The 64520-nt window shown below is 37.7% G+C and overlaps 2 protein-coding genes across 3 annotated transcripts; one reads left to right on the top strand and one right to left on the bottom strand.

Moving 5' to 3' along the window:
- Positions 1-5783: 5783 nt before the first annotated feature.
- Positions 5784-33241, top strand: MTIF2 (Translation initiation factor IF-2, mitochondrial). Its single transcript, XM_051208832.1, has 13 exons — positions 5784-5917; positions 10646-10950; positions 10986-11127; positions 11163-11271; positions 13833-14215; positions 17119-17168; positions 22774-22988; positions 23699-23912; positions 24810-24977; positions 27024-27237; positions 28989-29153; positions 30735-30881; positions 32758-33241. Exons 2-13 carry the CDS (start codon positions 10855-10857, stop codon positions 33156-33158), a joined length of 2304 nt encoding a protein of 767 aa, XP_051074235.1. The 5' UTR covers positions 5784-5917; positions 10646-10854; the 3' UTR covers positions 33159-33241.
- A 2087-nt stretch (positions 33242-35328) lies between these two features.
- BCS1L_1 (mitochondrial chaperone) lies at positions 35329-55935 on the bottom strand (the record flags this gene model as incomplete). Of its 2 annotated transcripts, XM_051208831.1 has the most annotated exons (8): positions 35329-35797; positions 37575-38030; positions 38074-38247; positions 39428-39532; positions 40532-40649; positions 42398-45486; positions 47041-48928; positions 48965-55935. In XM_051208831.1, the coding sequence occupies 5 exons, from the start codon at positions 42950-42952 to the stop codon at positions 37918-37920; spliced, it is 1065 nt and encodes a 354-aa protein (XP_051074234.1). In that variant the 3' UTR covers positions 35329-35797; positions 37575-37917. The 2 variants fall into 2 exon arrangements, with proteins under 2 accessions (XP_051074234.1, XP_012800631.2); XM_012945177.3 differs by lacking the exons at positions 47041-48928; positions 48965-55935 and having other exon boundaries at positions 37922-38030; positions 42398-42952.
- Positions 55936-64520: the final 8585 nt, after the last annotated feature.

Genomic DNA, 64520 nt, shown 5'->3' with positions numbered 1-64520 from the left:
TACATGAATTACAGATTAAGGACACAGTATTGGATTCCTAACCTTATTAAGGAAATGATAGAGGATGATCAGAATAAGGCAGAAGCTATGGCAAACTGTTTCGAAGCAGTTTTCACTCAGGAGTCTCTCCAAGATGAAGAACTAGACCCCAATACAAAATCAACAAACCGTTTGCCTACCGTGAACTTTAATCGAGACGATATACTTAAATCCTACGGTACTTTAGACACGGAAAATTTAATAGAACCGGACTGAAGATGCCACAGGTCTTTGTAGATTGACAGCGCTTTAACCATTAACACCTTCTAACGAGAAGCGTACCTTACAGCTGACATCAAAAGACAGAAGCGAGGACGTTCGAAGATACAGTTGATAGGCTATCAATATATCGAGGATCAACTGATCTGATCTGGTTAGTGATTGCAATGGATGTTGAGCACAGCGTTCCCACTCGTGATCTGATGCGGATACATGACCGAACGCTTTCAGCTAGATAAGTCCATTAAAATTAATGTGGGCAGCATCCAATATTGAAGATTTACTGAGCTATTTATTTTGGGGATTTATTTACCGCTACACCCCAAAATCCTGAGACAGATTGCACAATATATTGCAGCCCCACTAACTTTGATACTCAATATGTCACTTGACCAAGGAATGTTAACTAGGGACTGGAGGGATGCTTTCGTTCCTCCCATACATAAAACATGACCAAGACAACTTACATTGACTTCAGACCTGTCAGCCTCACCAGTGTCGTAGTTAAGGTACTGGAAAGAATAGTCAAAAACTTCATAATCACATTCTTGCAAGCCATTAATTTGTTAGACAACGAACAACATGATTTCAGAAGAGCTTTATCTTGAACAACAAGACTCCGCATAGCAAGGAAGCAATGTAAAAAGGCTCTAGACAATGGAAAATCAATGAATGTTGTCTACATAGACTTCTGTACAGCTACAATTAGGTACCAAGAAACAGATCACTTTTGAGGCTGAAAAATCTAGGCATTGCTGGATGTCCCTCTTAATGGCTAAACGATTTCCTGTTAGGTCGTATAGAGAAAGTAAGAATAAATTCCAAGTCATACACCTGGAGACCAGTACTTAGTGGAGTAGCCCAAGTTCCTGTCATAGGTCCTTTAATTTTCATACTGTACGCAAATGATCTTCCAAGTATAGATGAACCCCCAATACTAAAATACGCTAGTGATGTAAAAATCTGGAGAGAAATAACAGAAGACGCAGATGCGTGTTCACTTCAGGCAGACTTAAATATTTTGATTAACTGGTCTAAAAAGTGGCTGATGCATATTAACGCAGCAAACTGTCCATATGGTCTTTGAGGAAAGAAAGTTAGATGGTTACATCATTGAAGAAGTTCCCGTACTCGTGATCCTGACTCACAAGGATCTTGAGGTGAAAGTGAGTTATGATATTAGAACAACGACACATTGCGGGGAGGTTTCAGCCAGCGGTTTATAACCCAATGGTATTTAAGACGAACATCCCCCAAGTTAGATACAACTATGTTCACTACAACACATGCAGTCTTAGTAAGAACTAAACTTGTGAACTGCGTTCAGACTTCAAGGTCCTGTTCAGCAGGTAACTCAGGTGTTCAGATTTGTGTAGTAAGGACAGAAGGCCTACGGCCTATGTTATTCCTTTTCTAGTATGCTTCTGTGAGTGTCCATTCTTCTCTTGAAAGAGTCAATTGAAGGTGCGGACACCACTGCTTTAGGCAGCAGGTCCCAAGTATTGATGATGCGGTGTGAAAACCTGTATGCCACGGGTATTTTGTTCGTTCTTGGCTTTCCTATTCGCCTGCTATGTCCCCTAAGGTGTCCCGATCTAGTGGAAAGAAAGAGAGAGGATAAGTTAGGTCCGAAATCATTTTTCAGTATTCTCTACATCAAAATTAGATATCCCCTTAGTCTGCGATAGGACAGAGTAAAGAGGTCCAGTTTTTCAAGCCGCTCTTTGTATGATAAACCCCGGAGTTCCGGAATTGCACGGGTAGCTGCCCTCTGTACTTTTTCTAGTATGTCCGATTCACCTTTTAAACAGGGGCTTGCAGCCTGAGCGCAGTTCTCTAGCTTAGTTCTCACTAAGGATGTGTATACTGTGGTGAACATGGTAGTATCTAACTTAGTGAATGTACGTTTTAAAGCTCAGAGGGTTCGAAAACCCTTGGCAGCGACCTCCCGGCAATGGACCGTCGTCTTAAGATCATTACTCACTGTCACCCCTGGATCTTTATGAGACCGGACTACGAGTAATGACACATCCCCTTTGTTGTACTTATTCACCTTTGAATCCCCCAAGTGCATGTAGACACACTTTGCCGCGTTGATAGGCATCAGCCACTCTTTAGACCGGTTTATCATATTGTTTAAGTCTGTCTGAAAAGTAAATGCGTCTTTGTCTCCAGTTATCACTCGCCAGATTCTTACATCGTCAGCGTATGATAACATTGGAGACTGTACTATAATTGGAAAATCATTAACATACATTATAAAAAGTAAAGGACCTAGGACGGAACCTTGGGGTACTCCACTAAGTACTGGTCTCCAGATGGAGCACTTGGAATTTATTCTTACGTTTTGTCTACGACCTACTAGGAAATCTTCAATCCATTTTAAAAGAGGTCCGGAAATACCAAGGTTTTCCAACTTCAATAGCAGTCTATTAGTTGGCACCTTGTCAAAAGCTTTACTGAAATCTATGTAGACAACATCCACTGAGTTTCCGTTGTCTGGCGCATTAATCCAGAACTCCCTTCCTATAAGGAGGTTCGTTGTACAGGATAGACCCTTTCTAAAACCATGCTATGCCATGTTCAGCAAGTTATTGGTTTCCATAGATGCCGTCATGGTCCGTTTGATTATTCTTTCTAGTATTTTAATTACCACACTGGTGAGGCTTACGGGTCTGTAATTCGACGGAACTTGTCGTGGACCTGTTTTATATATGGGAGTGACGATTGCGTTCTTCCAGTCCATAGGTATCACACCTTGGTCAAGTGACATATTGAATAACACAGTCAGTGGGGCTGCGATATATTGGGCAATATGTCCCAAGATTTTGGGGTGGAGTTCATCTGGTCCTGTTGACTTCTCCATGTTGAAGGTACTCACAGCCTTAAGCACATCGTCTTGATCGAAGTCCACGGTGGGAGGGTTGTTTGTTGACTCTTTATTTTGGTCTGATTCTTTCTCTAGAGGAGGTTCCTGAGTGAAAACCGTCCCAAAATATTCAGCCATAGCCTCTGCTTTTTCTTGATCTTCTTCTATCGTTTTAGACTCTAATCCTTGTTTGATGAGGCTGGAAATCCAATGATGCATCCTTGTTCCGTAGTTTATTTACGAGAATATTCTCTTGGGCTGCTTGAGTGCAGATTGTGCCAGCTGCATTTCATATTTCCTTTGAGCTTCCCGAATTTTTGTTATACACGTGTTTCTTACCGACCCGTAGTGTTCCATCGTACCTTCCGTGCCAAGGCGGATGACAACATTCCAACATTTCCTCTTTTGTTTTAATATGGGTCGAATATCCCGGCCAATCCAGGGAAGGCCATGCTTCATCTTTGGGACTGTCCAAAGTATGTATGGTTGAGTTACCCTATTGTATAGCTGCTGGAATTGAGTCCATGCGTCTTGTACGGATGCTCCTGAGTCGGTCTCCCAGTTTTCAGCCGATGTCGCGGTGTTGATTGCGTCCTTATTTGCTTTCCATAGATTAGGACGGGCCGGCGCAACTGTTTGACAGGCAATTTCAGCCATGAATTTGAATAAGATGACTGCATGGTCACTTCTCCCAAGTGGTGGGAGAAAAGCCATTTGACCAACCTCATCACCGTGTGTGAAAACTAAATCCAAAAGAGAGGAAGAGTTTCTTAAGTCGTATCTTGTGGGATCTCTAATGTGTTGGAATAAAGCTGATGCAATCGAGGTTTCTAACAGTTTGCAGTCGAACGACGATACGGATGACCCTACTTCTAAGTTAACCCAGTTTATATGTGGTGCATTAAAGTCGCCTACTACAAGAATTTTACCGTTGTTACACCAGCACTTAAGTTTAGTTAGGAGAAAATCATCTGCTACACATTCTGGACTGCGATATACTACAACTAATTCAATATCTTGCCATCGGCATTTCAACTTACATCTCACCAGTTCACATGTCCCTGAAACATGTGCTACTGTCTCAGCTAATCTTATGGTTGGGGTACTTTTCGTGTACAGAATAACCCCGCCTCCCCTACGGTTTAATCTATCAGCCCTACTGGTTATGAAACCAGTCAACTGGATTTCATTATCTAATACTTCTGACGTTAACCAATTTTCCGAGACAGCAATAACATCCGGTTTTTCTTTATCCACCACTGACTTGAGCTCCACCACTTTATTTAGTAGGCTGCGAGCATTTGTGTAGCATACCTTTAAGTCTGTGGAGAGCCTTCCCTTGCCACTCAGAGTGGCTTGGGGATCGTTTTGCTCCGAACTTTTACAACTTGAAAACCCTTAAGAACAAGGTTCCTTTCCCCGTTTTGGCGACGTTCATTTATTTCCGCTTCTGCAGCTCCTCTCTTAATACGATCTGCCAGGCTGAGATCCTCACGGACATATATCCCGGATCCTATCAGTTTACGTGAATTACTTAGAACCAGGTTCCTTTCTTCCACCGTGTTGAATGTAACCTTCAAGAGGCGGCTTTTCGGAGGACTTTCGGAATACACATTTTTCCCTACTCTATAAAGCTTACAAATACTGACTCCTGAAACTGTATCTGTGAGTAGTTTACTTAATGATGTCTTAATATGATTGAGATCGTGTTCAAATCTCGTCTTTGGTTCTTTATCTGAAGATTCTCTTATCTTATGAAAAATGACTGATCTCTCAGAGAGATCTGTCTTGTCACGCAGTGAGGATTTTTCTTCTGATAACATCCCCTCCAATGCCTTGCTGACGTGCTGCGTTTTGCCCACAGTCTTTTTCTTCACATTTCTTTTTCTCCTTACTGAAGTCCATTTGTCACCACTCAGGACACCCACACCTGGACTACGTAGCATGGTGACAGTTTTTTCCGGATCTTCTATTTCGACTAGAGGTGTATGACTCCCGATGTCAATATCAAGCGGCACTTCATTCCTCGTTAATGTCAACGGAGATTTCACGTTCCCGTCAACCACAGTCAGGTGTTTAACGGGTCCGTTAGCAGCAATTACTACACTGACTCATGCTTCACCGTCAGTTCTCTTGTTATCATTGCTTCCGCCATCGTTTTTCTTGCAGGCCAAAGCCAATAGGCCCATAGCCTCCTGAATTAGTGCCTTTTTATCCGTACAGCACAACATACAAAGCCAATGCGAGTTAGGCTTCGAGCATCTTTTGTAAGCCGTCGAACATAGGCGTGCACACATTTTGAGGTACCACCTTTTACAATCGTCACATTGCCTTCCCTCCTCCACGAGGAACAAACAATTTGGTTGCCCACATTTGTGAGTCTTACCAACCATTGTAATTCGATTTAAAAGGTTTAAAAACACAAAATGATCACAATGTGAACACAAGTGTTAGTCAGGAGTAAAAAAAGTACTCAGGAAAAAAATTGGCTAAAAATTTCAGACTTTAACCAAAGTACTTTAAGTTAAAGTAGACCAAGAATGCTTTCTGGTGCAATAACTACCTAAAGCAAGTATAATCACAAGTACAAAAATCACTGCACCTTTTGAAACGAGCGCGTCACTCGAAAAAGTACAGAAAGCAGCTACCGATGCAATTCTAGAACTCTGAGGTCTACTTCAGAAATGAATTGCATAGGCAGTAGGTGTTCTGTTCTTACTACACATATCTTGATCATTGGTTATTGGGACAACTTTAAGTGCACTTTTTGAAATGGAGCAATACATCAAGGTTATCTTATTCTCATGTTTTTTGTCTATATAAATAAATAAATAAATAAGAGGTGACCGAAGTAATGAACCTTCAATCCAACTGTCGGTAGCATTTCTGCCAGTACTCTCTGAGGTCATGTTATCCTTGATGTACGACAGCTTATGCAACTGCCTGCTATCTTAAAACTTATTTTCACCTCGAAAATAGTTTCAGGTGGACCTCCACCTGCATCACCAATCTGCTAACGGTGGCAAGTAGATTATTTGGTTCTGCCTAGTAAAGACAATGAAGGAATGCAGACTTATGATCACCTTAAGGGGCAATGTGAGAACGTGTATAGTGTGTTTCTGTCCGCCTAGGTGCTAAATACTGCCTCAAGACTGGTGTGCTTCAAGGCCTGAACTAAGGGTGGGGAATGGACTAGTTAAGCGCGTCAGTTACCTCACTTAGCTTGGGAGTCTTATCATCCCTGGTGAGTTGGCGTCTTACAAGGTTTCATCACGTGTTCAAGTAGCCTGGTTGGCGTTTGCGAGAGGACACCATTTTTGGCGTAGGTGCGTTTACTGGACAACAATTCGCTCCGTTATTTATGGAAATGGAACAAGAACTCCAAAAATCAAGGATATTAGAAGGTCACTGGTGTTTGATAGTAGGTATCATTGAGGCATTTCTAGTGTACTCTGGGACCATTGGGTTCTCAATCTTCACATTATATGCACAGTACTACGTGAGTATGAGAAACTAGTTGATGAGGTGATAAATCTTTGTTGACAGAATATTGGGACATTTATTACGTCTGCTCATCCACCAACCACCTCAATACTCAATGAGACCCGATATAGATGTATTGGGATAAATCCAGATGCGACCAAACTAAATCATCGCACCAATCCATGAAAAAATTGACTTTTGGACTGAGCTTTGTAGGTAGACACAGGTGCAAACTACCTGGTTGGGGTCTGTATGATTATCATTAACATTTGTTAGAGAATTTGAATGACATGACTCAAAATCTTTGGCAATGGTGCAGCTGTACTCACTCTTTCTCTTCACTTAGATCCAAATTTCTAAATTCCCCACAAAATTCTATTATTTCACTAATGTATGTTTACTTGTTGAATTGTATCTTGGCTGTTTAATCTATTCTACTACCACTAATCCTGTTACTCCCCCTACTGAACTAGAATTTGCCCTAATAATTTCATCTTGTTATGCTAATAGGGTACGGCAACTTGAAGTGATGTGTATATGTGTCAGGTTCTGAGTTGTGTTTGAATAGACTGAGTAAAATGTATCTTCGTTCTTGATCGCTAGATAAATGTTGATTCGATATATCTCGGTTTCTTGAAAGCCTTTACTACAATCAATCGTATATGTATCACCAGTAAGCTTAAGCTGATAGGCATCAAGTCACAATCAACGGACTATTTTGAGCCATATCCAAATAATCAACTGTTCAGATTCAGGGTAAACTTCTCAGGCTACGGAATGTTCTAGTAAAGTCCCTTCATGGTTCGGCATTAGGACTACTTTTCTTAATCCATATAGATAGCCTTCCCCTCTAAGTATCGTTTGAGTTATGGCTTCTTGCTGATGATGTTAAACTTTAGAGGGGAGTTTGCATCCAGGATAATAATCTGAAGCTTCTGGATCAGCGTTGCTTCTTTTCCAACGAATGTAAGGAAATGAGCCACAATATTAACATCCTCAACAGCTTCCTTGTTCATAGCCCAGAGTTTGAACCTCTTCATGTAATACCCAATAATCTTACTCTGGATGTATTTAGAGCAAACCGTGCACCGACAAACATGAAGCACGTTTCTGGCCAGATGATAAAACTTTACGTAAATTCATTAGTTTTATTCGACCCTATTTAGAGTACGAAAATATGATGTTTTCTCCTGCACTTTAAAATATGAAGAAAACTCTGGAACATATCTTAAGTAAATGCACGACTTTAGTTCGGGGACTTCATTTCAAACCTTATGAAGAACGTTTTAAATTATTGGATTGTTATCCATTAACTTTTACAGGACCCGGGCAACATTTTAATGGTCTGTAGTATCCTAAGCATCCCTGGGTACCCTCTAAAATACTTAAGCTCAGTTCCAACACAAACGTTAGGGTCGATGACCAAAAATTAAAGGGATAACAAAGCAAACTGGACTGTAGGGGCAGTTACTCTGGCTGAATTGGTTCTATAAACGTCCCTGGAGTCCTTCTAGCAGAACTTTAATCTACCCTTAAAGTATTAAGACAGTATTTCTCTCTTTGTTAAATAAACCTAGGTCCGTACCTAGAAGTACCGGGGTTCCACTGCCGCTAGATACAAAGCCAGCTAAGCAAAAGTTTCTATTCCATCATCATCATTCACACCATATTATTGAAACGCTAGTTACTGTATACTTAGCCTTCTAATCCTGTAGTTACTTCTGGACACCCATATAATTATTGAATTATGACCTTTTTTTAGGATTTCCCTTTGTGATAAGTGGAATATTCACCAATCTCGTCAATTTGGACAATAAATTATGAAAACAGGATCATTTACATTTCGATTGACATCGAAAAGTAGTTTTTTTCTAATCACAACAACAGAACACAAAACGTCCAACGTGTTTAGGACTAGTTATCCAAATACTGGATATTTTGTGTTTACTAATTAGATGGACTGTTAGGATAAAGTAAACATGTGAGTGTCGCTATCTTTAAAATAAATAAGGCATGCTAAAAACCCTCGGTAGCGATTAAAGAACTGACAGCCTACTTTAAATGTTACAACAATGAATCATGATTTGTTTCGTTTTACTGCGTCTTTCGATCCTTGCTTTCAGTATGAAGTATTGTGATCTGATTGAACGATCTACTTGAGTTATGGTATAAACTCTATTTATTACGTGATTTCATGATTTCCTGGAAAGCTATACGTAGTTGTTATTTACCAAAATATGTAATTTTTATCAGTCGTTTTTAATTACGTTAACTCTTTTCACGCATGCAGCATACATCCTAGACAAGATAAAAAAATAATTCAACTAGCAAATTTTGTTATTTCAAAGCAATATCCCGACTTTCACCAGGAATCAGCTCAATTACACTTTTCTTCTGATTCACGATTAAACTTCTGTATAATGGGTACTTCAAATCCAGCATAATTTCGTGCAATAGAGATATTTGTCGCACACCGACTGTCTAACGAAGTAACTTAAAATTCTGTATTGTGGGATTTCCAACGTTTCATGTCCTCAAAATAATTAAGTATTATGTGGACAAATGTTGGATTATAGGGGTTTTTGGGTATCCTGCCACAAACAGCAAAGTCAACATACATCATGTCGCCTTGTATAGATAATAACATATCATCAAGGCTCTAGTTTCCATTTCTCATAAGTTAGAATTTTACCCCTTTCTCTACCAAGGTTTGACATATTCCAACAGTTCCACCTGACAGTGTATCCTCAAAATGGTATTGAGTTGTTTCCAAGCACGTGAAATTGATCAGTCTACCCTACTAGGGAGACTTATCAGTAGATTTAGTGGTGAGCAGATAATTACCAGCTTTTCGATTTTCATGGTGTGACCACTTTTACAGCTAAATATTCGCTATTTTTCATCACATGATTGTAGCACTATCCTTGCCATTTACTAGCCTTGCTCAATGTGCAGTGCCTTTTTACACAGACAGTCCAAAGCTCTGTGTTTTGAAGGTTTATAACCCTTTACATTAAGTCCTCGAAATAACCTTTGGTATTCTTATCGTTTAGCTTTATCGCACGCACCAGTTTTTTAAAGATAACATACGTCGAACGCTGGAGACTTCTATTTTAGGTTTGTAGTAGCTGTATTTAATGAAACGAAACTATTCTGTTTCTAAGTCTCGTGATAAGCTAGTGCGCACCTCGTTTTTTTCAAAAAGATTATGGTCATGCTTGTATATTCACGATAAAATATTTTCCGTCATCTTTCTACCAGAACAAATGACAGTGCATCGTTTGGAGTAGCAGCTGACATCTAACACACTCTTTCATTTTTACTGCTTATTAAAAAACCAAGTGGTTCTAGATTGATTTCTTAGAGATTCGAAGCAACGAAATATTTATCGAGTATTTCTAAAATGTATCGATCCTTTTCGTCCTAAAAATAAAAAACTTAATAACAAACTTTGTTTTTGTATTTTATTATGTTGGAGAAAACAAGTGATATTCCGAATACATAATACCCTGGCTCGTTACTGTGCTTTCCCAGGAATGCTGCAGTACATTTGATCCGTAGTTTTACTTTTATCAAAGTAATATTACTTTCCCTACGGTTTTTCCGTGGTTTTCTCCTGGTTATTTGGTCTCAATGCAACTCAACAATCTCCACAACCCTATACTCATAATCATCATGTGCTCACTAGTGACTAGCTTCGAGAGGTAATTCCTGGAGCTCTAGTGAGAAGTCGTGACTAGTGGAGTTCAGCAGTGTCAGGTGTGAGACAGTTGCCCACCGAAGATAATGGAAGTGGGTCGTAAAGCATCGTGGGTTTCTTTAAGTTTAAACACGGTACGGCCATCCAGTGCTTCTAGAATTTCAACGGTGGTCTAACACCAATTGGTTCATGATTTCAGTGCAACTCAACAATATCCACAACCGTATACTCATAATTAATTTATTATGATCACACGGTTTTATGTCGAATAATATTTCTAAGTTTCGAGAAATTATTTGTGGGAGTGTAGTTTTTCGTTCCTCATTCCTTTTTAGATACTATAATCAAGAGAAAAAATCTCAGCGAACTAATACAAAAACGTCAACTTTGTATGTTTCTACATGGGTTTTATTATTTGCCGCCCTGTTTTTAAAGGTACATGAAATATTTGGGAAACAAAGTACTTGTTCATCATCGATACAGTCAAAAAAGGCCACGGAATTACAAACCATACTTCGCGTAAAACCTTCCAAAAAGACTGCAAATGATTTTCAAGTTGTGGAAAGTTCGCTGGTCAGTGTGCTACTCACCATCATTTTACAAAGTATGCTACAGTTCAAAATCTCATTCTCCTGCATTCGTAAGTAAAATTAAACTACTAATATTCGTTTTAAGACATCCAAGAAGAGCAAACTTGAGGTATGGGAGGGGATAACTATCAAAGAATTGTCGTCAGCTGCTAAAATATCTCCTCACATAATTCTTAGAACCTTAAACTCAGCCCTTGTTACAAAACACAAAGCAAACACCAATTCAAGTATGATTGCTTTTGCACAGTTAGTTAAACTTTAGAGTTGGAAGATAAAGCGATAATCGAAACTCTGGTGAAATTAATGGGATTCACACCAGCGTTCAGACACCAGATTATTCACGAAACAATTGACTGTGATGCTTATCCAAGGTAATTTAATCTCCACAATTGTAAAATAAATTTTAATGAGGATAAGTTAAATAAAACACTACATTTCCTGGGCCACTAAAAGAGGTCAGAAATTTCGAAAGTGCTTTTCCTATTATGTTTCAACTTCTACACAGTAGAGTGCATTTAATTGTTGACGTTTTTAATTAATGTAGAACGTAGCGTATCTGAAGCTGCTGTGTAATTTTGTTTATATCCAAGTCCACTGACACAGTAGTATTGTATATACCGAGATTAAATTCTACTTTCAAGTATAGATTTGGCGACTGGTTCCACTTTCGTTTCAATCCTCGGGAGAATAAAAGAATCCACTCATCTATCAGGTACTTGTTATGAGGCACACTTTAAATTCGAGAGATATATTAGTGCTACCCGGTTTGTCAACCCGAAGTAAGTGGAGCACGGTTCAAATTTGAGGCATAGTACTTGAAAGCTAAGACAAATTAACTAGGAAGTTAATACTTTCATACCCTATAACCATTGGTTATTGCAGATAAACATTTTAGACAAAGTTGTTAAAAAAATTGTCTTTTGCAATGAAACGTGCGAGCAGTCTCGAATCCTTATTGGTCCTGCTTTCCGCCTAGCCCAGCGAGTTAAGTCCAGAAAACCGATCTGAGCCTCTGCAATATGAATCATTTATTTCAGGCTTGCTGGGTTTATATACAAATCAAACAGACCACATCGTATCATAAAATAGGAAACAACATTTGTACAAAACTTTCAATGCAGGTAAACTACACTTGGTGTTTTCCACACGTTCAATGATCACTCTGAGGTCGAAAGATAAATTGCCTACACTAGCCACCTGTTTCTGTATCCATCAATTCAACTGCTCCTGTGGAGCAAGTTATATCGGCAGACGTTCTAGGAATTTGTATATTCGGGCTCATGAGCACCTCCTAATGTGGTTAAGCAAATGTGTAGTTAAAACGGTTAACAGCTTCATTTCAGCCCATTTAATTCAGACGCAACACACAACCAACATGGAGCAATCTTTCGCAATAATATATCGTGTTGACAGCAGTCTACCTAATTCTGTCAGACTGAGAATCCTGTAGATGGCTGAAGCAATTGCTATTTGGATCAAAAAGTCAGAGCTTTGTATCCAGAAGAAATCTGTTCAGCCGCTTATTTTACCCTGGCCAGCTTCGGGCCCAACTAGTTAATAATCAATTTCATAATGTGGTGATGTAATTTGATTAATCTTCATTTTTATGTCCTAAGCTTATCTTATTCACACATCTTACTGTGGTGCGTGATACTTATATTGACATAAGTAGTAGTGGAAAACAAACAAATGTCAGACATAAAGAAGGCGCAACAACAGAGGAGACCGTGGAAACCTTTTGCAGTGGCGGACATAGTGCAGTGTAGAGAACGGAAAAGTAACGTAGCAGGGGGATCAATGTCGGGAAAGCTGATCCCAAAATGGGAAGGACCGTACGTCCTCACGGAAAGACGTGGCTCGGTCTACGAGATCCGGAGAGAAGACAAGCAGAAGCGCGTAAATGCCAGTCAACTACAGAGATGGTTTCAAGACCATTATGAGTGTGAGTCACAAACAGCACCGAAGAAGACATCTGTACGGCGATCAGAAAGACTACGAAGACACCTTATTAAAGTTGTGGACGAGTGTGGTGTGTCTACTTATATTGACCTAAGTAGTATATAACGCGAGTCAGAAATGTAATTTCTAGCAGCAGAAGATCGGAAAGATCAAGAAAGGAAGAACGGGAATAGAAAGCAACTAGTCTGGAAATGCAAGAACAGTGAAGTCTGAGACAATTATTGAACATTTTGCAAATTAAGTATTATAGTATGGTTTTTCTATTTTGCTAAGTAACTCTGTAATGTGCGAAATATAATTCGGTTGTCGCCACTTGTGTTTTCCTTCACTACGATACTATTGTCATTATTATTATTACTATTATTATAATTACACTTGCTAATCTTTTTGAGAAATTTATTCAGCATCCAACCCTATCTGCTATATCTGACCTGAATAATATTACGTAATTTCTGATATGTAATTACATTATCCTCTCTCTCACCCCTATGTTGACCATATTTATACTGATCATGTATCTCACAATTTCATTTCACGTAGAAACTAATTCAAGTTAACACTTCATATTAGTCATCCCAAAACTAACGATTTTATTTTATTTTATATCACAAACAGTCTTTAATTCATATGTTACAATTTTATATGATGTACTCTGCCTTAAATCTGGCCAATTTTATGGATTATTAATTTGGATTTATAATTATAGAACCTGATGGGAAATTATTGAAAAGAATATTCTTTGTTCATATAATTATGTTTTAACTGAATTGCAATCAAAAAATGTTATTCTGGTTACCTGACATATTTAGGTATTAGTTCGAAGTTAATGTTAATTAACAGTTTTGTTTCAGGTTAAACCAATTATATTAATAATTTTCACTTTTACATGAGGAAAATCGACCTATATTATGTCTTATTTATTTGAGTTCAGTTATCATTTTCTATCTCAACCTTGTTTCCCTCATTTTTTTAGACCACCTTGTCCTCCGGAGAAATGTGAACCACGCCCCCCCATTGTCGCTGTCCTGGGTCATGTGGATCACGGAAAAACAACTTTGTTAGATGCTTTACGCTCTAGTAGAGTTGTTGACGAAGAAGTTGGAGGTATAACTCAACATCTTGGCGCATTTACAGTATCTTTGTCATCTGTTGAACGCAATGCTGGATTTACAGATCCCAATCCCGTGTCATTTTCCAGAAGCATCACTTTTCTAGATACACCAGGCCATGCAGCATTTTCTGGCATTCGCTTTCGAAGTGCAAAAGCAACTGATATTATGCTTTTGGTAGTCGCTGCTGATGATGGGGTTAAACCTCAAACTGTTGAGGCAATTCGTTACGCAAAAGAAACAAACAGTGAGTTTTCCCATAAGTTTGTTTTATTTTATGGATGGCTCTTCTTAAACACATTGAGTAATGATAACGTAGTTTAAACTCTCTGAATGGGTGTATTCCGTTTACTAGTACAAACGTAATCTGTTTGTTTTGTGTTTAGAAAGAACAGATCGTTTTGCTAGTCCTTGTCGATGAACATGCATTTTAGAAGTAATCTGGAAGAAAGGAATGTTGGAGTGATCCATTATTTGAAATATACTATGTCGTAATTATTTTATATCTCATTTTTTAATGAAAGTTGAAACATTAGGTCAATGTTCAAGTGTCAAACTTATAAAATGACTCGTTGATTTCTGAAACGGTATTGGTAGGCGGTACCACGACATTCTGACGGAGCTCGATATTCTGTAGAACTAGTCTCAAACAGTCGCCAAATGTCTGGAGACCCTGAATCCAGTTAGGGAAATGGCGAAGTCATCGAGTTAGTATACTTCTTTTCTTGTAAAGTATGATATTTCAATCAAGCAGTCAGTCATCCATAAGCGACGTAGAACGTGGCACATTTATGCAACAGTGCAAGTTGTAACACCACATCAGCGCAGCAAAATGAAATTATTAGAAAAAATGCCAAGTTAATAGAAGTAATAACAATATTAGTGATGTTAGAAAAGATAACTCATACACACTATAATTTAAGAAGAAAAACTGAATTTGCACAATTAGAAGTAAACGACAATCCTAAAACTCAGGATCTAAGAGAAGACAAAGAGTGAGTGTATTTCCGCCATTGTGCTCGGTTTTGAGCCGTGTTGCCCATTGTTAGCAGGCTTACCCCAACCAGATAGACTATATTTACCACCATTGTTTCTTTTTGGCAATCAGTGAATTCATGGACTTGTTCAGAGTATCAATAGAGATCCACTGTTTATTCTGGTGCTCCTTCAAATCCAAAACATGGCATTTTGAAACTATTGCTTCTTTAATCTCTTCCCATCTTCTTTACAAAGTGTCCTCCCTTTCTTCTAGTAGATCTTGTAAGTGTTAGAACTTGTTGTTGCGAGCCATATTGTGCTTCTTGAGCTGGTTAGCATCTCGAAGGTGGCGTGTGCTATACTCTTGTTGCGCTCTTTGTCCAATTGTCCAGTGTTTCTTTAGCTTCAATTTTAGCTCGGCCACCACCAGATGATGATATCAAGCGTTATCAGCTCGTTCCTTTATTTTTACGTTTTTCATGTGCCTTCTGAATTTTTTTATTTATGCATCTGTGGCCGATCTGGTTTTCTGTGGTGATTTATTGAAGCTCATGTAGATTTGTTTATGCGTTTGTGGGTAAAGTGTTGCCACCTATTATCATGTTAAAAACACGGAGATCTACTAGCCTCTCATTTTTCTCGTTCCTAACTACTGTTCCATGTCGCCTTGTGGTGCCTTCGTACCTGTTGGTGTCCACCCCGACTTTGGTGTTCAGGTTCTTCATCAAGGTCACTAGGTCTTTCCAGGGGAGTTATCTACAATGGACTGTGTCCTCGTAAAACTGATGCTTACCATATCTGCCGCTGTCATCGATGAGCCCGTATCACTGAATGACACATATCGTAATCCCTTCCTTCTTTGTTTTGAAGGGTGCGTTGGTCGTTCTGGAGCCACGTGATCCACATCCTGTGGGCACTTTCCATGCTTCTTTGGACAGCATTAGTGCAACTCCTTGTGTGCTTGTAGGGCATTTTACTCATCGTAGCTAGAATAGGACATAAGCTCTCCTGAAGCTAGCTTTTGTCCAATGAGTTTCACTTACTCCGACCAGAGCCAATTTGTATCCTCTCATTTCTGCAGATATTTTAATGGTCCTCCCGGTTGTTCTGGTTGCCGGGAGAGGAATCGGCCTCGAGATTTCCCAAATATATCGGTTTTCATCATGACGCGTCACAGTCAGTCAGCTACAACGTAGGACCAGGCACGTATGTGCATCGGTCCAATTTGCCACACCTCATTAGCACAACAAGATGAACACCAAATTCATAGAAGTAGTCACTTCAGTGGTAGATAAGAAATACATTTCATCTAAGGATATGATACAGGGAGAAAGAATTAATTTGTAGAAAGAAAAGTATGGAGTGATTTTAATCTCGCGTTTTAAGGCAAGACAAAGAGTGTATACACCTACGCCATTGTCATCGATTCTGAGCTATGTCACAGTCTCCAACCATTAGTTACGATAGTCACGCGGACCCCAACCAAGTAGTTTGCATCTACCAACATGGCTCAGACGAGAAGTTAGTGCCTTCAAGCACCGATGCCACGTTTTAGTTTGGCCGCCTCTTACTTTCTTGCAGGCATCCCCAACACTAGTCAGGCATCTGTAGCCAAATACTAGTAGATTACTAGTATCTTCTACTCTTAATGACCTTGTTTCGCAGCCGTAAAGTCGAACAGAACAAACTGCTGCACAGTATACCCGTCTTTTAATTGATAGACGGATATCACACCGCCCGAGGCGTTAAAGCCGTTTTCTATGAAGACTCTTCGACTCCCAGGATAGAGTCTAACTGGTTAGAGTGATTTCTCCAGTTAGCGTTTTTGGCAATGTTGTTTTCCAAGGAATTGTATTTATAATCCCATGTCCAACCCTCTTTGTCTACCTAGGTTTGGGACCGACAGTAACCGCACAAACACACCAGGTGGACTTTAAAATTATTTATTCAATATTAATCAATGTAATTTTGAGTCATGCTTCAGGGATGTAAGAGATAATGGTACTGTCATTTTACCCTAACCGATGTTAATGAAAGATTGTAAGCCCACTTCCGCTTTCAAATACTATCCAATAGATTATCAATTGAATTTGTAAATTACCTATTATTTTAGATATGATGAAATTCTTTATGAAACGATCTAAATGGATATTATGTATATTAACGTTTTAGCTCCTATAGTTGTCGCAATCAATAAAATTGATAAACACGATATCAATATGGTAAGCAAAAATTTATTGTTTTTAGCAATGAATAATATATATAAAAAAAGCAGCTGAATAATAATAATAATAATTTTCTTTTATTTACGTCTCACAAAATTATGGTAGGTTCGCTTGTTTTGATGACCAAATTTTTCGACCAATCGGTTGTAGATGGCATGGAACCTGGCACATGTATACTTTATTCCGAAGAAAATGAAGCACATAATGCGAAAATTTATGTAGAGAATTTACTGAGCAAGGGCAAACATGAATAAATTTTATGAATCAGATTGTTGATGAGAGAATAAAGTTCATTTACTCTGAAATAGTTAATGAATCTGATAATTGGTTTAATTAAAAACATAGAATCTGAGAAAGCAGATTAGAAACATTCGTTAATTCAGTTAATTTTCAACTATTTGCAGTTTTCCATGAGATCAATATCGACTTGTGAGGGATGCATGATTTGTTGATAATATTACACTGAAGGGAATTTGTTTATGTCACTAAATATTAGCTACTTATTGTGTATGACTCAAACAATCCATCTTTCCATCTCATAAAACTTCCACTACTCCTACCGTTTACATAACAACACTAGCCCTGGTATAATGTGTCGACGCGACTCGAGAAGAGAATGAAACCCATCCCATTGCATGCCAAATCAATTGTAATCCTTACCTACATGGTTACACTAACACTAGGGAATTCATTCCATATATGATTTATACTACCTACCTGACTTATATGAGGTTATCACATAAAAAAAACTCACCAGGGGATAAGCTGTTTACCTCCTCTATCTTATGATCGTGGAAACATCCTTGGGTGGATGTGTTGCTCGTGGACATGTATTGGCGTTTGAGACCGGTTCCAATGTTATTGACAGACGTCTAGTACATTTGCACATGTATCTCACGGGAAACACTGATAATTACTTGATAAACAGGAGTAGCTCCAGATTTGTGGGTTATTAATGCTTTAGCCTTCGTGTATTCTCTTAATCCTTCTGTGACCACGTGGTGATGTCTTTGTAACACAGTTTTTTCGTTACCCTCTGGTGGTTATTAGTTCTGACTCGGGTGCAAATGTTGTTAGATGAATGGTCTGCTAATTTTAGTATCTCTATCGGATCTAACCCCAGTAAACTGAGGGATGGATTCTTTGTAGTGTATATTGTTGCATTCGTAGTTGCATTACCTTTAGAAACAGTCCAGGATACTTCAACAATATTTAACTTTCCACCGGAAGCACTGTGTGCTAGTATCGTCGTTGGGCGAACTGGGGGTCTTCCAAGTTCCTGGGGTGGTATGAGTAATGTCAGATGCTGTATCGAGTTGAAGAAAGATACAGTGTTTATTAACGTCCACAGTTACATATTTTCTTTGGCGGTAAATACCTGCTCGGTTATGAACTATCAATATTTAGTTATCACACGAGGTCTGTATTTCTTGGAATAGGGTTTCCATGGATGATCTCGATAGGTTCTTTTTCTGCAGCTGGTCTCTTTATGGCATTTACTGTGACATTTATATGGACGGAACTTCTTGTAATGCCAACTTCCACATGGCCAACATGGAGATGAAGTCTGATTGTCTATGTGGGATGGTTTTTGTGAGCTCGAATCTTTTCGCATATAGCGTGAACGTATAGCGACCAGCTATTGTTTTCAACCATGGAGGTATTATGTTTCAAGTTTACCAGTCTCCGCTATTCTGTGGTTACTTTTTGTAGCGTTATGTTTGGATATCGTTCAATTTTACTTAAAATTCTGGTTCTGATATCAGCATCTTCAGGAGATTGGAGACTGCACACAGATATAAGACTGTCAAACTGACCTTCTATCATTGCCGATTGTTTAAGCCGCTTGCAATCGCGATTTACTAAACCTGAATGTTTCACCCAGTCATCATCACCAGCCTCTGTTATCTTGAGGCACTCATAATAGATAATTAAATAAAGATTATTGTTCATCAAAGATTTGTGACAGGATATCAATTGTTGCATCAAAAGAAAAGTCTTCTGGGTTCTTTGAAAGAATGAAATTACTGTGACCTTCGTGTTCAAGTTTATTGGGGTGGATCCTGAAAAATCTTCATATTTCTTGAGTCAGGTTTCATGAATAGAATTGTTGATGAAATCGGTATGCGGGTTACATGGGTATTCAGTAAGTCCTCTGTGATTAAGGTTCATTTATTGCGTTAGGATTCCCGGGATACAAACTTGGGACTGTTCATGCCGTTTTTCCCGACGTTCAGGCACAGATTCTACTTGTTCAAGAGTTACTGGCACTGCAATTGGTATACCTCGTCGCCAGTTCGCTACTTGATTACGACAGAATACAGTATACAACTATCGTAAGTAGAACGTGTAAAACCCTTATAGTCGTAAATCAAAAGATCGAAGGAAAGCAGCAAAAATGGGTATTGCGTAAAAATCACAAATGTATAAAAAACATGAGTGTTTATACTTATTGATATTGGCTATAGACACCATCATAATTCTGCCAATCTCCAAGGAGGCAATTTATGCGACTGTCTAATCGTCGCATGTCACGTTAGTAATCTAGAATACTCTACAAGTTCCAATTGTACGAAATCTCTTCGAATCCTTTAGAGCCTCCGGACGCTTTGTCTTGCGTTTCAAATCCATCCCAACAAAAGAACCTTGCAAAAAAACGCTGACCGGAAAACCTATGGACACTTAGACTTTCTGTTCTGCTTTAGGTTTTTATTTCAAGAAAGCTTCTTCAAAAGGGTAGACTGCACTTTCAATTTTTGTTGCACATCTTTCTTCTACTCAGATGTGGTTCATTTATCAAGCTAAAACTCCGACTCTTCGACTGTGTAAATATTGTAAAATCATTGCTTAAGTTTTCATGTTTTTGATTATTCGTCTTTTTAGTTTGTTTTGCGATCGAACGCTGGTCAGTCTATTCAAACACGACTCAGAACCTGACACATGTAATCACAATTGATTGATCACTGGGTGGTGATCAATGTCATGCTTGTCTAGTCTTTATTAGTGCAGATCGAATGCTATCGGTCATGTTGCAATGTGGCCACCAGTCTAGGTGACTCGACACTGCGGGCACTATGTATTGAGATTAGATTACATCTCAGTCCTACAGAAGGTCACTCGCGGCTCGGATAACTCAGTGGTAACGTCTCTGACTGTGAAGCTGGGTGACACGAGATCGAATCCGCCAGGGGGCACCAGTTTCCTCAAGATTACAGGTACACATTGCTGACGAGTGCGAAGTAGCACGAAACCCGGGTCCAGGGTTTCCTGTTGACTACCTCCAACCACCATCTAATGGTGTTACCACTGGATGTCAGCAATCTTTCGGGGACAACGATGATCAAACCCAGAGGGTCGTCTAACATCCTCAACTCGGAGAGGCCAGGTTTCACAAGCATAGAGCAGAACTGCTCTCACCGACATCAGGAAGGCGCCAAAGGTGGCCCAGATTGGCATAAGCCGCTCTGGCTTTCACTATACGTGCATTGATCTCAGCACTCACACCCCCACCAGCACTTATGCAGCTACCCAGATACACAAACTTCTCGACTACTTCTATCTGCTCAGCACCCAGGGTGAGTACAGGATTGGAATCCTGCCAGTCTTGTAGAAGTACTTTGCACTTCGAAGGTGCAAAGCACATACCATACCTACGGACACTGGTTGCCAACTGATTAAGTGCGGATTGCATGCCTTGGGCATTATCGCACAGTAAGACAATATCATCCGCATACTCAAGGTCGAGAAGTCTGTCTGCAGGCAACAGATCCACACCGCCATTACTTACATCCATCAGAGCTGTTTCCAGAATGTCATCGATGGCAAAGTTGAAGAGGAATGGTGAGATTGGACAACCCTGCCTAACCCCACTGCTCGAATGGAACAATGGAGAGAGGTGGTTGTATGCCCTCACTCTGCCTAAGGTGTTTGTATATAGGGCTTTTAGGATGTTAATAAACTTCTCAGGCACACCCTTCTTCAATAGACAATCCCAGAGAACAGTCCTATCCAACGAATCGAAGGCAGCCGTGATGTCAAGAAACACTACGATTGTTGGCCTTTGATAAGTATGACGGTGTTCTAACATTTGGCTAAGGGTGAATATATGATCAATACATCCTCGACCAGAACGAAACCCAGCCTGCTCCTCGCGAGTCAATGTTTCTCAGGTTTTGAACAACCTACGAAGTATGACGGAAGCCAATAGCTTGGATGCAATCGGAAGTAGACTTATCCCCCGATATTTGTTACAGGAACGACGTGAACCCTTTTTAAAGATAGGAACAACTATCGACTCATTCCATCACGTTGGTACACTCTCTAGCTCCCAGAACTTTGTAAACAACATTGTCAGTTCCTTAGCCAGAAAGTCACCACCATATATAAAAAGAGCCGGAGGTAAGTCATCTGGGCCAGGTGATTTGTAACTCTTCAAGAGTTGGAGTTCCTTGCGGACTTCCGCCTCACTTGGTGGATCAGTCATCACCGGCCATGGAGGACAGGAGAGTCTGACCGATGTTGCCGGAGCACCAGGCCAGTTGAACTACCCTTCGAAAAATTCTGCCCATCGTCCAAGACGTCGACGGATGTTAGTGATTGGCATCCCATCATCCTCGTGGACTGTTTCGCTCACACCAGACTTCTTGCTGCCAGTGGCTCGGATGAGTTGGAAAAGCTTCCGGTAATTACCAGATGCAGCTGCTGCTTCAAGCTCATTAGCACGCTTCGACCACCAGGCTTCTCGGTCCTTACGCAAGCTTTGCCCCATTTCCTTACGTAACATCCTTCGTTTGTGGTCAAACTCACGGTCACCTCTTAAAATCAATGCTATGCATCTTGGTTTCCAACTATCAGGAACAACGTCCTCGTTTAACAAATGTGATAAGACTACACTTAGAAGTGTTCCCAGGATCCAAGCCGTTTCTTTTAGTATAGTAGATTTAACCATGTCTGGATCAGAAGAATATATTTATTTGTATGTTTTACCTGTGTTATGCTAGGACCTAAATGTGTATTAAGTAATTCTTTTGGCGTTTGGATTTAGACATTAGATTAGATACTGTGTTATGCTGTGTTTTGCAAGTATTGTTTTTTGCTGTAAATAAGAGTACAATAATATGTAAATGACAATCTGCAAGATCAAGCGATATATATACACGTCACTGGTGTTAAACTTGATATCATCTAGTTTTAAATCAAACCTAACGTAACTTGTGATAGATTCAATTTGTAGTTCTCATGGATGCTTAATGTTGTTCACTTCTCTGAGCTAGATAATTTATTATCGAACTTTTATTGTTGTTTTGGACATCATCAACGTCTTCTTCGTGTAGAAGTAAGCTTCTTGTTATTACGAAACCAATGATGTAGTTGGTGATATTTACAGATTTCGTTGTCTTCATATATTTGTGTATTTAAGTCGAATGTCTTGTTTGATTGACCTCTAACTAGAGTTTCTTTAGTTTGTATGTGCTTTATATATTGTTGATAAATAAAAGTTAAACTGTAAAATGTATAATTAGACTTTATGCTAATATTTACATAATCATCGAATGATATGCCAGCCAAAAGATACTAATTTCAATTTTTTTTTATATATTAGGATAAAGTAGTCCAAGGTCTAGCTACTTATGAAGTTTTAACTGAACAGTTAGGTGGAGATATACAAGCAGTTCCAATATCAGCATTAAAACGAATAAATCTTTCTGAATTATTAGATGCTATTATTCTGCAAGCTGAAATAATGCAGTTGAAAGCAGATCATACCGGATTGACTGAAGGTATTGTTTTAGAATCGGAAACACTTCATGGGATTGGGTAATTATTAGTAAATTAATTTTCGTATTTGTACACGTGTTTATGTGTTTAAGATCGATTATTGTCTAATGTATTGCAATTTTTTTAAAAAATATTCAGAACATGCTATTTTCTCTTAAAATCATTTCCTCAATATGATGCTTGTCCATATTCAACACTTATAAACGTGTCACTTAATTGAGTTCAAAAGCAAATGTCATAGGCTTATCTATTACAGGGATTGTAATACGTATTACATACTTGTATTTGGAATTGTGCTGAAGACAAGTGATATATATGACTAGTGTAGATATTAGTTTCTACTTTATGAACTGTCATGAATCTTGACGTTTATGGGATCGATTTTGTGTAGACTTGTGCCTGTCCACTGTTGAATTATCTCAAACTGAAAGGAAACAGCTGTCTAATGCTCCCTGATTTTCATTGATACTTTAAATTATATCAGTTCTAGGTGAAAATCATCTTCAAACTATGTGAAAAATTAACACAAAACCATTTTATCTTATGTACCTTTGTTAGATGCATAGGTGTTTTCAATCATAGACTAACATTTTTCCAATTTCCTCCTTCCTGTAACGTGACGTGTCGTTTTTTTTCTTCTGATTTCACTCACAATCTAAAGGAACGAAGTTTTTTGATTTATTTGATTTTTGCTTAACTATTATTGGGTTCTTTCTAAACAACAGATACTTAATACTCTTCTCTTATAGCAAAACGGCTACCTGTCTTATTACTCGAGGTGTTTTGCGTAAATCACCCAATAGTGGTCCACTTATAGCTGGTGAAGCAATCTGTACCCCACGAATCTTGCTAAACGATGCAGGAAAACTCGTGGATTCAGTTAAACCCGGATTTGTAGCGCGGGTAGCGGGTTGGAAAGATCTCCCCTCTGCGGGAGATCTTATCCTAGAGGTAGAATCTACGGTAAGTCTTGTACTTCTTGTTTTTTTTATATGACTTGTAGGTCATTACATATTTCCATTGAATGGGATTATGGAGATTCATTCAAGTTGAAGATGATTTTCGTTGCAAACTGATATCATTATCAGAACTGTTCATCGCAAACATGTTTCCAATCGACTTCTGAATACTAATCACGGTTTCGATCAGTTATCTTGATTGTTAAATAGCTGAACGGAAACTAATTAATTGATGCCATATTCATGACTGATGTTTGCTCAAGATACCGACTTGTTGGGATCACTGACATTCCCCTCGCTGAAGAAACAGCTAAACGGTTGATTACATGGATATATCTTCATCCTACTTATTTTTCTGCTATATGCAAATTGCCTGACCTATCGACATAATACATAATATACAATATAACATCCGCAGATTATTGAATATGCATTAAAATTAGAACTTTACATGTCGTTCAGTGTAAAATGTCTTGAAATAATATTCATGTAATGCCATTATTTAGTACCATAAAAAGTACATAGCATATAATCCATTTGGATTTAATGTATTTACTATAAACATCTGTATTTCCCAATTTCCGACGAATAAAACATGCAAAATGTCGTAATTATTATGATAACGCGCCCATAAATTATTGGTTTTTTGAATACATTTCATTTTAATGCGATTCTTTATTTGGAATTTAGTAATTCCTCACAATTATCGAACGTATCGACTTTTTGTCCAGTATGTGTATGTCAATGATTTAACACTAGTCTATACAAATCCCTATAAGATACTTTTCATGTTTTCATATGAATAACTTGTAATGCATTTCGTATACATTATCTGAAATTTTTTGTTGAATAATTAGACTGTCGGTTTTGTTGTCTTTTTCGTTTTCACGAATCACTTTAGAAGCGAGCTAATGAAGTTCAACGATATCGGCGGTGTTTAAAGGTACAGGACAAAGTTAAAGAAGACCGTGATGCATATGATCTTCGAGCGTCTCATCATCGAGAACATCGCGAGAAATACGCAGAAAAACGTTCGAGCCTTCATCTACGTCAGTGGCGAAAACTTAAAGTATGTCTATCGTCTATTCGTGTACGGTCTATCAATTCCAACTTACCACAAATTAAAATACTAATATAACTGAAATCTCTTCGTCCCTACAAAATGTTTCGGTTTCTCTAAGCATTATCATGCAGAACAATATATTTCAATCGGAATATTTTACACCACAAACACGAATTAGGTATTTTTCCTAATACGTACATACAAAAACTTTGAACTTGACAATTATTCAAGTTATTTGGATGTTATTTATTATGCTTAATATTAATTCAAGGCTAAAGGTATACAAGTTCAGGTCATAAATTCACCTTAGTTGTCAAATCTTTATTTTGTCTCAGTGTAGATTAATTACTAGGTCTGCTCATGTGACTACCATAATTTTCTTCCTTAATACAAAACTTTTATCAATTTAACCATTCTGCGATCGATTGTCTGTGTAGTTTCATTAAAGTCACGAACCGTTCAAAACTCGACAACCATTGAAAACCTGGAGGTACTGGACAGGCGTTCCGTTCTAGTATGGGACTTATGAGCAGAGTTCATACACGATCCCGCAAGCGGAAATCGAATCTTTGGTCTCGCGCGTGAACGCTTAACCTCTAGACCGCTGAACCTGGATCCATTGGTATACAAGTCTAACTTCAATCAGTCCACAATAGTGCGTGGCCACCTTCTGTGGTACCTTCCTGACACTTGACAAGGTTTAGCTCCACAACCCTATATTGTTTAAGTAGTTTTCACTGAATACTGTTCTTAAATGAGTATAAACTTAATTGTGTATATCCTTTAGTTTAAAGAAATATGTACACTCCATCAATTGCTGTACAACAATAAGAACTCCTTGTGCAATCTCATTCCAGGTATTACCAATATTAAATAACACAAACTTTACATCGGACTGTATTGTTATGATACACTATTCGAGCCAATCATCAATTTCTTTGTATGATTTATTGGGCAATAGCATCCTAATTAATTACTTGGAGCTGAAATTTGTTTGAATAATCGTTTCCTACTCTAAACAATTAGCACAATCCCGGCTTTTCATGATCTTGATTGGTATTTGTGAAAAGATGCCAATTCATAATGTTAAAAAAATTATTATTTATCATATAAAAATGACGAATCAATCATTGTAATAATTTCAGGAAATTATGTTTGGAAACATGATTTATTAAACTGTCTGTTCTCGAAATACAACAATCGTTATCTTACCAATTAACTAATTGTTTATTCTAAACTATATTCATAATATAAAACCAGATTATTCATGGCTCACCACTTTTGGTATGACTAATGAATAGGATTGTTTTTCCATTAATGTCAAGTTCTCTTAATAATTCATAGAAGATTCAATTTACATTTTAAAAAATGACAGTTATTGGCAAACAAAAATGCGTTAAAAACTCATCAGTATCAAGTTATCGAAATATATTGTACATTTAGGCTTGTTGAAACAATTTCTAAACCCACAATACTGTAAATTCAAGGTGTATTACAAGGTACAATTTCGGAAATCATATTCGAGTGTCTGAATATAAATGCAGCAGTATTCTCATTATATTTCTACTCTCACAAACTGAAGCATCAGTTTTAATAAGTTAAGTAATTCTTAAGAAACATTTGAATAATGCAAAGATTATCAGAGTTATGTGATACATTACTGCAATGCATTTCGAACAATCTGATCACGCATTGACAGCTCAGACTTTATAAAACTAATAAACGTTAGATTGATCTGGTGTCCTTCCTTTTAGTCTTATATCTTGTAGTCCGGTGGTTTATTTGTTATAGTACTTTGATTTCGGTGATCGATCTGGTCGCTTCTTCGGCTTGGATGTATATAACCAGATATCATATCCAAATTGTGGCTTAGAGCTGACTTCATGAATCTATACTTGACCACCTAGTTCTTTCATTTAGTAAGTTGATTATTCTTGAAATTCGTAATAGAATACAAATTAATAAGGATAACGTAGTTGAAAAAATCCGCTTAACTTTCATCTCAATCATCAGTGTACTTTACATTATTTAATTTTTTAAAATTTTATTTAGTTAGAACGTGATTCAGCTGAATCTAGCTTATGGAAGGAAAATTCTAATAGAATTTCCTTACCACTTGTAATCAAATGTGATGTACAGGGTAGTTTAGAGGCGATAAAAACACTCCTTTCTACCTATTCATCAGATCAATGTAAAATAGAATACTGCATTACCGGTGTTGGTCCGTTGACTGAATTTGAAGTAGACGCGGCCGCTGCAGTTAAAGGTTGGTATTATTCTATTAGATTGCTTTGATTTTTTCATCATGGACTACATTTTGTTGATTTGTGTTTTTTAAAGGTTGATTCTAAAAAACCAGTTTATCATGTATTCAGAATTTATATTTATAAAAAATATGAATGACCCTAATCATAACATACTACTGTCATTATATAATTGATGTGATTATCTATCAGTTGTGTGTATTTATATAGTGCTTATGCTAAAGCTTCTATATCCGCATGAGCTTGGAAATAACGAGCGTTTCGGAGACGTTACTGTCTTAAGTAATCACTATAAAAAAATGAAAATTGCTCGATGCGAGCATAAAGTTGTGCAGTGCTTCTAAAAATCTAGCTCTTTAGATAATTGTTAATGTTCACTTGTCTACCTGAATATTTTATTGAAGCCACTATCCACATAAAGATCACATTCGAGTTTATTGACAGCTTTGCGGAACAGTGTTGTTATTTATATCACATATGTTTACAGGCAAAAGCTAATAAATGAAACTTGAATCCCCTTTAATGTGATTTCCGCTATTTTTAAACCCGTAAAATCACTACTCAGAAGTAAAAAGTCTATAAATAATATTCGTCAATAGGTAAAAACAGTAGTTCCCTTGTTTAATTCACATGATCAACCGTCACAAGTTTTGATTGGAAGCTCAATTTACTTAGGAGGTAGTATCTTCTACATGGGTGCGACCAAATTTTGCAAATAATGAAATCGTATTGATCAGATATGTGTCTTCCTTTCTGTTCTTCTTACCATTTTAATCTAAATTACTAATATAATTAAGATTGGACACTATAAACAAAAAGGTAGTTTTTATATTCATGCTTGTCATAGTTTCATCTACTTTAACAACAGAAACTTCATTACATGTACTATATATGTCAACGTTTAATTTCCCTTAGGAAATACCTATTTTTAAAACTATTAAATAGAACACCAAAGAGATTGACAAGTACTTTGTATAATTCAAATTTGGTTACTTACGTAAAATCACAAAACAATATAAATAATACATCCAATGTATCTGCAGCTGGAATATTTGCGATATAAATCTAAGTTGTGGATAAACGATATAGCAACAGATAATGAGTCGAATAAATACTTGCAGTTAATAAAATGTAGAAATATTGTAAACACATTAAAAATATCTATGCTGGTTACCCCTATAAATTGTTATCCCACTTAACAATATTTTAAATGTGAATATTTGTGGTTACATTATTTGTACACTATTTGAATTGTACTGTGTTTTTGTCACACATAGTACTAATTCTTCTGTTGTATAAAATCTTTCCATCTTCACGTCGAATAGAAACTCAGACAAACTTCTTATATATTTAAATGTTCCTGTTGGATAGGTACTGTCATATGATCTGTTTAACTAGAGGATACAACGTTCAAGTCAATTCATAACGTTTAATTCATCTGGTTCTTTATTCTTGTTTTCTATACATTATACATAAGACTATTAGATTACACTCGATGGGATAAAGATTGCCTATAAAAATGAGCGCGACATCCTTAATCACAAGGATTCTGACGCAAAATCAATTTCCAGCATGTCATGTACAAACTACTTAGAAAATATCTACCTGTATGGATTTCTAACTAGTAAAATCATTATAACCATGTAAACCAACAACCTAGCTTGCACAAACTAGTATCATAACTTTGAAGATATAATTCAGATGCCTACAGTTAAAATTTAAACTTAATAGTGCATGAATTTTTCAATTTTAGCAAATGTACTACTATTCAACATTCATGCTCTTCCTGAAGCAACAATTACAGCTGAACATAATTGTGTTAAAATTAAAGAATTCAATATTATTTATCGATTGGCTGAAGAAGTTAGGGAACTATTGAATGAAAAGCTCCCACCAGTATCAGTGGAGAAGATAATTGGTCAGTTTCTAAATTTTTTGAAGTTATTTTTCCCGAATTTGAATAAATGTAGGTTGGTTTATCTTAAAATTAGACATCAAGGACACTACCGTATTCCTGTATGTTTTGCTAAATCCTAATATATACAAAGCCGCTTAAGTATAGGATGCAGATATTATTTATGAAAAACACACGTCACACTGGAAAACTCATATACTGAAACATGGAAATACTAATCAGATATAATAATTCCCCTCTCATTAGCGTCAAACTACCAGGACTGTTCACCAATAAATGGTTTCTTAATACGCATCAATATATATTCTAGGACAACTCGTAACTTGCTTTTATTAATTACGATGCATTTTCTCTGATCACCGTAGAACTGATATCATTTATGTGCTGATATTTTAATAACATATCCCATGCTAGTGTATGCTCACTTTTCGACCATAATTATAGATCCCACACTAATATTCAGCGGGGAATATTTGGTTTAATTCAGTAATTGTTCACTGTGTAACGTTAATGAGACACCTATTATAGAATAATGCAATTTATTTTACGATGCTTAATCTACACCAACTTAAGTGACTAGATTGGTCAGAGATGATTCTTTGAGTACAACTGTCAAATCATCAGTCACTTTTTGTAACATCATCCATTATTATTTCAGCACATAAATATTGGTACAAGAGGGCGCCACATAGATCGAATGATTTATGTGAGGGCTGTGATACTGCCCGGGTGCCCAAACCGAAGCAGGTGGTTTTCTTAGGAGGCCACTCCTAGAGCCTTCGACCTGAAGGTCTGATCCACAAGGCAGTGGAGCATCGTAAGGAGATGCAGTCCCATGGAAGCTGGTGACCAAAAATTGGTTCATACGCCATTTGTTCCTTCAGGATACTGGAGCCCATATGCACCATTGGTTTGGGATCCGCTTAAAGCGCCGGACACTCGCTTTTCGTTCTCTCATTTTCGTAAACAACACCCGCGCCAAAAGAGAAGGCAGTGAATAGGACTTTCCTGACAGAGGCTATATACGCGTGACCGTGTGAGAGCATTTCGAGAGGGAGGGCCCACCCCACTCTCGGCCATACCAGGGCCGTAGATGTATGGAAGCACGTTACGCTCTGAGTCTGAGTAAACAACTGTCGCTCGTATAGAAAGTTCAGTAAACTTATTCTTTAGTGACGACATTCAACGACTCCATAGATTTCTGTTTCTTATAAGGCAATGAATAAAGAGACCTAAATTAACAAAAACCTGTGGCTACAAAGAACAAAAAATTGAGTGAACATATTATTACGTAGTTTGTTGATTTTCCCACGGTTTATAATCAGTTTTCTCCTTCTTTTAGCAAACTCTTTTCTCTACAACGTCTACTTTATACTCAATGAAAAGTCTACAATAATTCGATTTTGTATTTTCGAACTCATGTTACCATCTTTAAGGTTTATGTAATATCACCACTCACAGATTAACAGTTTCATTATTAACAATGTTAAATGGACACGCATTCATCCATAAATTTTCCTATTATGATCTTTTTCTTTCAAACCTTGTATATCAGCTTGCTTAACAATTTTTCATTTGTTTCAGGTGAAGCAGAAATTCTCCAGCTGTTTACGATTAAAGCATCTAAAAGCGTCGTGAAGACTGGACTTTTACCAGTTGCTGGATGTAGATGTATTAAAGGAAATATTATCGCTAATATTACTAAAATAGGCTCCATTCTCACAGATCTAGGTGAGATTATATACGTTTAATGTATTTTACGTTTACTTCCTGTCAGTTTTTTTTTATGTTACGAGTACTCATGTTACTTGTCTTAGATTGGTAAACCCCAAACTTATCGTTCCACATAATTTATTCCGTAAATATCTGTATGTATTTTCGAAATTGTTCGATACTTCGTTTTGGAATTAAAGGACAGCATACTTCACCTCCAATATTGACCAGTGTTTACCAACATTTCAATTGTTATAAAGATCGTATTTGTTTTATTATCGACCTTTCAAAACGACTGCTTTAATGTGATATTTCATTTGCTGAAATTAAATTAACTCGGTGATTTCATACTACATACCACAGATATTCCCAAATTCTACACGAATACGAACCTAACAACAGTTTTCACTTAGTGTTATGAAATAAGATTAGATTAGAAGCATTGTTCAGCAAAATAGTTTGTTATTAATCTACTCAAATACATCAATATGAGAGCTGGAATTCGATTTCAAGTGAATTCCTTAGTATATCAATGACAGAAAAGTGCTAGATATTCAGAACTTACTTTATAAAGGTTGTCTAAATACAAAAATTTATTTAAACACATAAACATTGATACAAGGAGGCACCAAATAGATATGCGTCACATAAATCATTCGATTTGTGTGAGAGCTGGGATACTGCCCGGGTACCCAAGCCGAAGCAGGTGGTTTTCTTGGAAGGCCACACCTAATGATCTAGTCCACAAGGTAGTTGAGCGATATTAGGATGCAGTCCCATGGTAGCCGGTGACCAACAATTGGTTCATACGCCATTTGTTCCTTCAGGATACTGGAGCCCATGTGCACCATTGGTTTGGAATCAGGGTTTTCCGACTGTTCTAAGTGAACCCTCCGTGTCCACCAACCTGGTTAATTCGCCGGACATTCGCTTTTCGTCCTCTCAATTTCGTAAACAACACCCCGGCCACGAGAAGGCAGTGAGTAGGACTTCCCTGCCAGTGGTTGTATGTGGCCATTTGAGAGGGAGAGCTGACTCTCCCCACTCTCGACCGTACAAAAGGAACTATTTGCATAAAGCACTTACACAGGTGTAGTTATGGAATACAAAAATAATTAAGCATTCATATTCTTTTTTGCCAATAAGTGGTTAAGAGCTATCCATTCATTAAGCTATTCTGGTCAACGATTTAAAAGACTAATTCTAATGATCATTTCTAATAACTTGTAGCATAACACAATCAAGATATTTTTTTCGTGAATATGGACCAATTTCTTTTGTTTAAATACATTTCAAGTATCAAGTTTAAAAAATCGTGGTATAATTTAACAAAATAATTTCCCGTAGGCAGATTCTTTACCCTGCTCGATGTAAAATCTATTCAATGCAGTAGTGGTTTTAAATCTAGATTTCTAATTACATTCTAATCAGCGAAAGTTGGGCTTGTAAAGTTTGCCATGCGTATGTCAATTATTACGTAATATTGCTAACTGCCACTTCAGTGAAATGAATAGCCAAGTAGTGGTAAGTTCAATGAAGCAACATTGAACTGCTTTGTTGTTAAAAACCTAGCTTCCCGGTTTTTCTATTGAGAATTATTTCGTAGTTCGCAAATACACTAGGTATCGTTGGTCATTTTCATCTTTACGAGAGTACTAGAATACCTTACACGTAAATAAACCACCTATCTAAACAATAGATTGTTACTCAAAGAATTTTTTCATTATGCATCAGATATTAAGCTTTGCCAATTTTGCTCAGTATTGTGTGATATTACATTAAGCTCGATATTTCGATGTATTACTTCTATCCGATGCATTAACTTACACTATGATAAGGGCATTAAATGTTATTTGTACAACATTTTTTATTTTGTCTTCTATTATCATTTTAGGTGTTGATGGTCAACCAACTGAATTATGTTACCGCATTGTCCGTCCAGCTCACCATTCAACATCACCAAACAATAAACATGGAGAAAATCCAACCACCGCTCAAAAAGACTTTCCTGATTCTAAAAATACCATAGTGGATCGAGCTATCTGTTACTCATTGCGTCATGAAAAATCTGTTGTTGAAAGTATTCGAAAAGGAGTAGATTGTGGTATTGTATTAGTTTCTCCTGAAGTTCAGGATATTCATAGCGAGAATCAAAATTTATCCGCAAAGAATTTCATTTCACAATGGAAAGTAGGAGATATAATTCAGTGTTATGTAACAATAAATGAAAAAAGTTCAGTTGATTGGGACTTCGAGACCTATAATTCAGAAACAACAACACTCGAAAGCCCATAACTTGGTCATTTTTATTTTTAAAACAAAAAGAAACAATCTGTATAGTAGAATAAACTTACTAGTATAAGTTTTTTACAACTGCATTACCTGGTTTTTCAATTGCATAAGCATACATATATGATGAATGTGCATGTTAGTACAGATGGATTCCCAGCATCCATGTGACTTAAATGACTATTTAACATGGAAGACACATGTATTAATAATTTGTGCTACAGGAATTTCGAAATCCAAACGGTATTATTATGCTTCTTACAATCTCGTTACAGGGTTCCGATGTTTCCAAGATGTTGATAATACTAATGTAGAAGTAATTTTACGTTTCGTCTGATACTGCGATACAATTGGTTACTGGGAGATATTAGTGAATGTAGAATTAAGTAATCATCCGTTTATTACGAAATGAATAGATATATCTCATAAAACCCTCCCTGTCAGTCAGCTACAAAGTAGAACCAGGCACATATATCCATCGCTCCACGTAGTAAAAAATATTTCGTACGTAAAAAGGTATGGAATAATTTTAATCTTATGGTCTAAGGGAAGACAGAGTGTATACACCTACGCCATTGTGATCGATCCTGAACCATGTCACCCAGAGTCTCCAAACATTCGTTACGATAGTCACGCGGACCCCAACCAAGTAGTCTGCATCTACCAACATGGCTAAGACGAGGAGTTGGTGACTTCAAGCTCTGATGCCACGTTTTGGTTTGGCTGCCCCTAACTTTCTTCTAGCCGTCTCCAACATTAGTCAGCATTGTGCGCCGTGGTAATTGGTGGTTGGACATGTGCAATACGTCACCCAACCATCTCAGTCGATGAAGATTCATAACCTCATCAACTGATTTACCATCATTTCCTAATACCCTGCGTCTAATCTGACTATTACTTACCCAGTGATCCCAACAGACCCAAGTAATATTTCTAAGGCATCTGTAATCAAATACCTGTAGCTTACGAATATCTTCTGCTCTTAGTGGCCATGTTTTGCAGCCGTAAAGTAGAATAGAACGAACTGCCGCGCAGTATACTTGTCCCTTAAGTGTGAGACGGATATCCTGCCTTCGTCATAGGTGACGTAAGATGGCAAAGGCCAAACGGACTTTCCAAATCCGTGCAGAAATTTCGTCAGAAACCAACCCATTAGGGCTAACCAGGCTGGTTGATAATGAATAAAGTGGTCTTGAGTGCTTTTAGATGTATGAGGGCCGTTATCACTGCCCGGTCGCACACAAAGTGGAAGGGTTCTTTTGGAGGTATCTGAAAATGATATTGGATTAGAGGTCTTAGTGACCTGAGAGCGTGACTGCGGTGCCCAAGGGGCAACCGCTTGAGGCCGGTCATACATGACCTTTTGTGAGTTTCCATGTTGGCTGCGTACGTGTTGGGACCTTACCACCGGAGACGGATATTCGTGGGATAAGGCGAGGTATTTTTAGGGTCGAGCTTTTCTAACCCCTCTTTTTTGTGGGAAGGCAGCACTGCAGTTATGTTGGTTGTCTGAAGGAAACACCTTAATGCTGCCCCGCCTCTGTACAGTCAGCAGTACGGCATCGCCTTTGGGTCTGCTGCTTTTAATCTTACCGTTCTTCAACTGACCTATCTGGCATGGTAGGGCCTTGAGGAACGATTGTTCCAGCCAGTATAGCTCGATCCGTTCATTACGATAGGCAAGCCCGATCACCACATCAAGGTAGAAAAAAACAGTCGGGATAAAACTCACACTATTATGCGATTTAATTCGTGTGAACCAACTACTGGGTATGATTGTGCACTGCTAAGGAGATTTTAGCTCTTTTCAAATGTCGGTTTTTAAATGTAACATTAACTGCGAATTCATTTTTCCGCAATGAAATTCGCTGTTATCTGTTTAGCTATTCTCATTTTTAGTTTCCTAATTTGAGTGTCCCAAAATCATGTTTTGATGCTATTATACTGGGTCGTTTCATTTGAAATCTATCCCCTTGAATTTCCTGTTTCTACTAACTTCTCCGTCTACCACTACGTTGGGAATTATAGTCGGAGTGTTTCGTGTCAGCTACCGGTCCATCAAGTTCGAATTAGAGGAATTTTGAAATCAATATATCCCCAATCACAATTTATGACAGATAGATTTCATCCGTATATTCAGATAACTAGTTTACTGAAAACTTTTGGATAATAATTCACATTTCAAGTAGAAATTTGGATATTTTAACTAACCTTTTCATACGAATTTCTTTATTTGATTAAAAACATAGATTATGTACACAAGATTATAAACAACAAACAATTTGAATGGGATTAATCAACAATAATCTAAACCATCCTGAGAATCTAAATTACGTTACATTTTAAGCGTATCACTGGGTATAAGATTAAAAATTTATGAATCATACGGAGACAACAGTTGATTTATATTACTAATTGCTTTTAAAGGGTCATCTTTATGCAACAGCAAATAACCTTGAACTTGTGCTGAACTCAAAGGTGTATCCTTTAATAGACTTGCAAACTTTTGAGCTAAATTATTAATGTCAGACGACGTCCACTGTGGGTAAAATCGACTAAACATGCGCATTAGTTGAGACGAGTCGCAAACGTCAACTCGTACACGCATATCAACGCGACCGGGTCGTATTAGAGCAGGATCAAGTCTGTCAGTAAAAAAAAAACGGTGAATCAACAAATTAACTACAAGTATTCTACAAAGCTGCAGGTGGAGTTATTACATCAGCAATAATAATAACGAAATAAAGACCAGTAACACGAGTGTATTATCGAACCCGACCAAGTAATACAGTTATTACGTTGCTAGTAAATTTATGCGTGAATAGACTGCCGTTGCTGATCATCCGTAAAGTACTAGGTGATGACTTAAGCAAGCATTAGTGCAAATGTCACGAGAACCCCCTAGTTTGGCTTGTTTATATGACAAGCTATTTGTGAGACCATTCAGAAAAACACCCAAGTCACACTTATTGTAAAAAAATCTTTATCGCTGAAGCCAGGCTCTTATTTCATTTGTGTGAAGCTTCCTGGTTAAGCGACAGACGAATCTAAAAAGTAATGCATATAACGCTGACTTTGTTTAGTTGTATGATATTTTGAAGTAAACAATATTGGACTATATTGTTCGAAATAAAGTGTTTATAAAAATCCTCAACGACTATACATATGTACACCCTTCAGATACACAAGCAACCAAAAGAAATCTATATTGAACACATCTCTTTATGACTTAACTTTTTTTCATTTATGCATCTCTGCAGGTAAGTTAAAATTGTATTGTTTTACGTCAAAAGTAGGATAAAAATGTAAAGAAAGGGGGGAAACATGGATTGATTAATATTTTGAGATAGAGGATATTTGTAGTTCAGTTTCAGTATTTTCGAAGTGTTATCGAGAACCATCCAAACTAAAACCAAATATTGATTGGGTTTTGGTGGTGTTCTATCCCTAAAGCTGAAAATTTTAGTCGCGAGGTTTTCATTCTCTTTCTGAAAGACACCATCAAGCCAGTGAAAGCTTTACAACTAAGCCATTTCAGCTTAGAGAACACAGCACCACCAAGTCAGGTTACCATGACTTGTAATGAGTGCACGGTAAACGTCTTCTAGTATGGCGTGTTCTGAGACTACCATCAATCGAAACGAAACCATATTGCTATTCTTCAGGAGAATCATAGTTTTGGTGCGGGATACTATGGAAATGAGAGTAGTTTTAATCCATGCTTCAAAACCTGGCATCTGCAAGTCGAGGATGTCATACGACTCTGTGTTCAGTCGTTGTTGTTTCGGAGGGGTTTTCACAACAGGTAATAGCAACACTATGTTTGATAATGCTTGTTTGGACATAGTGACGATAACTCAATTGATTTCACTGCCCTGAAACATTGGCTTCGGTTGGCTGGACATGTCACCTCAGCGGCTTACACATTTTGTATTAATTCCCGACGCTGGGACTGATTAGGAAATGCGGAGAGGTTTACGGGTTGTCACCATCATTTGAGTTAAGCAGTGTAGGAGAAGCACCTGCCGGTTCACCACCGCTCCGTTCGAGGTCCTAGAGGTGATCCAACTCAAACGTTATCGAACTTGATTCAGGACAGAAAAAATGGCAATTCTGCTTTAATTTTCCCAACATTCTTCATAAATGTCAAAGGAACTTTTTTAGCTGAAATAATTCCGGGTTTAATTGTTTGTATGCGTAAATATCTCTCCTCTTGATATAATGTTCATGTTAATGATTAACTATCACTCCTTTCTATCCAAATGCACTTCCTTTTTCTTACAATGTTATCTATACTTCCAGACACATTTTATTATTTAGTACTATGTTGTGCCAAGTTTCATGTTGTTAAATAAATAGATAAACTATAAATAACACCTAAGCATAACAGAAAAAAAATTAAATTCAGCGATTGATAATTACCTCTGTTCTACCTACTATAGTGTCAGTTTGTTTTGAATTTGTTCATTAATGATTACCAATATGAAAATTTTATTTACGAATAAATGAAATTTAAAATACATAATTTCACTATGAACCAGTTGTAGTGAAGAAGAAATTATTCCAACTTTACTGATAGTTGTTCAAAGTATCGACTATGGCCGAGGAGTTTAACTTTTATCTACCAAGAAGCAGGTTAGAACGCCACTCCGTCTACTTCGGTTTGAATTACTGGATAATATGATCTAAATAAAATTACACAAACCTGCACCTGGGAAATGAGAGTTAATATGGGAAAAAAGTTTGTATGCAATAATTCAGATACTCACCGATCGATATAGTTTGTAGTCATGAATATGATGCGACCATCCGTCGAGGTTACACCATCTAGTGCATTTAACAATCCACTTAAAGTGAGTGTTGGCATACCTTCATAAGCTAAATGACATTAATTAAACGATAAAAACTAAACGAAACCAACCTTTGCTATGAAGTAGATCATTATTTGATGTGTTACGACTGTGCACTGCTGCGTCAATATCCTCAAGTAAGATGATAGTTTGAAGCGGTGCATGCGTTAATAAATGATCTAATCGATCTGCCGTCATGCCGAATTCGCTTAAATTTAATATGCTAATGCTATAATCTAAATGGCCTAGAAAATAATTTCAGAAATTGATTAAGTCATTCATTGTTATATTCATTAGGTTTAGCAAACAAATTGTTAAAACTTATACAAGCTACAGTAAAAACAAAATGAGACCCCTAATTCATATAATTTCAAGGGACTCTAATAAAAAATACTTGGTAATAATCAACCTCAAAAAAGAAATATCATCTTTGAAAATATGAGTCAATTTGATAATCATAGATCCTTGCACACGCTGCGATGACGTGAGCTGTGACAACTTAACCAACGGACATTTGTTTCTGATATTACGAAAATGATAATCCAATAACGGTAAAATTGTCTACATATAAATGGATCTTTTAAGATTAACAAATAATGGAATTATACTAAGATGTTAAAGAAGGTGAGAGATGATATGCTGAAAACCGTTTTTAGGTACCTCTTTTGGTAAGAAATTAATCTAAGCTTAATATAAAATCCACAATCATTCACATAGCAAATTCAGTTTATCATTTGGATCAACTACTTTGATGAAAAAAATAAACATTTGCATATTTAGATTTGAAATACGTTTTCAGTATGTGAGCTTGTGTATTGATGTCACTCTATTTATAAAATTGAAGTAAATATATCAAAGTTGGAACCAACTAAAATTATTGGTTCGTATGTAGCTGAAAAGGAAGTAATGAAATGTGGTGAATTCACTGCATTCTGTAAATATTTTCGGTCTTGATTTGTTTAAATTTATGAATACGAATAGCTTGTACGACGCGTTATAGTTCTATTTATTCAGGGTTAAGCATTAAAATTTATCTTGACAAATGACCATTATTTTTATTGAAATATTAAATGAACAACAAATTTCAGTGCAAATCGAACAGAGAATGAAAAGGTGAAACACAAAATATGTATACATATCTTTAAAAAGGTTCATCTGGGAAACGATTTATTCCATTGTAATTGAACGAAAAAGTGTGGCAAATGACTGTTCTAACATTCGTAACAATGTCAACATATTACATACTAATTCTAGGTGAAGAACCGTTCTGTTGATATATTTTACAATTAGTCAGATTCATACTTTCCACTGAAATGCTTACATGATTATAAATCTGCTATTTGAATTTTTTTAAAACCACACCCTCCTGATATTGTCACATAATGATCATAAAAACTACGAGCTGATAAGTAGTATATATGTTACCTGCCAAAGCTGTTATGAAACTAGTTTTGCCACATCCTGGTGGTCCATATAATAAATAACCACGATGATATGGTATACCACGATCAGTGTACCAGGCCTGGTTGTCTAAACGACAATAGAAAGAAAAAACGGAAAATTGGTGTCCAAAAGAATACGGTAGTGAGAGATTGCTTAGTAATCGCTACACTTATTTCATAACAAGGAAATTTTTTAAGAAAGGACTATCATGACTTAATTTCAATACCGAACTACAGTTAACGGATAGATGCTGATTTTTAAACATCTGCAATAAACGCTGTCAGTTAGTTCCTTGAATTTCAACACGTGATTTATTTAGACATACTGTGCTTTCATTTAGATGCTTGATAAAACTTGAGAATGATTTAATTACATTTCTACAATTGACGTCAGCGAAAGTATCTGACAAACGTCAAGAAATGTTATTATTCCCAGATCAACTCAGGGAATAATTATCATTCTATCAAGCTATTGTGACAAAGGATTGACGGTAGTGTTATACGATTCACATAATTAATACGGGTCTAAAACGAGGAGTGTCTCTTATGAGAATCTACGCTCTTTGTAATGATCGATAAAGTTCAATAGGTTGTATTTCAAACAACGAAATACGAAATAACAATGACAAATGAAACGACTTGAAATTATTCATACTGATCTTATATGCACTAAGAGCTTCATCAGTAATATAAACACCTATATTAGAACAATCATGGTGAAAACTGATTCGAAACCAATTGAAACATAACAAGAATTCACATACTGATCAAAATTTACCATAAGTTCACGGGACATACACGGTGAGAAAGTAACATTTTATTGTAAAAATGGGATATTGATCAGTATTTAGCAAATCGAATCTAATACAAAACATATAAGGTGTGGAGAAATAGTTAGATTTATTACTTATCAGTAATTTTCCCCGTTCTATTATGAGGGAGATCTGAAACAAAAATTTTCCTGGATTATTGTTTAACTAATATATCATTCACTATTTATTATTCTCATCGATAGCCTCATCAACTACAAGAGATAAATAATGACTAAAATAAAATATAACAACTTGCTTTTGAAAAGCTTACCTACCAACAAACTCTTTGACATCAGCTACAATAGTTTCAGCTATACCATCACGCAGTATGACAGAATTTAAAGGTCGACGTGGACGAGGATAACCAAACTGGCGCCATTCTGAACCAACAGCCTACACCGTATAAATAGCAAATAACTAAAATTATACACATAATTCTTGCATCCAACAAGTATAACTAAAAATTAAATTGAAGCAATAATTAAGTGGAATCAATTATCTACTCATTACCAATAAGTAATCCTAAGTACGTCTCTGTTCTTTGAGGTAGATACATTCATTGTACTGGAAAAACCTAAAACCAAAAACGACTTCTTCGTACGATTATTACACTTATTATGTTCTTATATGAACCGATATGGCCGACGGAAATTAGAAGACAATCTATACATACCCTAGGTAAATTATATCATAAAACCACAAGTGTTTCCGTAAGAATTGAGTAGGAAACTTCTAGCATCTAGACAATTACATAACGAAAATCTTTTGTGTGTTGACTGCTTAGAAAAAAATCACAGAGGAAGCCTGAATTATTTTCTTGCAATCAAATAAGTGTACAGCTATGAGACTAATATATTAAGAATCGTCCTAAACGAAAACGTCCGTTTATGATTCACTTTTTTATGCATTCAAATTGTCAGATCACAAGTTAACCTAAAAAACCGTATGATTATCATTTCTGAGTAGTAAATGACAACGATAATTTATGAACGGAAAATGAATTTAGAAAAACAATATCAGTTCTACTAAACAACTACTTAAACAGATATTCTTCAGAATATGTAAAATAATCAAACAAACTAATTTTTTTATTGAGATCATGAACCGATTGACGTTAGACCACCATTGAAAACCTGAAAGCGCTGGAAAGGTCGTTTCGTCCCATTTTGGGACTCCTCAGAAGTGCGCGTCCACGATCCCGCTCGCGGGATTCGAACCCAGGGCCTCTAGTCTCGCGCGCGAACGCTTAACCTACTGGACCACTGAGCCGGCATCCAATGGTGTTAATGTCTAACCTCAACCAATCCACGAAATTGCACGACCATCTTCCATTGTACTGAGGTAGATACCTGTCTCTACCCGACACCAATTAGCTCCACTGGTCACGGCTTCTCACTAGAACTCTAAGAATTCCCTCACGAAGCTAGTCACTAGTAAGCACATGATAATTATCAGTATAGGGGTTGTGGAGATTATTAAGTTTTTGATTGAAATCATGAACCGACTGATGTGGAGCTCATCCGTGTCGGGTAGAGATAGGTATCTACCTCAGTACAATGGAAGATGGTCGCGCAATCTCGTGGATTGGTTGAGGTTAGACATTAACACCATTGGATGCCGGCTCAGTGGTCCAGTAGGTTAAGCGTTCGCGCGCGAGACTAAAGGCCCTGGGTTTCAGTCCCGCGAGCGGGATCGTGGATGCGCACTGCTGACGAGTCCCACAATAGGATGAAAATATAATTATATAAATTCCAGAAATCTCTTACTCCAATATCTTTGGAGTAGTGTAATATGGAAAGTCAAACATATATATTTTAGATGAAACACTTCACTGCTATATTATTACAAGTGTAACTCGCACATTAAACTTTTCAACGTGGGAAGTTTGCACAATATCGTTAATTTAATTATTTGTAGTTATGCATTTTTAAGTCCTGTAGATGCTATTTCTGTAGGAAATATTCAACATAAAAATGAACCGTTTGTGAAAATAATCACGTTAGTAATATGGTAAAACTGATATTCAATAGTAACGACAATTAGTTTGATAAATTTTTTTCGACATTAGAGTAAGATCAGAATATATGATAATTGTGAAAATTAAACACGAAAAAGGGTCAGTACATATGTGCCTTAATTACCTTGTAAACAACGGTCCAACCCTTTTCACGTGCAAGAGCTTCTTCTCTAGCCTCCTCGAGCAAATCAATAAAAAATCTGGCGTTGCGACCGAACGTCGTAAGAGTTACACTTTCGAATGGAGCTACAGTAGCACCTTGTAAGGATTGTTGAGCACGAACACGTTCAATTCGGATTAATTTCATTTGGTGAACCATATAGTGAACGCCAACGCTAGGCACAAAGCCGAATGCAGCTTTGATTCGCCCGCCTTCTGTACGTACTACACTAGTTTCAACACTTAAGTGTTGACTTGTACCACCTATTTTGTTTTTTCCACCTTTCATTAACGGTCCATTAGATTTCAGCGTAATCCAATGTAAAACCCAGGGATAAGCCTTATCATGACTGGCTACTTCTAAAGTTAAAGTGAGATTACGGCGAACGAGAAGGTTTATAACTTGACTCATTCTTCTAAGGGCAGCCATTCCTATCCCAACTCCAAATAGCCCAGCACCGGCACTAAAGTATGGATTATCTTTCAAAGTGGAGGCTGCCAAATCCTGTACGATTTCCATTGTCCTAAAATATGTCCCAATAAAAAGTAAACTATAGTTTATAAAGTTAAAAGCAATGTTAAGAAAAGACTACAGTTACACAACCTGTTCACAACATCAAACAGGAAGATATTAGGAATCTACGAAGTTTCAAAATATCTACTTCTCATAATAGTTTAATGAGACACTATTATTGATTATTGAAATGCCAAAGTGATGGCACTTTTTGCCCGCCTAGTGTTGAACATTGATGAGTTCGAAAGTGTATATCACTATGAAATGGATTGGAGGTCATACCATTCATGTTGTCTTGAGTTTTGTACTATATATGGACAACAGTTTCAGCGTACAAAAGAAATTTTACTAGGGAAAGACGAATTATCGAAAAAAATACTTTTACATACCACTATTTATGGTTGGAGAGAAATATCTTTTCTATCAAATCTAAGATGGTCTCGTTCTATTGCTGCATGTATAAAATAGTTATCTAAATTCGACTACTTAAATACAGAACATCTATCTAACGGCAACATATATAATCCTTATTCGAAAAGCAATGACTTTTTGCTGCGAATATAAATGGCATTTATACGATGAATTAGCCAAGTTAGTAAATTTAAGTCTATGGAGGAATCGGAACTCATTGAACAACGACAGTGATTGACGTGAATTAGAAGAAGCGAAACCAGAATTAATGGACTAACTTAATAACCTGTTGTAATATACAACTGACTAATCTGTTATATCAGGCAGGATCGAAAATCAAGTACGATTTATAAAGTTTACCTTATCCACGTCATCCTAATTACTATGAACTTTAAAGTGTAAAAGGTGTAGAGTAGTCAGCACAGTTCAAAGTGTGGATGGGAATGGAAAGATTTACATAGGTCTGAAATATTGATAATGAAAAAGAAACTTGAAGCGCCTTCAGCAGCAAGTCTTCCCATCGAAAGTCCAGAAAATATGAAAATCGAAACACGAAATATGACCCACTTTATGGAGCGAAGATATCATCAACAGACTGCAGAGCAATAAATTACTGTGATGTGTTCCCAGTAATATGCACTATAAGCTTTTAATTACTCCTAGGGTAACTCATCAGAAATATATAAGATAAACCAGTTACTTTTATCATGTTGTTTAGTTACTCAGTATTCTTTTCTCATGGAGATCACGCCAGTAACAGGAAAATGAGACGAAATTCATTGTAGTCTTCATGTTACAACTGACTTACCTTACCACAAATGAAAGGAAGAATATGACAAATTCCGTCTCATTATCCCATTACTAACATGATTTCACTGAGAAAGGGAAAACAAGTGTTATAATCTATCTAGTTCATAAGGTGAAACTATATGAAACGGTCATGCAAATGAATCATTAAATAAAGTCAGATTTGAAAGTCTAATATGAGGAAAATACAACTCCATATTTCCTATGAAAGCCATCAATTTTATTTATGTCCAAGTAGAATTACTATACTCTAGAAAATACAGGATGCAATGGAAACAACAGATACAAAGTACACAATCCAAAAGATAGTAAACAAGTGTAGGAAAAACTTGATATAATAGCCAATATAAATCAGTATAATTCGTACGCGTTTGTATATCAAACTGAGAGTCGAAATTACCACTGTTTGACTTGAAAAATTATACTGTACTGTATGCAATAATCGATAGGAATTAATAATCATATCAACACCAATCACGTACAAAACAATATGATGAGATGGGAGTTGCAGTAATAACAAAATAATATTTAAATAACTGGATAGGCAACCAATTATAGGTACACGAAATATATATAAGAATAGAAATACAGTAAAAGCGGTCTTAGTGAGTACAAAGTAAACTAATTAGACTAGAATAGCGTATTTCATTGTAAACTTCGTGTTCAGTACTCTGTGAACTTCAGACATGTACGTAGTTATCTCTTTAATTCATCACACGAATACAAAACGGAAATTATGCGGAAGCTGTTTGAATTGAAAACTCAATTCGTGAAAACCACGTTTCTCATTGGCTGATCAAACTACACAGTAATTGTTGATTTCCATATAGCTTCGTTGTGTGATAGCAAGGATTTTGTTTTAAAAAAACCGAACTGAATAAATTATACACAATAACTACTATTTATCAAAAGGAATTAAAACAATCACAATTACAAATAAACAATTGAGAAGAGCAACTCAGAATATATACAAAAATGATAGAAATTCAAAAATATTTTATTTCTATAAATAATAAGTAATATGATACAAACTATATATTATTTACATAAGAAAATGTATGCGTTATATTATGAACAATTTGAATGATTATGTATGACGTTTGGATGTAACTTTTGGTTTCTTTTGAATACAGTTGATTGAATAAGTGAATACTGCCTAAGTAAAAAGTATTTTGACAGACAGATTATAATTGTTTTCTTTTAGAATCATACTACATATTTTAGGGCCAATCATCTATAGGTGGAGCTATAACTCCTTGCGATTCCAGTTTATTCCATAGTGTTAAAAGTGGTTCTGCTGTACGTGTATGCCACACTAGGATCTAGGTGAAAAGTAAAAAAGAGATAGTTGTACAGCTGGAAGATGGTTTCAGATTAAATGATACTAAGGAATCAATATATTACGAATACTATTTTATTATTAGCGGAGTGGTTTGCAGTTACTAAATCCCAATTTCAAACCCCGCTTTATCTGCTTGAGATTGAACTACTGGATAGTATCACTAGTCCTCATACTTAGAGAGAGGCACACACTCATATGCTTGGTGAATTAGTTACTGTGGTAAATTACTATCAAGCGAAAAATAATAACTGTATTATGTCTGGAGATTGTAAAAAGTATTTGGAATAAAATAAGCTGAATAATTATACGAATGTACATGTAATATGATATTAGTGAATGCTCAGATTATGTTAACAATTTTAGCAACAGCGAAAGAGATGATTTTTCGCTTCTCTTCTAAAACCTAGGATATTTGTGCATCGATTCAAGTTGCTACATCACATCACAGGAAGAAGACGTATAAGCAGCACAGTGTTAGCAGTATTAGGAAACACTAAGTACAGAAGATAGCATTCAAGAAAATATGGATTCATGAAGTAAAGAAGTCACAAAAAAATCTAGAAACTTAAGATTTGAGAGAAGATAAACATTGAGTGCACCTGCCCCGCTAAATCACCCAAAGTCTCTAATCATTGGTTACGAAAATCGCGCAGATATTACCCAGCCGCCTACACTCATCTATATAGCTTCATCCAATAGTCGGTGACTTTAAGGACTGATGTAAAGTCTAAGTTTGGTTACCGTTAGCTTTCTTTCGACCTACTGCTACACGTCATCATCGTTGGTGGTTGGGTGTAGGTAGTACATGACCTGATTATTACAGTCAACAGATATTTACCGCCTCATCAATAAATTTGTCATTCTCACCTAGTACAATGTATCTAACTTCAACATTGGTTGGTGGTTCCAACATCCACGAGAAACACTCTGAAGGCATCTATGATCATATACTATTAGTCTACGAACATCATCTAGTTTCAAGTATTCATTTATGTTAACGCTATAATTTTTATTGTTTCTAGTTTAGTGTCAATGCTTCCGGTTGTCGATTTCTTATCAGTTATGAAATATCTATCATTATGAACAATCAAAACCCGCATTGTTGCCATTATTGTTTTCATTCTCTATCATTCTTGAAATCAACGTCTTAGGTTAATAATAAATAGATAATATTCAGCTTGAATGCTTGTGCTAGTCAGTTGAGTGCACACAGAATAACTGCAGCTGTAAAACACAATATTGGTAATTGAACAGACAAATATAATGAAGTGGCCAAATAATAAACAACCACATGAAAAGTTTAGGTGATCGAACAATCAAAGCAGAGGTTAGGTATTGAATCCAATTTTACGACGAAATTTCACGACACATTAAGATTTTTACACTGCATATTTCAAAATAAGTGTAGTGAATACCACTAAAATGTCAAAAACCCTTTCGCGATCCGACAAGTGACCTACTACATAAAGATGGATATGGATCAACAACAGGTACCAGCATACGCATAATAAAATTTGAGAACAGTACAACTTACCTTCCGACAACCATCTGCTAGTGGTTCCAATTCTCTCCAATTTTTTAAACCAAGATCTAACAAAAATTGTGATTCCTGCATTCCACGTAAACGTTTGTAGTCAAATCCAGCATTCTTGTGTTGAAGAATAAGATCAATATTAACTGCAAATCCTGCCATATCAATTGGAAAAGGACGCTCGGGTTTGTATACTGACCACATACTTATAATGTGCGTCCGATTTTTAGACGTCACACAACCCTCCCATGGGAGTTCACCTGCAAATCCAACCGGCCATGTTGAAACTTTGTTTGTACCACGCATCTGAAGTTATGGATGAACTTTTCATACTTAAATTTAATCAATAAACGGTACAAAGAAGTTAATATCTTTTTTTTCTAGTCAAGCTTTTATTTGCATTTCCAGATGAAAACTACTAATGTTTTTGAGCTTTAATACTCTGCCATGAATTTGTTATTTAGTGACTAATTTATGAAATATGTGCTAGCGAAGTAGTTTATTTTGGTAATGAAACAGCGGAGAAAAAATACCAGGGCTTGAAACATTTGGAAGTGAGACAGACTGACATCCTTTTGTCCTGCTTAAACAGACATTTCAAATGGCACTTTGTAACACTAGGAAATAAAAAACTTTATATCCCTAATTTATTAATATCCGGCAAACTAAGACAAGAAGTAATTGATTTGTCGATTTAAAAGCCTATCTATTAAAATTCACTCTTTTCTTCCCATTATCTACAGGACTGTTGTACCATTTTCAGTATCTATGTAGAACCATGTTAGTGCAGAGTCCTACTTCAGTTCTGTGAAACCTGGTCTATTCGACAAAGGTAGTAAAGCTGTTCATATGACTCGTGCTTTCTAAATGTTCACCCAATTTATGAGAAGTCAGGATCTAAGACGCTAGTTATTTATGAGAAATACCTAACTTCCGATACTCTCTGATAAACTTGATGGTACGATCTCTTCCGCAAATAAATTATTTGCGCTTCTAACCGACCTACCAGCCCTAGTAGAATCTGAGCAAACGATATAGCTCAGTAGAATTGTCGTTAATTATAACCGAACTTGAACCAAGTCTCACCTTAAGGTATAAAACAGAACAGTTGGTATGTCAATAACTTTGACCAACTATCCTGACCAATCGTGGTTTTTTCTGACAGGAACTGACAATTAATGGAGTGAAAAAAAAGAAAGTGTCCATAAGCTGCATTAATTTAGTATGATGAAAATTAAGCATACAAAAATTTATAAACTTACTTCCTCAAAAATACGTAAATTATAGGAGTTGTCATCATCGGCGATGTATAAGACACCTTTGTTTCTACCTAAAATAAGATTCTGGCGCAACCATTGTAGTCCAAGATTACGTTGAAGTATGCCCTTAGGACGAAACCAAAAGGGTTCATTCACTTTAGGTTTTTCTGACTGTGGTGTTGGGATGTTTAGGTGTACAAAAGGGACACCACAATCATCTAAAATATTTGATACAACCCTAAAAGAGAATAAAGTACACTTATCACATTATCATATTTCAAATAGTTAGAAAAAACTTCACTAAGGTAGATGCGACTAGCAACAACCAAGTTAAATTCAAAAAAGAGCAATTAAAAGGTATAAGGCTTTCATCTAATTGAACTCAATTAGTAGTTTCATGAACAAAAGTGTATATTAAGATATAAATGACTGATCAAACAACATACTAAATACCAAACCAAAGAAAGACTACCATGAAGGTTCTGTGCTATCTTCTACAAGAATCCATAAAATATCCTTCAGATTACGTAGAGTGTTACACATTCTTGTAAGTTCTGCACGTTGAACGTTTCTTTGGTATGTAGCAGTAATTATGTACAAAATGGGTTTATTCACATGACTATCGTAACTTCCTGGAATAACAAAGTTTACAACCATACACAAATTACTTTGATGCTGTTTCCCGATGGTATACAAGAAAACTGTCAGCAGAAAAATACAGAGAAAAACAGCAAGCCTACATCGAGTCGCACAAACCCACTTGAGCAATGTCCGAATGATACAAAATAACTCCCATACAGTCTAAAAGAGGAAAATACAGCTATTAATTGGGCAAGATACACTGTGTCAGACTATTACACGATTACTGAGTAAAACTATAGTCAGTTGATAATCACAGACATAAAATCTGATTCATATCTGAATCGACTACAATTTTTTCGGTTCATACTAAGAGTGGTGAAAGATTATTGAAGAATGAGACTGAATAAGATAAACCAGGTAGCAAAGAACTAGAAAAAAGCATAACATAGAACGTATATTATGATAAATAGATTTACAGAATAACAATGATTCCCTCTACACGATAGAGGTGAGAAAAAGTATACACTGAACATCCCATTTTCTTCATGAATAAAGTCGCTCAAATGTTTTATTTTTTTAGGCTTTCAATTACCAAATAACAATATACATACTTAGCTAAGTGCCATATAGTTAGCCTGTAAGAACTAGAAATCTCAGCTCTAGATGTTCTTCAGTTGTAGATATGGTGCTCTTGCTTTGCCGATCCGCGCCTTCACATCTGCATCAGATCCACCCTGTTCATCAATGATGCTGCCCAAATATGTAAAGGTTTTTACATCTTCCAAAGCTTCTCCGTCAAGTGTGATTCGATTGTTGCATGCTGTGTTGTATCGGAGAATCTTGCTTTTCCCTTTGTGTATGTTGAGACCTACTGCTGTTGCACTGGTCGTGTCCTCCTGTTTTTTTTGTTGAGTGTGCGATATAAGAGCCAGACCATCTTCGAAGTCTAAACAGTCCAGCTGTATCCTAGTTGTTCACTATATCCCATGCTTCCCCTACATGTTGACGTCTTCATAATCCAGTCGATCACCAGGAGAAAGAGGAAGGGTGAGAGTAAGCAACCTTGCCTGACTCAACGATGATCAGTAGTGTCACGATTTGGTCTGTGCACGATCGATCCGTACGAAATCCAGCCTGTCGATCTCGAAGTTGGGTGTCTACTGAGTCTTTCATTTGGTTTAGCAACACCCTGTTAGAAACCTTTCCTGGTACTGACAGTAGTGTGATGCCTCTGTAGTTTTCACACTTGTACAGATTTCCTTCCGTTGGCATCTTGATAAGGTGCCCTTCTTTCCAGTCCATCGACACTTGTTCTTCCTCCCAAATCTTGTTGAACAGAACGTGAAGCATACTTGCAGTTACTGCCACGTCTGTCTGGTACCGCTACTTTTCCGTTCTCGATTTGTCTGATCGTCATGTTGGTTTCAATTGTTGGTGGGGCAACATTGATTGGGGAGTCCGTAGGTGTTGCATCGATGTTGGGCGGGTTCAGTGGGGCTGGTCGACTCAAGTGTTCCTTAAAGTGCTCTACTCACGTGTTTCACTGTTCTTCAATGTTGGTGATTATATTACCTTCCCTGCTTTTCACTGGTCGTTCTGGTTTACGATAATTTCCAGCGAGTTTCATTGTTGTGTCATACAATCGTCTCATGTTTCCTTCTCTTGCACCCTTTTCCGCCGTCATTGCTAAATCCTCCATATATTTACGTTTGTCGGCTCTGATGCTTCTCTTTACTTGCTTGTTTCCTTTTGTGTATTCAGCTTGTGACTTGGCTTTCTCTGCTCTTGTTCGGCTGATATTGATTGCTGCTTTCTTGTTCCTCCTTTCTTGAATCTTATCCAGTGTATTAACTGTGATCCATTACCTGTGATGGTGCTTCTTGTGGCCCAGAACCTCATGACATTTTGAAGTGGCTGCCTCCTTGACCCCCTTCCAGCTGTTCGCTATGGTAGTCCCCTCTCCATTAATTAGACCGTGAAAGGCTTGGAACCTATTGCTGAGGGACATCTTGGATTTGTTGAGTCTGTCGGTATCCCGAAGAAACGTCGTATTAAACTTTTGTAGTGTTGTCCACTCCGCTGTCCAGTGCTTCTTGAGTTTCGGTTTCATCTTGGCGGCCAGCAAATGATGGTCTGGTGATATATCAGCTCCTTTCTTGGTTCTCACGTCCTTCGTCGTCCTTCTTAACTTTTTATTGGTGCAGATATGGTCGATTTGGTTCTGTGTAGTGTGACCCGGTGAAATCCGTGTGGCTTTGTGCATGCGTTTTTGCGAGAACCTTGTGCCACCAATGACCAATTTGTTGAATGCACATAGGTTTGCAAATCTCTCACCATTCTCGTTTCTCTCTCTCAGTCCATGTCGTCCCATGATATTTCCGTACCTGGTGTTGTCCATTCCAACTTTGGCGTTTAGGCCTTCCGTCAGTATGGTCAGGTCCTTTTCTGAGCCCTTCACTATGATCGATTGAAGCCTCTCGTAGAACTGATCTTTATCGTCGTCATTGTTATCATTGGCGGGTGTATAACATTTGATAACATTCATCGTGATTCTTTCGTTCTTTGTTTTGAAGAAGGTTTTGAGGATCCTGGGTCCATGAGATTCCCATCCTATAAGTGCATTCTGTGTTTGTTTGGATAGCATCAATGCAACTCCTTGTGTATATGAAGCAAAAAGGCTAACTAGAAAAAATAGTTTAAACCATTAACAGATGCACTGCATTTATCGTATTTTGATTAGTGCTCGTTAAGTTATCAATAACCTTATTTTTAGTAGTTTTAACAATACATAATCGTTTCCTAGTAAAGGTGTATTATTTATAGTCACTATTGTCCGTTTCAACAGTATAACAAATGACCCATTCAACTGCTTTTACATCTTTTACCTTCAATTTTCCTATTTCTATATTATTGTTTTTATTGATACTTTTTGTATGAACATTAATAAAGTGTCCACATACCGTTTTTCGAAAAATTGATATCGATGTTTTAGACTTCAAACTTTTAAAAAGAATCCACATAATGAACAAATTCCTACTATTTCATTTATACTGTTCTTGTTTTATTGGAAAAAAATGAAAGGTATGAAATTTGTTGACATTTTAGCTGTAAGTAAAGTTGGTGTTTTGAATATCCATCCCATGAATCCCATCTGCCCCAATATTAAAGAAGGGGTCAAAATCATCCTGTGGTAATCATAGAGGGATTAGTTTGACTAAAATAGCACCTAAAATACTAGCCTCAACAATCATCGAGAACAACGAGGCTGACCCAGATGCCGCTTGGAAAGATTTACAAACAGCTGTGGAAACAACAGTGACATCTATCAGTGGTTTAAACCACAGGGTTACAAAGAACCAATGGATTTCCTCAAGGTCTATTGCACTGATGGATTCTCGTAAACTCATCCCATCAGGCTCTGAACACGATGAAGAGCAACAACAAATTAGATCTAGGTTAACCAAAAGTCTAAGGAACGACCGTGAGCAGTGGTGGGCAACGAAAGCAAAAGAGATGGAAAAGGCGGCGACTATAGGGAACACAAGACAGCTCTACAGACTAATAAAAGAAACTGGAATTAATAAGTCAAGTGTAAGTCAGACTATTTCGGAAAAAGACGATACTCATCTGCTCCCAGTCCAGACGTTTAGAACGATGGGCGGAACATTTCAGAGAACAGTTCAGCTGGCCTTCAGCTACTCTACAACTACCCTCCATTCCCAGACAGTGTGAATGGAGCATTGAAATAGGTTCCCCAACTCTAGCAGAAGTTCAAAAGGCTATAGTTAATCTGAAACGAGGAAGGGCAGATGGATTGTCTCCAGAGGTCTTTAAAGATGGTGGTCCAAGTTTAGCGACTAGGTTGACGAATATTTTAACTAAGATCTGGGAGTTAGACGTTATCCCATCTGACTGGTCACAATCACTTATCGTCCCAATATATAAGAGAGGGTCAAAATCATCCTGTGACAACCATAGAGGGATTAGTTTAACTAATATAGTATCTAAAATACTAGCCTCGATAATTATCAGACGCTTAACTAGGACTCGTGAACCGCAAACACGAGAGAATCAAGCTGGCTTCAGACCTGGTCGTGGCTGCATCGACCACATATTCACCATTCGTCAGGTTCTAGAACACAGACATACTTATCGGCGTCCGACAATGGTGGTCTTTCTTGATTTAAAAGCAGCATTTGACTCGGTAGACCGCGAGATTCTGTGGCAGTGTCTGTCATCGAAAAGTGCACCACAGAAGTACATAAACCTTGTGAAGGCTCTTTACTCGAACACTACTAGTCGAGTCAGAGCTTATGGCGAACTTTCATCTGCTTTTGCAACCTCAAGTGGTGTCCGTCAAGGCTGTCCACTTTCTCCATTTTTGTTTAACTTCATCATAGACTTATTGATGGAAATAACATTCTCGTCTACTGAATTCTCGGGTGTTGATCTTCTTCCAGGAGGTCCACTTATCGACTTAGAATACGCGGATGACATAGTCCTGTTTGGTGAAGACGCTGATAAAATGCTGAGTCTTTCGGTAGCACTGAGCAACAATGCCAGAATGTTTGGAATGCACTTCTCTCACTCTAAATGCAAGTTGTTGCTTCAGGACTGGTCTGAGTCAACACCCGAACTAAGGATAGGGAGTGAAGTAGTCGAACGCGTTGACAACTTTACTTAACTTGGAAGTCTGATCAGCCCTAATGGGTTGGTATCGGACGAAATCTCAGCACGGATTCGAAAAGCTCGATTGGCTTTTGCCAACTTACGTCACCTTTGGCGAAGGCGAGATATCAGTCTATCAATAAAAGGACGAGTATACTGCGCGGCAGTCCGTTCTATTCTACTTTACGGCTGCAAAACATGGCCACTAAGAGCAGAAGATATTCGTAAGCTACAGGTATTTGATTACAGATGCCTTAGAAATATTACTTGGGTCTGTTGGGATCACTGGGTAAGTAATAGTCAGATTAGACGCAGGGTATTAGGGAATGATGGTAAATCAGTTGATGAGGTTATGAATCTTCATCGACTGAGATGGTTGGGTGACGTATTGCACATGTCCAACCACCAATTACCACGGCGCACAATGCTGACTAATGTTGGAGACGGCTAGAAGAAAGTTAGGGGCAGCCAAACCAAAACGTGGCATCAGAGCTTGAAGTCACCAACTCCTCGTCTTAGCCATGTTGGTAGATGCAGACTACTTGGTTGGGGTCCGCGTGACTATCGTAACGAATGTTTGGAGACTCTGGGTGACATGGTTCAGGATCGATCACAATGGCGTAGGTGTATACACTCTGTCTTCCCTTAAACCATAAGATTAAAGTTGCTTCATACCTTTCTTTGTACCAATTAATTCTTTCATCCTGTACCATATCTTTACATGCAATTTTTTATATTTGTCACTACCATTGAAGCAACTACTTCTATGAATTCGGCGTACATTTTGTTGTGCTAATGAGGTATGGCAACTTGGACTGATGCATATGTGTGCCTGGTCCTACGTTGCGGCTGACCGACTGCTGGCCTGACAGCTGTTAAATATTTACTCCTACATCTTATTTTGTTAAGGTTTGATTCTGTGTTTTAGGATTTTCTGAAATCCCTTAGATGGATCATCACAAAGATGGTACAAAGGAAGTTCATGACGCATAAATCAGCTTTCCCTAGACCGTCCCGGGATTAGTCAGCTAATAACTATTGAAATGGAGGATGATTGTCATACTTTTATGTTTATGCTGCATATTATCCCAGTTCTTTTTGGAAAGACAGTCAAATCATGGTAAGTGCTTATACATAGTGGACTTTCCATTCGACATCCAAAGGGTAACATCAACACTGCTTATTGCAATCTTAGTATATAGAGACACACTGTCGTTCACTTTAAAAAGACATGTCTCAAAGCAACATAACAATATAATGCGATCCCAAGTGGTATATTAAAAGCGAAAGTACTACTTAGTTACCTGGCTTATGACTTAAATTACATAAGTCAATAAAACTCAGCCGAGTCCTTGAGTCTATGTAACAACTCTAGTATAAGTTGTTAAGGCCTTTAATTGCAAGACTAATCATCAAAGTAGGATATATTATTCAATTGTCACCATAAATTGTTTTCCACTTCATGATATTTGGACCCTGCATTCAGATGTTAACATCCACCACTAAGTATATTGTTTATACGCTGAGTCAGTTTTAGTCTTCAATGAAAAAACTGACTGATAATGCTATCTTAGATCAAGAAATTAGAAATTCGTCTGCCATTATGGATTTATTCCAGGGTAGAGGGATAGGAGAAGAATTCCACCTCACACCCCAAGTCATAAAAAACACTAGATTTCACTAGTCTTTTCTAAATCACTAAAAGTGCTTGCAGTTCACCAAAAAGTTATTTAGACAGGACAGGGTTAGTTAGAAATGAGAATTCTTCGCACGGTTAACTTTCCATTCTTCAGAAACCTTACAAAACATTTCATCTTTGAGTTACGCCTTTCCCGTCAATATGATACAGTAAGCAATATACTACAGTACATTACCTAAGTATACTTAGGTAATACTCTGTATATATACAGAGTAGAAACATATGTAGCAGGAACTAAGCGCAGTTGAGGTTCATAAACGTTACACAAGTGATAATTATTTACAACTGCGCTTATAATCGAACTAAATCCCTCGTATATTGATTTTACATCAGTGGTTGTGAATTAAATAGCTTTTATTTATAGAACGCCTGTGTTAAGCGGAGATAATTGTAATAACGGTATCAAACTAAACAAGAAGTGTGTGAACCAAAAATGTTGAGAATCATCAGTAAAAGAATAAAATCACAATATGCTTTCAGAGTTGTGCGAAGAATTTGCATTAGCTCCCAACACGAGAATGTTACTTCAAGGTCCAACAATGTGATATTGCACCTTGATGAGTTTACTTAAACAATTATTTTCTCAAAAAACTTGAAAATATTGCAGATCTGACCGGGGGAGAACTGTGGCAATTAGTACTTATGGAAATACTTTTCAAGCTAGTCATATAAAAGTAAGTTCGCAACACGCTATATAGTTGGACTGGCACTTCGAAAATTCTACCAAGGGTAACTAAATTTCTCATCCTAATACAAAAACTTATACTTAAGCTCCCGAATGACTAGCGAAGTTACTTATTACTGACCTTTCATCTAAAAAGTAAAGCAGTATCAGTACTAGGATTTACCCCGGCGCTATTATTGCAAACACGAAAGGGGAATCAAATTCGACCCTGGAAACTAGAGATCTTAGTTGGCAATTAATTGTAGCGGTAAATAAATCCCCAAAATAAATAGCACTGTAAGTTTTCGACATTGGATGCTGACCATATGTTTTAGTGGACTCATCTAGCTGAAGGCGCCCGGTCAGGCATCCGCACCAGATCACGTGTAGTAACGCCGTGCTCAACATCAACCGCAATCGCTAGCCAGATTAGATCAGAGAATTCCGATATATTGGTAATCGCCAAATACACTCTTCCGATCTCCTCGACTCTGTCTTTTGATTTCTCTGGGTGGGAACGAAATATATTAGGTGTTACTGGTAGAAGCGTTGTCAAACACTGAATACCTGTGACATCTTCATTGGTGAGACCGACGTGATCTGGTACACCTGATTGCAACTGTGAGTCTGTTCCTTTTTGGGATTTTTATATATCATTGCCTTATTTTTTATTTTTTTTTAAACATTGTGATTTTTTTCGTGTTTTTTCTTGGATATGCATATATTTTCCCCTCGTTCATTATCATACTTCATCATGACTGAACAGACACCCAAAGTACTCAAGCTTAAGACGTTGTCCCGCCTTCGTTTCAACTGATCCCTTTCTGGCCCGACAACATCGAAGCCTGGTTTTGCTACGCAGAAGCCGACTTCTCCGAGCACGGCGTGATCGACACACGTGCACAATTCCTTGCAGTAGTCAAGGCACTACCGCGCGAATTCAACAAGTACATAACACCTAGTATGTTTACTAGTGATGTTTCCGATCCTTACGAAATCTTAAAACGCTCGATTCTTAAACGAGGAGACCTAACCGATCGACAAAGGTTAGATCAACTCTTCAACAATATCGACCTGCAACACGGTTCTGCGACGGACATGTTGCAACGGATGAGAGAGGTAATAGGCCCAAGAACTTTCGACGAAGGTCTATTCAAACAATTCTTGTCAAAACTTCCCCAACAGGTGCAAGCAGTTCTGGTCTCGTTTCAGAACAACGCCTTAGACGAACTAGCTGCATCAGCCGACCGCATTTTAGAAATTACGAAACCTTCTACTACCGAGGTATTTTCAGTCAAAGAAAAACCTCAAACGACTCAGAACGATATAACCGAATTATGTCACACACTCACGCGTTATCTTAGTCTTCGTACCGACCGTAAGAGATCGCGCACACCACGTAGAAGCATGTCACGTAAGCGATCTGTCTCTAGACCACGAGAGACAGATAACCCCGACTGGTGCTGGTATCATAACCAGTATGGAAAGTTTTCCAGAAATTGCAGAAAACCCTGCAATTTTACCAACACGAAACCGACTGATTCGAAAAACAATTCGGGAAACTTCCAAGTCGGCACGCGTTAACGGCAACCGTAGCCGGCGAACATAGCCGTCTGTTATACGTCACGGATGTGACAACGAGAGTTTGCTACCTCGTCGACACTGGCGCAGAAGTTAGCGTTCTCCCAGCAAATCCTAACGACCGGCTTCAGGAATCGGCTCTAAACTTACAGGCGGCAAACGGAAAACCGATCGCTACGTATGGCAAAAGGTACGTTTACCTTAACGTGGGTTTACGCAAACCCATCCACTGGATTTTCGTTATTGCAGATGTTTCTATGCCAATTATTGGTATGGACCTTCTACAACACCACAATCTGATCATCGACACGCGCAAACGGAGGCTAGTAGACGGGAACACTAATTTGTCCGTTTGCGTAACTTCCTTTTCTGTTTGCAGATTATCCCCAGTCACAGTTAAGCATATGATCGACCCACTCTATCAACCACTACTCGATAAGTACCCTGGGATACAACAAACTCAACCGGAACTACCGTGTGTAACCAGCAATGCTACACATCACATCACGACTACAGGACCACCTGTATTCTCTAAAGCACGACGACTAGCTCCTGAAAAGCTAAGGTTAGCGAAAAACGAATTCGACCATATGATAGACTTAGGAATCATACGACCGTCAAGTAGCCCATATGCATCTCCGTTGCACATGGTCCCTAAAAAGGACAGCAACGATTGGCGTCCAGCTGGTGACTATCGGCGATTGAACGCGAAAACCATTCCCGATCGTTACCCGTTGCCTCACACTCACGATTTGACAGCTACCTTGAAAGGTACAACTGTTTTTTCGAAAATCGACTTGGTTAAAGCGTATAACCAAATCCTTATGGCTACTGACGACATTCCGAAAACAGCTATCATAACTCCCTTCGGACTCTATGAATTTTTGCGAATGCCTTTCGGTCTAAGGAATGCTGCTCAAACATTCCAAAGATTCATAGACGACGTTTTTCGAGGTCTCAACTTCGTACATGCGTATGTTGACGACTGTCTAATCGCAAGTCCGGACAGAGAAACACATCTCAAGCATCTGGATCTTGTTTTCGAACGACTACAAAAACATGGCATTACTGTAAACGTTCAAGGTATCCGACCCCTTAGAACCAAAGTGGCGGCTATTCTGGATTACCCAGAACCGACCACCACCAAGCAATTACGCACGTTTAACGGCCTCGTAAGTTTCTATAGACGTTTCATACCGAAATGCGCATTACTTATGAAACCTCTGACCGACCAACTTCGTGGAAATGCGAAATCCATTAATTTGGACGACACCGCACGAAAAGCATTCTCCACAGTTAAGGAACTGATTGCTAGAGCAACAATGCTCGCACATCAGGACACCGAAGCACCCATTAGTATCGCAGTAGACGCATCCGACTCGGCAATCGGAGGAGTCTTACAACAATGTGTTAACAACTCCTGGCAACCCTTGGCATTTTTCTCTAGAAGGTTGCTAGACACCGAATCTAGGTACAGCACATTCGGTAGAGAATTCCTAGCTATGTATTGTGCTGTACGGCACTTCCAACACTATATCGAAGGCCGTGAATTCACTCTTTTCACGGACCATAAACCGCTCACTTTCTCGTTAAGCTCTCCTTCTGACAAGTACTCTCCCCGTGAGTCTCGACAACTGGACTACATTTCGCAGTTTACTTCAGACATTCAACACATCTCTGGAGCAAACAATGTAGTTGCAGACGCCTTATCTCGCATAACTTCCTTGAACAGTTTCCAAGGAATCGACCTTCTTAAACTCGCCGAGCTTCAAAAAGAAGACAGTGATCTTCAGCACGAGTTATCGTCCACAACACTTAAACTACGCATCAAACAGATGGGAACAGGTAAGGAAACCTTACTTTGTGACACATCTACAGGTAGGGATCGCCCAATCGTGCCGAAACATTATCGACGCAATGTCTTCAATACATTGCACAAACTTTCGCATCCAGGTGTTCGTGCAACCATCAAGCTTATAGCAGAACGGTTTTGCTGGCCTGGAATGAATAAAGACGTGAGGGAGTGGGCACGCTCCTGTGTAAGCTGCCAAAAATCTAAGGTTGTCAAACACAATAAATGTCCCCTAGGCTCGTTCAAAACTCCCGATGCTCGTTTCGACCATGTTCATCTGGATTTGGTAGGACCTTTACTAGATTCAAATGGATACTCTTACCTCCTGACCTGCGTAGACCGTTTCACTCGATGGCCAGAAGCAGTACCTATCAAGGACATCACTGCTGAAACAGTGGCCCGCACCTTCGTCGAACGATGGGTAGCAAACTTCGGTTGCCCTTCAACCATCACTACAGGCCGCGGACGTCAGTTTGAATCTGATCTTTTCCGTCGTTCGACCACACTTTTAGGAACCACTCGCTTCCGAACGACCGCCTACCATCCACAAGCAAACGGGTTGGTAGAACGTTTTCACCGACAACTAAAAGCTTCACTATCAGCTGCAAACGTTTCACAGTGGACCGACGCTCTTCCACTCGTCCTACTAGGTATCCGCAATGCAGTGAAAGCTGACATTGGATACACTGCGGCTCAACTGGTTTGTGGAACGACACTTCGACTTCCAGGAGAATTCGTGGATCCTTCATCCTCTTTAATGAAATTGGATCTAACCTCCTACACGAACAGGCTTACAAACGCAATGCGTTCAGTTAAACCTGCTTCCACTCGACCTCAATCAACTGATGTTTTCGTTCAACCTGACTTACGATATAGTACACACGTTTTCGTTCGTCAAGACTCGCATCGACGACCATTCGAATCAGCATACGAAGGACCCTTCAAAGTTCTTCAACGTGAATCTAAATACTATACAGTCGATAAGAACGGAACAAACGATAGCCTCAGCATCGGTCGCTTAAAAGCAGCGTATTTAGAAGGAAATTCTATTCACGTCGATTTTCCTTCGGCACAATCGCACAACACGACTCCTACACTCATAATTCCTCAAACGACAACCAACACTAGCGATGATACTCCGAATGTATCTGAAAATAAACCTAAAACGACGCGTTCTGGAAGAAGAGTCAGATTTCCAGAACATTTAAACGACTACTGCACGTAAGACACTACTCGACATTTTATATTATCCCGATCTTTCTTTTTAACGATATATAATTTTTTTTTAAAAAAGACCATTTTATTATGCCTATATATTTATATTTTTATTAAAAAAACAAAACAAAACATAAAAAACATTTTTTTAACGCTATTACGTGGGCTTGAGTATATTTTCCATTTTTTCGCCGACATTGTGTTTTTACGCACATACGAGTGTATTTCGACATGCACTTACACTTTCTTTTTTCTTTTCCAGGACGACTGGAAAAGAACGATGCAGTTAACGAGGAGTCGAAATTTTCGTTGTAACTCTTTCTTTCTTTACTATGTTGTACCTCGGTCCCATATAGTAAGGAAAGACGACCAGACGCTGCTACACTTAGTAAGCTATCAGAAGAGTGTTTACCAACGACAAACTCGTTGGGTTTAAACTTCTGGCTGGCCACGTCTTAGGGTCGTCACTGCCCCACTAGGGGGGGAGTGATCTGTAGCGGTAAATAAATCCCCAAAATAAATAGCACTGTAAGTTTTCGACATTGGATGCTGACCATATGTTTTAGTGGACTCATCTAGCTGAAGGCGCCCGGTCAGGCATCCGCACCAGATCACGTGTAGTAACGCCGTGCTCAACATCAACCGCAATCGCTAGCCAGATTAGATCAGAGAATTCCGATATATTGGTAATCGCCAAATACACTCTTCCGATCTCCTCGACTCTGTCTTTTGATTTCTCTGGGTGGGAACGAAATATATTAGGTGTTACTGGTAGAAGCGTTGTCAAACACTGAATACCTGTGACATCATCATAATAAAATCACCTGGATTCTCATTTGTGATTGAAATGACACCTTTGTTCACAGAACACACACCCTAAATGACTGGAAAATTGCCCGAAACCGAAGGATATCAGCAACTGCCAGGGCGGCCTGCTTGAGCATCTGGGCTACCTATTCCTGCCATCTAGATATTTCAACAAGTCATCTATTTTTGTTTGTTTTAATATATCTTTATGTTTATTAGTCGCATGACCTATTCTGCTGCCTTTCTGAAGTGTACAACCTTTCGTTTTCAAAGTTACAAAAAACTCAATAAGAGCCAATGTGGTTGTTGGCAACATACAGCGAAAAGAATGCACATTATTCAGATGTTCATTTACTGAACAACTAACATCTAACTGGCGATCACTCAATATTTATCGCCAGGACCGACCAAGAAGAAAGAAACGGAAACTTGTTGAAATACTTTGCGCTGAGAATTCTATATTGTACTAAAAATATAATATTGAATAAAGCTGATGATGATAATAATAATAATAACTCAACAGGGGATAAAACACAGACAGTACTGGTCTTCTGGACAACTCCTGCTGATAATCTGTTTTTCTTGAATTACTGTGGTGTTTGAATGAACTAATGATTCCTTTGTACTTGTCGAATGCTTGATTTCGAATTCTAAATACAGTACATTCGTTCGTGGTTATTGAGTACCTTTGATCCAATTGCGTTATTTCTGGGATTCCTAGTTCGTACTATTATTCAAACACTCATAATTATCATAACTATTCAGCTTAAGATATATATATATATATATATATATATAACCTCTCTCGGTATTAGATCTGACGAATTCATTGATCGGTGGGAATATCTGGATGTCATGGGGTTTCTGTTTGTTTTGGTTTTTGAACTCATCTCTAGTGTCCTCTGAGATGTCTTAACCTAGGTGGAAGTAGGAGAGGGAATGTATGGGATACACAGCTTTTTCCCAGTATTCCGCTCATTACACTTAAAACATCTAACCTCACATCATTTGTTTTAGAGAAATCTAACTTCTGGAGCTGCATTGTGTATGATTACTCATTTGCACCAATACGCTTCCAGCCAGAAAGCATGTATTATTCGGAGGAAGGTCGTGGAACAACATAAATTAGGTAAAGGAAAAAAGAGACAGATAATTTGAGACAGCGTCTCTATTCTTTTAACGCTGAGAGCAGCTGATAATAGGTAAATGCACAGCATGTGTGAAACTAAGACTATTCGACTATCAAAACTAGAAATACTAATGTCAAATCTAGAATCCATCAATGCAAGTAACCCAGGATCGATTTTATAAGCTTCCTTTTGTACTTTCCACATTTAAAGATAGCCTTACATCGGCTGCTTATATGAGGTGCTGCCAGCCACCACCACATTGGTCGTGCGAAGCTTGCTGCCACACAAAGTTTCTGCTGACTCTTGAGCAAGAAGGATTCTCTTAGGCAGGCTTGAAAAGCGTACACTCTTTAAGCAGACAAAATCAAATACGGGCATTAGTCAGAAGAAAATATCCAAAATCTGAAAAACTTGTGTAGATCATGAACGTGGATGATCTGTTTCGACAGACCGTAGGCCTGCCAGAATTGGACGAGAATGGTAACCAACCCGCTGAAATTCAAGCCGCACCTCTCGGTTGGTACCTAACTGTATCCAAATCCTATGGCTACTTTGATAACCATACGACACAAACTACATTATTACGGAAGTATTTTAGTCAGAATAGGTACAAGAAGAAGAGTATGACTGTCACTATATGCACCAGTCCACAATGTTCAATTTACTGATGTTAGTTGGTTGTCCTTGATCATGACGACGATCGGTGAGCTATGATACAAGGTTATTTAACCTCCACAATTGTAAAATAAATTTTAATGAGGGTAAGTTAAATAAAACCCTACATTTTCTGAGCCACTAAAAGAGGTCAGAAATTTCGAAAGTGCTTTTCCTATTATGTTTCAACTTCTACACAGTAGAGTTCAAAAATCATTTTGCTTTTCCCAGAAGCACCTGTTTTCAAAGTCACTTCCTCTACACATTTAATTGTTGACGTTTTTAATTAATGTAGAACGTAGCGTATCTGAAGCTGCTGTGTAATTTTGTTTAGATTCAAGTCCACTGACACAGTAGTATTGTATATACCGAGATTAAATTCTACTTTCAAGTATAGATTTGGCGACTGGTTCCACTTTCGTTCCAATCCTCGGGAGAATAAAAGAATCCACTCATCTATCAGGTACTTGTTATGAGGCACACTTTAAATTCGAGAGATATATTAGTGCTACCCGGTTTGTCGACCCGAAGTAAGTGGAGCACGGTTCAAATTTGAGGCATAGTACTTGAAAGCTAAGACAAATTAACTAGGAAGTTAATACTTTCATACCCTATAACCATTGGTTATTGCAGATAAACATTTTAGACAAAGTTGTTAAAAAAATTGTCTTTTGCAATGAAACGTGCGAGCAGTCTCGAATCCTTATTGGTCCTGCTTTCCGCCTAGCCCAGCGAGTTAAGTCCAGAAAACCGATCTGAGCCTCTGCAATATGAATCATTTATTTCAGGCTTGCTGGGTTTATATACAAATCAAACAGACCACATCGTATCATAAAATAGGAAACAACATTTGTACAAAACTTTCAATGCAGGTAAACTACACTTGGTGTTTTCCACACGTTCAATGATCACTCTGAGGTCGAAAGATAAATTGCCTACACTAGCCACCTGTTTCTGTATCCATCAATTCAACTGCTCCTGTGGAGCAAGTTATATCGGCAGACGTTCTAGGAATTTGTATATTCGGGCTCGTGAGCACCTCCTAATGTGGTTAAGCAAATGTGTAGTTAAAACGGTTAACAGCTTCATTTCAGCCCATTTAATTCAGACGCAACACACAACCAACATGGAGCAATCTTTCGCAATAATATATCGTGTTGACAGCAGTCTACCTAATTCTGTCAGACTGAGAATCCTGTAGATGGCTGAAGCAATTGCTATTTGGATCAAAAAGTCAGAGCTTTGTATCCAGAAGAAATCTGTTCAGCCGCTTATTTTACCCTGGCCAGCTTCGGGCCCAACTAGTTAATAATCAATTTCACAATGTGGTGACGTAATTTGATTAATCTTCATTTTTATGTCCTAAGCTTAT

Source organism: Schistosoma haematobium, chromosome 1 (genome assembly GCF_000699445.3).
Source record: "Schistosoma haematobium chromosome 1, whole genome shotgun sequence".
In the NCBI taxonomy this organism is placed as follows: domain Eukaryota; kingdom Metazoa; phylum Platyhelminthes; class Trematoda; order Strigeidida; family Schistosomatidae; genus Schistosoma; species Schistosoma haematobium.
The sequence above is the reverse complement of the archived record's forward strand: the minus strand, read 5'-3'. Positions and strand labels throughout refer to the sequence as shown.

What these genes read in the sequence shown, in the direction of transcription:
- MTIF2 (XM_051208832.1), top strand. Translation starts at nt 10,855, where the DNA reads ATGATTTTCAAGTTGTGGAAAGTTCGCTGGTCAGTGTGCTACTCACCA. An exon ending in TTACGCAAAAGAAACAAACA is followed by an intron (nt 14,216 to 17,118) that starts GTGAGTTTTCCC and finishes TTAACGTTTTAG; the next exon opens with CTCCTATAGTTGTCGCAATC. An exon ending in ATAAACACGATATCAATATG is followed by an intron (nt 17,169 to 22,773) that starts GTAAGCAAAAAT and finishes TTTATATATTAG; the next exon opens with GATAAAGTAGTCCAAGGTCT.